This window comes from Oncorhynchus keta, chromosome 10 (genome assembly GCF_023373465.1).
Source record: "Oncorhynchus keta strain PuntledgeMale-10-30-2019 chromosome 10, Oket_V2, whole genome shotgun sequence".
Classification (NCBI taxonomy): Eukaryota; Metazoa; Chordata; class Actinopteri; order Salmoniformes; family Salmonidae; genus Oncorhynchus; species Oncorhynchus keta.
In genome coordinates this window covers 68,567,971-68,640,059 of record NC_068430.1, presented here as the reverse complement: position 1 = coordinate 68,640,059, position 72,089 = coordinate 68,567,971, and positions in this window count along the sequence as shown.

The window sequence follows — 72,089 nt, the reverse complement described above, 5'->3', positions numbered from 1 at the left end:
GCTGTGTGGGGTGCAGTGCTGTTGACCGGGGTAGGAGTAGCCAGGTGGAAAGCATGGTCAGCCGTAGAAAAATGCTTATTGAAATTCTCAATTATGGTGGATTTATCAGTGGTGACAGTGTTTCCTATCTTCAGTGCAGTGGGCAGCTGGGAGGAGGTGTTCTTATTCTCCATGGACTTTACAGTGTCCCAGAACTTTTTTGAGTTAGTGTTGCAGGAAGCAAATTTCTGCTTGAAAAAGCTAGCCTTGGCTTTTCTAACTGCCTGTGTATAACGGTTTCTAGCTTCCCTGAACAGCTGCATATCACGGGGCTGTTCGATGCTAATGCAGAACGCCATAGGATGTTTTTGTGTTGGTTAAGGGCAGTCAGGTCTGGGGAGAACCAAGGGCTATATCTGTTCCTGGTTCTACATTTCTTGAATGGGGCATGTTTATTTAAGATGGTTAGGAAGGCATTTTTAAAAATATCCAGGCATCCTCTACTGACGGGATGAGATCAATATCCTTCCAGGATACCCGGCCAGGTCGATTAGAAAGGCCTGCTCGCTGAAGTGTTTCAGGGAGCGTTTTACAGTGATGAGTGGAGGTCGTTTGACCGCTGACCCATTACGGATGCAGGCAATGAGGCAGTGATCGCTGAGATCTTGGTTGAAGACAGCAGAGGTGTATTTTGAGGGGAAGTTGGTTAGGATGATATCTATGAGGGTGCCCGTGTTTAAGGCTTTGGGGGGTACCTGGTAGGTTCATTGATAATTTGAGTGAGATTGAGGGCATCAAGTTTAGATTGTAGGATGGCTGGGGTGTTAAGCATGTTCCAATTTAGGTCGCCTAGCAGCACGAGCTCTGAAGATAGATGGGGGGTAATCAGTTCACATATGGTGTCCAGAGCACAGCTGGGGGCAGAGGTTGGTCTATAGCAGGCGGCAACGGTGAGAGACTTGTTTTTAGAAAGGTGAATTTTTAAAAGTAGAAGTTCAAATTGTTTGGGTACAGACATGGATAGTAGGACAGAACTCTTTGCAGTAGATTGCAACACCGCCCCCTTTGGCAGTTCTATCTTGTCTGAAAATGTTGTAATTTGGAATTAAAATTTCAGAATTTTTGGTGGTCTTCCTAAGCCAGGATTCAGACACAGCTAGAACATCCGGGTTGGCAGAGTATGCTAAAGCAGTGAATAGAACAAACTTAGGGAGGAGGCTTCTAATGTTAACATGCATGAAACCAAGGCTATTACGGTTACAGAAGTCATCAAAAGAGAGCGCCTGGGGAATAGGAGTGGAGCTAGGCACTGCAGGGACTGGATTCACCTCTACATCGCCAGAGGAACATAGGAGGAGAAGAATAAGGGTACGGCTAAAAGCAATAAGAATTGGTCGTCTAGAACGTCTGGAACAGAGAGTAAAAGGAGGTTTCTGGGGGCGATAAAATAGCATCAAGGTATAATGTACAGACAAAGGTATGGTAGGATGTGAATACAGTGGAGGTAAACCTAGGTATTGAGTGATGACGAGAGAGATATTGTCTCTAGAAACATCATTGAAACCAGGAGATGTCATTGCATGTGTGGGTGGTGGAACTAATAAATTGGATAAGGTATAGTGAGCAGGACTAGAGGCTCTACAGTGAAATAAGCCAATAAACACTAACCAGAACAGCAGTGGACAAGACATATTGACATTAAGGAGAGGCATCCTTAGTCGAGTGATCAAAAGAGTCTAGTGAGTGGAGTGGTTGGTTTGGGGGTCACAGCGATTTAGACAGCTAGCCAGGACATCGGTAGCAAGCTAGCATAGGATGGAGGTCTGTTGTTAGCCACCTCTTGCGTTCCGTCAGTAGATTAGTGGGGTTCCGTGTGGTAGAGGGGATTAGTCCAAATCACACAACAACAAAAATAAAATAAAAAACAATAGATATAGTTATAGAGGCCCAAGAAGAAACATAATAATAATAAAAATAAATAAATTGTCCGATTGTCTATTCTGAGAGCAGCCGGTAAGACAACTAATGGTTAGCAGGCCGCAGATGGGCGTTCAGGTAACGTTGCGACGGAGGAGCCAGCCGGATCTCCTTCGGGTAGATAACATCGGCAGTCCAGTTGTGAAGGTCCGGTGGGGCTCCGCGTAGGCAGTAAAACGGGTCCGGATAGGTGACTGCAGCCCAGGAGTGATTGACGGAGCTCAGGAGTGATTGACGGAGCTGGCTAGCTCCGGAGTAATTGATGTTTGCTCCGGAATCGACGAGAGCAGATAGACACACGGATAGCAGCTAGCTAGCTGTGAGATCCGGGAATGAATGTCCAGAGAGCAGTTGAAATCCAAGGACATGGAGAGAAAAATTGGTCCGGTATGCTCCGTTCCGAGCTGCGCCGTACAAAAACTGGCGATAGATTTTCGAGCTAAAGGATAGCTGATGGCCACAAACCGTGGTTAGCTGAATACTAACGATTTGCCAGTAAAGAAGCTAACTAGCTTCTGAACTAGCTTCTGATTAGCTTCTAGCTAGCTCCTGGCTAGCTTCTGGTAAATACAGGGTAATTCTTGAGGGAAACCTGTTTCAGTCTGCCAGAGATTTGAGACTGGGACGGAGGTTCACCTTCCAGCAGGACAATGACCCTAAGCATACTGCTAAAGCAACACTCGAGTGGTTTAAGGGGAAACATTTAAATGTCTTGGAATGGCCTAGTCAAAGCCCAGACCTCAATCGAATTGAGAATCTGTGGTATGACTTCAAGATTGCTGTACACCAGCAGGAACCCATCCAACTTGAAAGAGCGAGAACAGTTTTGCCTTGAAGAATGGGCAAACATCCCAGTGGCTAGATAGGCCAAGCTTATAGAGACATATCCCAAGAGACTTGCAGCTGTCATTGCTGCGAAAGGTGGCTCTACAAAGTATTGACTTCAAATGATACAAACCCCCCAAAAAATATATTATAATTTCAGGTGGTAAGACAACAAAATAGAAAAATGCCAATGGGGTGAATACTTTCGTAAGGCACTGTAATGTTGCTGCAGGATTATTTTCCTGCTGTATCAAACTGTCTCAAATTAAGATCCTACATCTGTAGGTACAAGCAGTATTGCAAAAATCCCCCCTCAGCCTATTAGAAGGCACATTGTTACAAAGTTATCACTATTCTGCTTAAACCTATCCAGTTATCTTAGATCTTCAGGAAAGGCTTGAGGGTAGAAAGGTCCAAGGGATTGATATGGGATTCAGTGTATGGTCTTCTGATTGGTAGGCCACTGATTTAACCAGGTCACATATGGCGTCTGTGGAGGAGACAAACCTGGAATTAAATTAAACTGCTTTGCTTTATCTTGGCCAGGACTCAGTTGTAATTGAGAACTTGTTCTCAACTAGCTTACCTGGTTAAATAAAGGTGAAATAAAATAAAATAAAATAACAATTTATTTGGGGGGGGGTTTGAATCATTTGATTTACACAACATGCCTACCACTTTGAAGTTGAAAAATATGTTTTATTGTGAAACAAATAAGAAATTAGACAAAAACCAGAAAACTTGAGCATGCATAACTATTCACCCCCCCATCTTGCCATCATCTTGCTGCGAAGTGGCTCAAGTCAGGCTTGTCTTTTTGCTTTAAGGTAAACATATGCTTGGTGCAAAGGGGAGACACTAACAAGAGACAAGTATGTAAACAAAAAAGCCAGGTTCTATTTGGTTTGTAGCATTAGAAAACAAAGCGACTGCTGTGAAAATAACATTTTTATATATAAAACCTCTTCCCCATGCGCACTTTCAAGTCATCTATGTCGTGGCGAATGGTAAATAATTAAGGTTAGAGACAAGTCATTCTTTTCCATGTTTTTGTATTTAACAGATTCCAGTGTCAACCTCAGAATTAACGACGCAACCCGGAGGTGATAATGTCAATCGCTAATGTCGCTGTGACCATCTGGCTGTATTGACATTTATATAAATACAGTGTTGTCTTGACAGTATTACTCATAATTCCAGATTTTAAGGCAAAAAAATAGGCAAAATGCCAAGGCGTGGTGACTACTTGGGCAAGGCACTGTACATCAGGAAAATGGAACTCAGGAAGGAGAAAGGAATAAAGCCAACACCAGTTGTTAGACTTGACCTCCGTGGTTCATGTGTACAGGCTCCAGGATTGGCCTCACTAGCCTGGCTGGCCCTTAAGAGCCCCAAGGACTGGCCTGTACCTCCCTGGGGAACCACTGATGGTTCTCTCTGAGAGACGGTGCCACCACCCCGGGGCCCCTCTCCTCTTCCTAAGACTGTGAGCAGATGGTTCGAACCAGCAAGACTGCTTTGCAAGAGAAGGCAATGTATAGAGAGGATGAATAGCATATAAGAAGAAAATTGGATTCATGCTTGTAAAATGCAAAGCAAAATTGATGTTTTACTGGTGTGTGTGTGTGAGCGTGCGTGAGCTTGCATGTTCTTTCTTAAGTGTGTGTGTGTGTGTGTGTGTGTGTGTGTGTGTGTGTGTGTGTGTGTGTGTGTGTGTGTGTGTGTGTGTGTGTGTGTGTGTGTGTAGATTCCTGCAGGGGTCTTGGTCTCCTCAGACAAGCTTGGTCTCGTTTGCCAAAGGGTGGCGCCTCACAGACAAGAAGCAGTCCTCCTCCATGACAGCAACTGGGGCACCAGCTGAAATCCCAGAGAATACTTTTGCCCTTTCAACTTGTATCACCCTCATGAACATCTTAATCATGTCTCCGAAGAATGCCCTGCTCCCCTGACCACAAACGGTGAAAGCATTAAATGTGGGGCGTCCTTGTAACATATTGTCAAGTTTGTTTACTTAGTGCCGATCGTTGTTGGTCTTGTTTAGTCAAAGGGTCAAGGATTTTAATGCAATACTGATGGCACAAACTGTAAACAAATACGTTTCACGAGGCAGCCATTTTTCCAGTACACTTTCCCCTCTTCAAAAACCCCAATTGACCCGCAATGAATGGAAGTAAATGTCAGCTTGTTGCCTCGCAATTAAACAACTGTGGCGAAAATATTTTATTAGCATAACTAAATGTCCCATGTCCACAAAGACCAATTCAAAGCGTCTAATGCAATTTTGTATGCTGATTTAGTTCTGTGGTGCGCTAATGATAGGTCACTAATGACTTTGAGAAAACAGTTCATCTCTCCTCCAAGCCAGTCAAAAGTTTGTGTTAGACCTACGAATTGCTGGTGTTTATTGCTGGGGTCGATGCTATGCGGCCCGGTTACAAGTACACTAAATTAAACATGCTTTTTAATAGTGAATACTGAATGAATATCTCGTCCCTCAGGTGTGTTGAATCAGTGAAGCATTGGCGGAAAAACCTGGCTAATAAAATAACACCTCAGAATGTCTGTGTACTTTTTAAAGATTTTTTTATTTAACTCGGCAAGTCAGTTAAGAACAAATTCTTATTCGCAATGACAGCCTAGGAACAGTGGGTTAACTGCCTTGTTCAGGGGCAGAACAACAGATTTTTAGCTTGTCAGCTCAGGGATTTAATCTAGCAACCTTTCAGTTACTGGCCCAATGCTCTAACCACTAGGCTACCTTCCGCCGTTGAAAATTGGCGCTGCATGTGATGTTGATTGCATTAACCATACAGTAGCTGTGTTATGGAACATTGAACATTTCAAAGAATAATCATTAAAACATAAATGTAGTGTGGGGAACATTATTTGACCATTTGTTTGAATATATTTGTCTTGAGACACCTGTATAGGTGTATGTTAATGAGACTTCTGCCTGTTTACACAACAATTATTCTCATTCAAAGACTTCAGTACCTGTTCCACACTTAAGATGTAGCTACATTTTATACCACACTACTGATCAGGTCCACTCTACTCTTAAGCCCTGGGAACAGCACCACTCTGATGCAGAGAGAGAAGAGCCAAACAGAGAAAGTGAAAGAAAGAAAGAAAGAGGACAAGAGAGAGAGAAACAGAGAGAGAGAAACAGACAAAGAGACTGAAAGCCATGTCTAAATCCCCCAAAAAGCAGCAGAGAGCTTGCACAACAAACGTAAGAACAGATGACACCAAAATGGCAGCCGAACGAAACGCTGATCTATATCCAAAAGTGATTCAGGCCCCCAGCCTTTCAGTAACATGTCAGCGGACAAGCAATTACTCCATAAACAGGAGAGGCCTGTTTATGAGAAAGGGAGATAGAGCCATCAAACATCTACTACTTGGGCACACCACAAATAAAGAGGTGGTGCGGGTGTGCGGGTGTGTGTGTGTGTGTGTGTGTGTGTGTGTGTGTGTGTGTGTGTGTGTGTGTGTGTGTGTGTGTGTGTGTGTGTGTGTGTGTGTGTGTGTGTGTGTGTGTGTGTGTGTGTGTGTGTGTGTGTGTGTGTGTGTGTGTGTGTGTGTGTGTGTGTGTGTGTGTGTGTGTGATTTACCTTGAAAGACATGTATGCTATAGAGCTGGCAGTAAGTCTATTTACAAAAAACCTTTCAAATGGCCCTCACACAATTATTTATAGCTCATTCGTCCCCACTCCTCTCCCTTGTAAATATACCCCAAGTTGTTGATGTAAATGAGAAAGTGTTCTCAGTGAATTTACCTGGTAAAATAAGTGTTAAATAAATAATTAATAAATAGTGAGAGAAAAAAGTGTCTGTGTATGCGTGTACATAGAGTACATCTGTTTCACCCTCCAGGTGTCTCTGATTTTCTGCAGTGTATTTATCCCTGTGTTTCCTGTCTCTCTGTGCCAGTTCATCTTGTATGTTTCCAAGTCAACCACCGGTTTTCCCGTTCTCCTGCTTTTTGCATTCTCCTTTCTCTAGTCCTCCCGGTTTTGACCCTTGCCTGTTTCTGGACTTTGTTCCCACCTGCCTGACCATTCTGCCTGCCTTGACCACGAGTCATTCTGCCACTTTGTACCTCCTGGACTCTGATCTGGTTTTGACCTTTTTGCCTGTCCACGACCATTCTCTTGCCTACCCCTTCGGATTAATAAACATTGTAAGACTCCAACCATCTGTCTCCTGTGACTGCTTCGCCTTGTGCCTTGATACATGTGTGTGTGTGTGTGCAAGAGAGAGAGAGAGAGAGAGCGATAGAGAGAGAGCCATAGAGAAGCAACATGAGCTTGTAGCACTACGCCTAAACCCTGCAGAAACAAGGGGAAGCGCTGGCTGTTAAAACGTCTGTTCGGTAGCATGTTTACATTGGCTCAGATGGCAGGGAAAATGGTGGGAGATGTCCCATTAAAATGTAACACATGAATATGCTGTGTAGCGTTACACATTTCTTGAGCCATTCCCTCAATCCCTCTCATTGCCAACGGTCTCACACATAAACACAACACACATACAGACATACTCAAACACACACATATACATACACCAGTGGAAGCTGGTGGGAGGAGCTAAAGGAGGACAGGCTCATTGTAATATCATTTATACCATCCCAGTCATTACAACGAGCCAGTCCTACTATATATCTTCCCACCAGCCTCCACTGACAAACATGCAGACACACATACTCACGTACACACACGCACAGGCACGCAGATTAATGTCAAAATTGGACGTCGTGAGGACGTTGAGAAATGCCTTCAAAACTGGCCACTAGGTGCAAGAATGAGTGCGATTACAATCAAGAAGGCTTGGGTTTTGATAGGGCGTTGTGGATGGGGGTGGGGGATGGGCGAAATCCCATGGGTTAAGATTTGGGATACGGTTAAAACATTAAGTTTAACCACTTATTCTGAATGGTTAAGGTATAGGCTACGGTTTGGGGTAGGGTTCAAACATTAAGTTTAACCAGTGGTTAAACAACCGGCATCGAACACACAACCTTCGGACCCAGAGCCATGCGTGTTCGATGCCAGTCGTAGACACTGATTTTAATTGTTTTGTTTGAACCCTATCCCATACCTTAACCCTGACCTTAACCATTCAGAATGAGTGCCTAAACTTAACCCTTAACTTAGAAATGCAACGTTTGGTGAAATGGGGCGATACTGAGCAGCAGGAGAAACAAAAACACTTTGACATTTGACAGTTGGAGCAACTTCAAAATTGTATGTTTTTTAGGACATGGATGAATGTCTCATGCTGCAATGAGACTGTGAGAGCTTGTTGTGCACACAGGCCAGCACACACACTCACACACACAGTTAATCTTTTTGGCCTTCAGCTGATACAGCACTCATATTCTTTATAACATCCTTATTGATTCTCCTCATTCACAGCAAAGGAAGATATATACAGTAGTGGTCTGTGGAGCCAGCCCAAGGTTAACCTTACAAATCATTACCTATTTAAATATTGCCAGATGGAGTAAGTAGCTTAATAAACAGACAGGAAATACGGTATGAGAGAGTAGGTCTGGATGGAGCTCTACCTGTTCACCATTATAGTGATGATGATTCTTATTGCCTTAGTTATGGAGAACTAGGGAGGTATCCAAGCCAAGTTTCTACCTCCCTCCCTACTTTCTCCTCCAACAGGCTGACAACACCGCTCGCGTCGCGTCCACAAGCCTTGCAAAATACATTTAGATGTTTCAATTTTTTTTATCAAATGTATTTATAAAGCCCTTCTTACATCAGCTGATATATCAAAGTGCTGTACAGAAACCCAGCTTAAAACCACAAACAGCAAGCAATGCAGGTGTAGAAGCATCGCGCTGCAAGAAATCTATTCAATTGTTGCGCACGCGCCAACGAGCGTCTGCGTTGCCAAGGGATAAAATAGAAGTCAGTTCTATTTCTGACGCAGATCGCGCTGCAAGTCCTGCCTCTCCCATCTCCTCTTTGGTTTATAGAAGCAGGTGACTGAAAGACGAACGAGGTCAGTGGCGGTAATGCACCTAATTTATGAATGTTTTTAAAATTTATTTTAGAAGCAATATATAAACATGAAATGTGAGATGCGTGTGTCTGCCGGCCCCACCCCAACCCACATGAAATAGCCTATTTGAGGCTGTTGAGGGGAGGGCAGGCCCACAACAATGGCCCGAAGTGAAATGGAGACAGTAGATACAGATGGTCTGTTGTCATATAATAAAGACAGTAGATCTAGCTGGTCTGTCATAATATAAATGAGACAGTAGATCTAGCAGGTCTATAATAATATATTCAACCTTATGTTCCCTGTACTCTATATATATATATATATATATCTGTTTATTATACCTGTTGATACAGGGCTCATACGTGAAACTATTCTAACTGAACATTTTCTTTCACAGTGACACTGACTCCGAATGGCAGCCCCCAGGGTCAAGGTTTCCATCGCCCACTGAAGCTGGTTCATCCAGCTCCTTCCACAAGTGGTGTTCATCTGCCCAAAATTATTTCTGCAGGCATGGATGTGCCTCGGGGCCAAAAGGGCACAGCATGGAGGCGTTGCTGTGTTCTTTGCGAAATTAAGTCCCCCATCACCTGCGCCACATGCTTGGTGACCCTTTGCTTTACAGCAGAAAGAGACTGCTATGGCACCTGGCATCAGCAGCACAATATTGTGTAGAGCTTTGGCAAAGTGGGCGGGGTTATATCCTTTCTGTTTGGCCCTGTCCGGGGGTCTCATCGGATGGGGCCACAGTGTCTCCTGACCCCTCCTGTCTCAGCCTCCAGTATTTATGCTGCAGTAGTTTATGTGTCGGGGGGCTAGGGTCAGTTTGTTATATTTGGAGTTCTTCTTCTGTCTTATCCGGTGTCCTGTGTGAATTTAAGTATGCTCTCTCTAATTCTCTCTTTCTCTCGGAAGAGGACCTGAGCCCTAGGACCATGCGTCAGGACTACCTGGCATGATGACTCCTTGGTGTCCCCAGTCCACCTGGCCTTGCTGCTGTTCCAGTTTCAACTGTTCTGCCTGCGGCTATGGAACCCTAAACTGATCATATTTACTCTTGAGGTGATGTCCTGTTGCATCCTCTACAACTACTGTGATTATTATTATTTGACCCTGCTGGTCATCTATGAACGTTTGAAAATCTCAGCCATGTTCTGTTATAATCTCCACCTGGCACAGCCAGAAGAGGACTGGCCACCCCTCATAGCCTGGTTCCTCTAGGTTTCTTCCTAGGTTTTGGCCTTTCTAGGGAGTTTTTCCTAGCCACCGTGCTTCTACACCTGCATTACTTGCTGTTTGGGGTTTTAGGCTGGGTTTCTGTACAGCACTTTGAGATATTAGCTGATGTACGAAGGGCAATATAAATAAATAGGACTGAAAATCTTCCAAATATTGAAAGTGTGTAAATAGTTACCCATGTTATTTTGTAAATGTATATATTTTTTCTTCATATTTCTTTTCCCATATTTTTTTCTCCATTTTTGGGGGGGTGTGTTAGAATACCATTTTGGTATTTTGTATATAGCTATTTGTTTCAAAATGTATACCTCACCAATTTGGCCACTTGGGTACATTTGGGCTGCTTATGTGGGACACCTGGGTGACTTCATGATAAATGTCATGTAGCACACTAATTTTGGAAGTTATCATTCTGAAACTTTGCACAATTACTGTTGCCCTCTTATATTTTTCACTGAAATTGTCCCCATCACCCTATCTGAATGTTTGTTTTATCTTGCTCATTTTAAAGATTATGGTACAAAAATAAAAATAAAAAACATATGTTTTTTTTCAGTGTATTATCTAAACCAGATCTATTGTGTTATATTCTCCTACATTCAATTCACATTTACACAAAATTCAGTGTTTTCTTTCTTTTGGAAATTGAAAAAAGTAGGGGGTAGCTCTAAGAGGTTTAACCTCTATCCATGCCTCTCCTCCTTGCTGCCTCTTTCTTGCTATTTCTTTCCCTTCTATACTCCATTTATTTCTCCTACCTCCACCTCTATCTGCCCTTCTCCGTTCTCCCTTCATTTCTATCTCTCTCCCTCCCACACATCCCTCTTGCTAGTTATCTCTCATCCAAGCCTCTCTCCTCTGTCATCATATCCTTTCTTTCTCCCCCTCCCTTCCCTCTGACCCTCCCTCTCTCACTCCACAGCCTTCACTCTCCCCTCTCCACCACTCTCCCCCTCCCTCAGCCCCTCTTCTCTCTCTGTCTCTCTTCTCTACCATCTCTCTCCACCCCATCTCTCTCTCTCTTCCTCCTTCCTCTCCCTCTCCCTACAGCAGAAGGGAGTAGAGTTAGTTATACACTGCCTGGAGGAGGCCTAATTAAAACCTATGTAAATGTACTGAATGCTCGTTAAACCACAATGAAGGTGCTTATCTGTTTGGAATTGTAATTAAAAACCTCCCATGAAATGTGGAGAGCGTTCTCACCTACTATTAGTTCTGAAAACGTGATTGATTGATCACACCACTGTCATAGGCTATTACACAAATATATCTGAAACGTACACAACACAGTCAATAATAATTTTCATTTAACGAAACCAGCTCAAGAAAAATTGCTGCTTTTCGTACATTTGGACGATGTAACCTTTCACATCAGCAGAAATTAACTGGTTTCAGTATGTTCCCATTATGTGGCACATTACCACACAACATTCTTCTATCTTTGTCCTAGTGCTTAGAGCACTAGGCCGGTAACCGAAAGGTTGCTTGATCAATTCCCTGAGCTGACAAGGTAAAAACCTGTCGTTCTGCCCCTGAACAAGGCAGTTATTGTAAATAAGAATTTGTTCTTAACTGACTTGCCTAGATAAATAAAAACAACTAAATAATAAATAATGTGGTGGCATTCCATTTCATAATCCTACGTCATGAACACTTTTCCCATTTCAACTTCATAGTCCAATGACAGAAGAAAGATTAACAACCAGTGTCTGAACTTAAATACCCGCCCAGCGCCATTTTGAATGGATATTTTCTAGAAACCAGAGAGAAACCTTCAACCATGTTTGTACCCTATCGTCCAAACTGGAGACATTTTCTACATGCTTTATGATTCGGTGGTCTGACGTGTGGGAACAATGCATGATGATATGTGCTGGATTGTCATAAGATTTCATATTTTATGTTCTATCCAATATGGCTCTTCATTAATCATCATCTCATCTGACACAGACATAGATCAAATGCTAGGTATAACAGCAGGTATAACAACACAACAAACATATGAGTTCACTATACAGCACCAAAAATCAGAGTCAGACAAATATCAACCTAATCCCTTGTAACAGGAACCCTAGAAAACGTAACTTAATTCTAATTTAAAGTGTCATCAAAAGTGTTCTCTCAGTGCTCTCTATATCTGTGCTTTCTGTCTGACATTTCCAGAGTGAGGGCACAAGCTGCAGAGCTCCCTTCTCTTACATTACTTCCCATGGTGCAACTGGCTCTCAGGCTGGTAATAGCCCTTGGAGTAAGTGAAGCGAATCAAACGCTATCTGGCTGCCCAGGAGAATCCTTGGCGGGGGTTTGCACACTGAGGAAGAAGTATAAAAGCACAAGCCAGGCCTGGCGGACCCAGACACTCTCCCTCTCTCTGACTCCATCTTATCTCCAGTCTTGAGTGGTGAGATATCTCCTTCCTTCTTCTCTCCCTTCAACACTGAACCGTGAACCTCTGGCCAGAGACTTCAATGTCTCTCACAGTACTGTACATTATTATTGGACAACTACTAAAAGTAGTAAATGACTAAAATACGAGAAAGTAAAGGAGGAGGGTACAGAGAAAATGCAGGATGATGTGATGTGAGACCAGTTTTGGAGATATACTGGGGCTTTGGTATGGTCTAATACACAGTGTTCATCAGGGTAGAAGACATAAGTAGACTAGTGTCTACGAACATGGCCATAAGTGGAGAGTACACTACAATAGAAGCAGCAAGACAACTGAATGGTCTAAAAATATTCTTCAAAGTGCAATTAGATGAATCTTCCACGTCTTCTCTGACTGAATGCCTCCTCCAACCACTGCAACAAATCCCGAACACTTCCCATTTCCCATTTAATTGAACCACTGATATATAATTTCTGGAGACATATTCTACTTTATTCATCAAATGAGGGACAGGAATTAGTTGGGAGTCTTTTCTAATCTTCTCATCTTCTCCTCTTTTTCTTTCTCTTTTTCCCAGCTCTGGTATTTTTCTCTGTTCCCCCTGTCAGGCAGAGAAGAGGTGAGGGAAAGAAGAAGGGGGAAGTCTTATTCACCAGAGGCATACCAGTGTGTGCCATTGTGAATCTTCCTCAGAGGTGACACGAGGAAGCAACGACAGCAGGACACCTGTTTAACTGTGAGCTGCATCTCCTAAAAAAATGTCATTATATTTTTTCAAAGTTGTCTTCCCGTCAGTCACATTGCTGGAGCAGCAGACTGATGTGTCCAATATGGAGGAGAAAAAAATAAAGATAATGCCTCCCTAGTGGCACAGCATCGCATTGCTAGAGGCGTCACTACAATCCTATGCTGTATCACAACAGGCTATGATCGGGAGTCCCATAGGGTAGAGCACAATTGGCCCAGCGTCGTCCGGTGGCCCGGCGTCGTCCGGGTTAGGGGAGGTTTTGGTCGGTTTTTACATGGCTCATCGCGCTCTAGCGACTCCTTGTGGTGGGCCGGTGCGCCTGCAGTGTGTTTAAATTCACTTACTGTAACATAGTCTGTCCGTCTGTCACAGATTCATTTCCATTATTTTCCCCTTTTGAGAGACATGGTCCTAAAGGCAAATCTGTGAATGATTTAAATGGCAGAACATGAATATCTAACTCCATATTTCCAATTCAAAAGAGCCCTGTTGGTTAAAACAGACATGACAACGATTAAGTGCCAAATTAATTGCATTTTGGAGCATTGAGATGAAGAAAACAAGCAAAGTGTTTTTTAATTTTTCTGTGATTTATTTCTAAGTCATAGAAGTTATTGTTTTATTAGAGTTCTATTTGTCCTTCTAAAAAACACAACTAAGCCAGAACCAACAACAATAGATATTTCTATGATGTCCATATTAGGACAGCATACTGTAGATCTGAGAATGTTAGATTATATATAAGCACAGTTCATGTAAATTGGAAAACATGGTGACTCAGTCATACAGAAAGGGTCACTTCTACACAGTCGGCTTCACCCAGTCCCAGGCAGCCCTAACAAACAGTTTTGCCATTAGTTGCATGATATGACTCATTCCGACATCTGTGGTCATCCAGCGACCTCACAGGGCATGTCTGATGAGTCACTCCAGAAAAGCGGACTGGGCCTGGGTAACCCTAGCAGGGTTGGAGGGCTATCACCATGGAGCAAAGGGGATTTGGGGAGATTTGAGGTCAGTTATGGCTACAGTGTAATGGGGGCAGCCACTAAAGGCCGATTAGTTAGTCCCTAAAGCTAAAAGCTAGGCAGTTGGCTCGAGTCATGCGGATGACCAAAGTTCAATATATGATTCATTACAACAGCATCACACAATAAGTAGGGTTGGCTGAAGGCTATGGTATGAGCTGTACTGTATGTGCCATTGAGTTGTGGCGAGATAGGAGTTACCACAACTGTAGGCCTATGAGTGCTAAAGGTCATACAACTTTTATTTCCACGATACAGAAAGTTGCTTGAATTGTCTAACAAAGTGTTAATCCTACAAGAGGTCATTTGAACCTCGGGTATATTTTCCATACTCTAACGGAACAGTCATCTAGTGAAGTTGCAATACTTGTGTGTTAGAGAAACTCTATATAAACCAATTAGAATTCTAAAAGGTCCCAGCCTTGGAGGGGGAAAGATAATACACATATTGGCTATTACACAAATACACCAGAAACGTACACAACACAGTCAATAATCATTTTCATTTAACTAAACCAGCTCAAGAAAAATTGCTGCTTTTCGTACAATTGGACGATGTAACCTTTCACATCAGCAGAAATGAACTGGTTTCACATTACTACACAACATTCTTTTATCTTTGGCCTAGTGGTTAGAGCGCTAGGCCAGTAACCGAAAGGTTGCAAGATCGAATCCCCAAGCTGACAAGGTAAACATCTGTCGTTGGATGTCATAAGGTGTATGCACCAATTTGTAAGTCGCTCTGGATAAGAGCGTCTGCTAAATGACTTAAATGTAAAAATGTAAATGTTCTGCCCCTGAAGAAGGCAGTTAACCCACTGTTACTAGTCCTTCATTGAAATTAAGAATGTGTTCTTAACTGACTTGCCTAGTAAAGGTAAAATAAAAATGTTCACATTTTTACCATCAGGCTTTTCACTTAGCAATTAAATAGAGATGGTGTTAGAGCTCTGCTCCTTTCTTCTCCATCTCTCTATCTGACATTTCTGCTGTGGAGAGGAGAGGAACAGGGGTTCATTAACAAGATTGGGCCCCTGAAGGATCTGACAACGTGTATTCGTTAAGTAGCTTTTCTTTATTCTCAATTTTCTACTCTCCTAACAAATACAATTGGAGCTAAAATAATTTATTCACTTATTTATTAACTTATTAAAGCACTTAAATGCACATTTCAGAAAGTATAGTTTACTAGTGTCGAATGATGAAAGATTACAAGTATATGATTGTTCTATAACACGCTAAACCACAGTCTTCTGTGTACTTTGAAAATGATTTTCCACAACAAACTCAACCTCATTCAAAGAACATGTCATTTTCTACAATCATCTCGCCTAATACTTTGAAATATTTTTCAAAAGCAAAGAATCACTGCTTATGCAACCCTTTCGTGTAATTAACATGTAAATAACACGCCTACAACGCCAAATCACAATCATCCAAGCCAGTACTATCTGCTTAGGAACATCAAAATACCTAAATATCAGGCCTCCTGTTGTTACGACTCTCCAATCGACTTTATAGCTCTAAGTGTGGACTATAAATGTCCTATTGAGAAAGGTGAATTAAAACTATTAAGTCTCATTAGTGGCTGTGATTTGGTCAGCATGGGCCTGTGTGCTGTGTTCCTTGATAAGCAGCATGCTACAGAGATAGCGCCGACTGGTGATCATTACAATGAAGAGCAAATTTATTTTCCTTGTCAGACGCTCCCCAGGTTCAATGCCTTTCCATGAATTCCTAATTTCTTAAAGGGATACTTCTGGATTTTGGCACTAGCATGCTGGCAGATACCCATAGACTTCCAGTCATTGTGCTAATGCTAGCTAGCATTGGCTCGGGAAACTAGCTCTAACTTCCTTCATATTGGACACAGAGACATAAGAATGGTATCCACTAGTTCCTCTGACTCTGGGGAAGTATATAAAGGGCCTTATTATCAAAATCCCAAAGAATCCCTTTAAACTGATGGAGATGGGTAGAACATTTCTTCTGATGCACCTTTCGCAACAAGCTTTGTTTAAGCAATGGTTGCACTCGGTGAAGCGTGATTTCGATGTTGTAGCTACACTGGGATGTCAGGAGGGAAGGCGAGAAAGTGATATATTGAGAGAGAAAAAACATCCATTTGGAATAGACCAACATCAGGGATATGCTGCAAATGCCAAGAAGATGTATAACTTTTAAATGAGCAGCCATTTTTATTCATGACAACAGCAAGAACACAACAACAACATAACTCCCACTTTGTATTGCCTGGTTCATAACCCAAGAAGCCTAGACTCCTACAGTTTATGAATGATCGTTCTTACCTTTTCAATTATTTGTTAGAAACAGCAAATAATCTAACTTGTCTTGCTGTAGCTACAGTACAGTATCTGACTATTTCTGCACCTCTGACTACCTCTCCTCCTGCTCTTCTACTAAGGTACATTGACTATAAATAGAAGAAACTCAGGGAAACATGCAGGTTAATAAAGCTGTCAAAGCATCACAATCACATTGAAGAATGACAGCTATGGCAACACGTCTATGTATCCATTAAGGGTAACGCATCATTCCAAGGAAAGGCCTCACTATCAGGGAAGGAATACATGTGGTCTAACTCTTTCGGCAGAGGCTCATGAGTGTGGGAATAGTGTCGGCATGCTCTCCGATAGCTCTCAGGTCGGGTGCAATTCGGCTGTGCAGAGGCTCAAAGCCAGCTCAATTAGGACATTGCGGTACTTCTCACTCCTCAAGATCAACACCCCTTCAGTAACTTTGCTCCCAGGGCTCTCTCTCTCAACCAATCGGATGGCTTGCAGACTGCAGTGAATTAGAACTGGCACCTTGCCTTCGGAGTGTTAAGGGTTACCGTCTGTAAATTGAGAGTGGGTGGGTGTTCTTCTGTAGAGTAAAGGTAGCTTGTAGCTTTGTGATGTCTGATGTGTTGGATATGCTGTCAATTACGTGATTTCATTCATTCAGTGTCACCTGCTGCTACGTTAAGAAATCAAATGTTGGCATTTTGTATTGTACTTTGATTATCTTGACAATTTCAGAAATTGCAGACAACTCCCTGTTTCAAAATAGAAAAATACTTTATTAGTGTGTGCGTCATACTCTACTCTCAGGAATTGCCTACAACAGTATTAAGCTCTCATATTAGTCATCTATTGTACAACTAAAACCAAACAAGTTATTCTGATCACAACCTTATTACTAACAGGAGATGGTGCTGAAAGTGCAGTGCATCAGTAGAGTATAAAAGGCTCTGCAGTCACGTACACAAATTGGCATTGTCACCACATCCTAATTATACAAAGATCATCATCATTAACATTTAAAAGGTGACCCGTTGTCTTGGCACAAGCTCCTTTAGTGGATTCCTGTTTGTTTTATTTCCCCATCTTCCTCTCCTGCTCCAGCCTTTGTCTCTGATGGCCTGGAAGGTGAATTTGGTTCTTGCCACAGACATTTTCTTGGCCCATTTTCAGATGGGCCAACACAAACAACTGATCTTTACTTTTTTCTGCTCTTGTTTTGGTTCAGTTCCCTGGCCTGAAGGTTGGTTCTGTCTGACTGAGGTTTCAGATCTAAATAACTCAATAACTCTCCATACATTGTTAAGACAATATCATCTATACATTAGGGACGATTTAGGGAAGATTTGTTGAAAGTTCGAACAAATGGAGGAAAAGAGATGTTGAAATACATAAGAGTAATTACTTTTTTGGAAAGTGTAACACTATAAAGGGTCCCTCTCCTAAAATTAATTGTACATGTACCTCACTGTGTTTGACGAAGGAGATGCAATATCCCTATCTGTTGTTTTCAACCAGAAAATGCAGGAAGCCAAAATAAATGAAGGCAGGGAATCAATTCAACAGAAGCACTGGACTGTGGAGGAAACAACATGCATGTAGCGCAAACTCTCAGCATGGCAGATATATATTCTCATTTACCCATAAACTGAAACACCCTAGCAATAACTTCCAAAATCAATGCTGATTTAAGACGACATACAGTTGAAGTCGGAAGTTTACTTACACTTAAGTTAGAGTCATTAAAACTTGCTTTTTAACCACTCCACAAATTTCTTGTAAACAAACTATAGTATTGGCAAGTTGATTATGACATCTACATTGTCCATGACACAAGTCATTTTTCCAACAATTGTTTACAGACAGATTATTTCAATAATTCACTGTATCACAATTCCAATGGGTCAGCAGTTTACATACACTAAGTTGACTGTGCCTTTAAACAGCTTGGAAAATTCCAGAAAATTATGTCAAGCTTCTGATAGGCTAATTTATATCATTTGAGTCAATTGGAGGTGTACCTGTGATTGTATTTCAAGGCTTACCTTCATACTCAGTGCCTCTATGCTTGACATCATGGGAAAAATAAAGAAATCAGCCAAGACCTCAGAAAAAAAATTACAGACCTCCACAAGTCTGGTTCATCCTTGGGAACAATTTCCAAACGCCTGAAGGTACCACGTTCATCTGTGCAAAAGATAGTACGCAAGTATAAACACCATGGGACCACGCAGCTGTCATACTGCTCAGGAAGGAGACGCGTTCTGTCTCCTAGAGATGAACGTCCTTTGGTGCGAAAACCTTGTGAATATGCTGGAGGAAACATGTACAAAATGATCTATATCCACAGTAAAACGAGTCCTATATCAACATAACCTGAAAGGCCGCTCAGCAAGGAAGAAGCCACTGCTGCAAACCACCATAAATAAGTCAGACTACGGTTTGCAACTGCACATGGGGACAAAGATCATACTTTTTGGAGAAATGTCTTCTGATCTGATGAAACAATAATAGAACTGTTTGGCCATAATGACCATCGTTAAAATTGGAGGAAAAAAGGGGAGGCTTGCAAGCCGAAGAACACCATCCCAATCGTGAAGCACGGGGGTGGCAGCGTCATGTTGTGGGGGTGCTTTTGCTGCAGGAGGGACTGGTGCACTTCACAAAATAGATGGCATCATGAGGTGAGAAGATTATGTGAATATATTGAAGCAACATCTCAAGACATCAGTCAGGAAGTTAAAGCTTGGTCGTAAATGGGTCTTCCAAATGGACAATGACCCCAAGCATACTTCCAAAATTGTGGCAAAATGACTTAAGGACAACAATGTCAACGTATTAGAATGGCCATCACAAATCCCTGACCTCAATCCTATAGATAATTTTTGGGCAAGGAGCCCTACAAACCTGACTCAGTTCCACCAGCTCTGTCAGGAGGAATGGGCCAAAATTCTCCCAACTTATTGTGGAAGCTTGTTGAAGGCTACCCAAAATGTTTGACCCAAGTTAAACAATTTAAAGGCAATGCTATCAAATACTAATTGAGTGTAGGTAAACTTGTGACCCACTGGGAATGTGATGAAAGAAATTAAAGCTGAAATAAATCATTCTCTCTGCTACTTTTCTGACATGTCACATTCCTAAAATAAAGTTGTGATCCTAACTGACCTAAGACAGGGTGATTTTTACAAAGATTAATTGTCAGGAATTGTGAAAAACTGAGTTTAAATGTATTTGGCTAAGGTTTATTTAAACTTCCGACTTCAACTGTTTTACTGATAACAAGAAAACTAATTTGACCGTTATTCAATGTTGGACTGCAGAGAAGAATCTTTGGTATATTATATATTGGAGTAAGGAAGTGTTGGCTTCTGCTAACATTGCTACTTTTCAAATTTAGCAAAAAACTAAAAATCCTCCTATGAATATGTTTCTGAGCATCAAACCTTTATATACTGAACAAAAAATATAAACGCAACTTGTAAAGACCTATGTCTCATGAGCTGAAATAAAAGATCCCAGAAATGTTCCATACGCACAACAGCATATTTCGTTCAAATTTTGTGCACAAATTTGTTTACATCCCTGTAAGTGAGCATTTCTCCTTTTCAAAGATAAAACATCAAAACCGCAGAGCCGGTCTTGACCTGACTGCAGTTCGGAATCGTAACCGACTTCTGTGGGTAAATGCTCAGCTTTCATGGCCACTGACACGCTGGAGAAGTGTGCTTTTCACAGATTAATCCTGGTTTCAACTGTACTGGGCAGATGTCAGACCCAATGTATGGGACCGTATGGGCAACCGGTTTGCTGACGTCAACGTTGTGAAAAAATTGCCCCATAGTGGCGGCTGGGTTATGGTATAGGCAGGCATAAGATACGGACAACGATCAGATTTGCATTTTATCGATGGCAATTTAAATGCTCAGAGATACCATCCCGAGATCCTGAGGCCCATTGTAGTGCCATGCATCTGATGCCATCACCTTATGCTTCAGCATGATAATGCACAACCCCATGTTGCATGAAGCTGAACATTTCCCAGTTCCTCCATGGCCTGAATATTTAACAAACATGTAACCCACTGTGCATGTTTGGGATACTATGGATCGACGTGTACGCCAGCTCCGGGCAGCCGAGCGGAAATGGAGGAAAACTCGCCTCCCTGCGGACCTGGCATCCTTTCACTCCCTCCTCTCTACATTTTCCTCCTCTGTCTCTGCTGCTAAAGCCACTTTCTACCATTCTAAATTCCAAGCATCTGCCTCTAACCCTAGGAAGCTCTTTGCCACCTTCTCCTCCCTCCTGAATCCTCCCCCCCCCCTCCCTCCTCCCTCTCTGCAGATGACTTCGTCAACCATTTTGAAAAGAAGGTCGATGACATCCGATCCTCGTTTGCTAAGTCAAACGACACCGCTGGTTCTGCTCACACTGCCCTACCCTATGCTCTGACCTCTTTCTCCCCTCTCTCTCCAGATGAAATCTCGCGTCTTGTGACGGCCGGCCGCCCAACAACCTGCCCGCTTGACCCTATCCCCTCCTCTCTTCTCCAGACCATTTCCGGAGACCTTCTCCCTTACCTCACCTCGCTCATCAACTCATCCCTGACCGCTGGCTACGTCCCTCCCGTCTTCAAGAGAGCGAGAGTTGCACCCCTTCTGAAAAAACCTACACTCGATCCCTCCGATGTCAACAACTACAGACCAGTATCCCTTCTCTCTTTTCTCTCCAAAACTCTTGAGCGTGCCGTCCTTGGCCAGCTCTACCGCTATCTCTCTCAGAATGACCTTCTTGATCCAAATCAGTCAGGTTTCAAGACTAGTCATTCAACTGAGACTGCTCTTCTCTGTATCACGGAGGCGCTCCGCACTGCTAAAGCTAACTCTCTCTCCTCTGCTCTCATCCTTCTAGACCTATCGGCTGCCTTCGATACTGTGAACCATCAGATCCTCCTCTCCACCCTCTCCGAGTTGGGCATCTCCGGCGCGGCCCACGCTTGGATTGCGTCCTACCTGACAGGTCGCTCCTACCAGGTGGCGTGGCGAGAATCTGTCTCCTCACCACGCGCTCTCACCACTGGTGTCCCCCAGGGCTCTGTTCTAGGCCCTCTCTTATTCTCGCTATACACCAAGTCACTTGGCTCTGTCATAACCTCACATGGTCTCTCCTATCATTGCTATGCAGACGACACACAATTAATCTTCTCCTTTCCCCTTCTGATGACCAGGTGGCGAATCGCATCTCTGCATGTCTGGCAGACATATCAGTGTGGATGACGGATCACCACCTCAAGCTGAACCTCAGCAAGACGGAGCTCCTCTTCCTCCCGGGGAAGGACTGCCCGTTCCATGATCTCGCCATCACGGTTGACAACTCCATTGTGTCCTCCTCCCAGAGCGCTAAGAACCTTGGCGTGATCCTGGACAACACCCTGACGTTCTCAACTAACATCAAGGCGGTGTCCCGTTCCTGTAGGTTCATGCTCTACAACATCCGCAGAGTACGACCCTGCCTCACACAGGAAGCGGCGCAGGTCCTAATCCAGGCACTTGTCATCTCCCGTCTTGATTACTGCAACTCGCTGTTGGCTGGGCTCCCTGCCTGTGCCATTAAACCCCTACAACTCATCCAGAACGCCGCAGCCCGTCTGGTGTTCAACCTTCCCAAGTTCTCTCACGTCACCCCGCTCCTCCGCTCTCTCCACTGGCTTCCAGTTGAAGCTCGCATCCGCTACAAGACCATGGTGCTCGCCTACGGAGCTGTGAGGGGAACGGCACCTCAGTACCTCCAGGCTCTGATCAGGCCCTACACCCAAACAAGGGCACTGCGTTCATCCACCTCTGGCCTGCTCGCCTCCCTACCACTGAGGAAGTACAGTTCCCGCTCAGCCCAGTCAAAACTGTTCGCTGCTCTGGCCCCCAATGGTGGAACAAACTCCCTCACGACGCCAGGACAGCGGAGTCAATCACCACCTTCCGGAGACACCTGAAACCCCACCTCTTCAAGGAATACCTAGGATAGGGTAAGTAAGGGTAAGTAATCCTTCTCACCCCCCTTCTCCCCCAACAAGATTTAGATGCAAGTGGCTGTTCCACTGGTTGTCATAAGGTGTATGCACCAATTTGTAAGTCGCTCTGGATAAGAGCGTCTGCTAAATGACTTAAATGTAAATGTAAATGTGTTCCAGTTCCCGCCAAAATCCAGCAACTTTGCGCAGTCATTGAAGAGGAGTGGGACAACATTCCACAGGCAACAATCAACAGCCTGATCAACTCTATGCGGAGGAGGCAAATGGTGGTCACACCAGATACTGACTGATTTTCTGATACATGCCCCTCCTTTTGTTTTAAGTATCTGTGACCAACAGATGCATATCTGTTTTCCCAGTCATGTGAAATCCATAGTTTTGGGCCTAATGAAATTATTGAAATTGACTGATTTCCTTATATGAACTGTAACTCAGCAAAATCTTAGAAATTGTTGCATGTTGCGTTTATATTTTTGTTCCGTGTACAATCCCATAATTCTTTGTAAGGCAACCGCTTGCAAGGCTCCCTCATCCTTATTCCAAAACCATTAAACCAGAGTTTAAAATAATAAGACCATAAAACCTTTATTGACATTGCTTCCTACATGGTACATTAAGGCAGGGCCCCAACCCTCATCCATGCACTTCACAATATTATTCCAGAAACTACTTTGAGCAGAGGCAGCAGAGACACATCATCACAAACGTACTAGACTAATCCGGTAAAAACCTCATAACCTCAAAAAGCTATGAGGGTCAAAAAAATAATTGACCCCGGTCCTTACTTTGCCAAGTGGGCCAATATCCCAATTACATTGTAAATAAAAATAATTAAAAAAGCACTTTGCACATCGCAGAAAATAAATAACAAACTTTATAAAGTAAACCATGTTTCCTGACAGTATTGCCTAAACTCTAATCTCTCGTGGACAGACTATGTAACCATAAGTAGTACCAAAGATCTGTCATGATATAATGGGATGCGTGAGATCAGCAGCATTTATTTTCGGTACTTGGGTTTTTTGCCACTGGTTACTTGGACAAATCAGGATTTCGCAGCTGTTAACAACTTTCACATTTCATAAGGGGAGGGAACATTTGTCCCATAGACTTGCCCGTAACGTTCAAAGAGAGAGGGTGGAGCTCTTCGTTCAATCCTTTTTCATAACATGTATGGACTCAGAACTTAATAGAGCATCTGACCAATTACGAAAAACTTTAGTTATGGGTTAACCCGAGGTTACTTAAACCCAAACCAAGACCACTTGACAGTTTCCTTATGTCTTTTGGATGACACAGCTAGTCTTGCACGTCACTTCACAAAAGTTATCTGGTCAATTAAAAGGTTAAAACCTTTTTCTAATGTTTCATTATGAAGCCTTTTATCTGAAATGTGAAAAATAAGAACATAGTGTGCTTGTCAAGGGTTCTTCTGGCGGCCTTGGGTATTTAGAAGATGGGTAACACACGCCAGCCCCGTCACCCTTTCAACCTAAGGCCTGCCAAAAACTGTAGGCTCATTGAGAGATCTGTAGTCAGCCAGCTCTCATGGAAGAAGTGGACACAACTCACACAGTCAGAGTTTCACATCCACACATGCATGTAAGTGTACATTGACATTAGCGGTATTTTCTCACAGATCTCTCTCTCTCTCCCTCTCTCTCTCTACTACCACAACAACACACACACATATAATACACCACACTCTCCAGATCAATTCTCCTGAATTAATGGCCCGGGGCCTTCTAGCTGACTCATAGTGACGCCAAATGTGGTGAGTTACTGTTGAATTAGGCCAGGCTGCCACTCTGTCACAAACAATGATACACTTAGTCAATCCTAATGTCCACCACTTGTCATCACAGACACCCCGCTCACCGCCGTGGGTGACCCTCCGTACTGTTCATGAATACAAACGAGGGACCGATGTCTCTTAAACCGCAGACAGCTGCATCTCGATGTGTTCGCCTTGAGTGAGTTTGTGAAACAAAGACCCAGACAGAGAATTTCCTCCATTCTTTCATGCCTGGGTATTTCCATATGTCCCCCATAGCTCCCCTATCCATCCATCCATCCATCACATTTCACTGTGGGCTAGACAGCTGTCCAGGGCTAACGCATACTCACAGTCCAGCAGTCCAATCAAATTGGATCTAATGCCATAATTCCTTAGCAGTCAAGGCGGGCACACAGAGAGGTGAAATTCAGTATATGTTTTCTTCTTAGCCTTATTCAAGGGTTGAATATGTTTCTTTATTTAAGTAGGGGTTGGGGATTTGCTGTGTGTGTGTGTGTGTGTGTGTGTGTGTGTGTGTGTGTGTGTGTGTGTGTGTGTGTGTGTGTGTGTGTGTGTGTGAGAGTGTGAGAGTGTGAGAGTGTGAGAGTGTGAGTGTGTGAGTGTGAGTGTGTGAGTGAGTGAGTGAGTGAGTGAGTGAGTGAGACAAAGCCATGTTGATACAACATGTCAAGATTAATTAGAGGATCTTGCTCTGGCTCTTGTATTAAGACATGAGGTCATGTGATGTTAACTCACCAAGGAGCCCCGCCACAGAAAACTGTTGACTCACTACTGCATAATGACATGCGTTTACTCAACCCAATCCATTTGGCCTTTAAAGAAATTGCTATATGAACAAAATAGCAAACAGGCCTCTTATGTTGCCTTAACACTTAAAGCAAACAGTGTAAAATGTCTGCCTAACAATACAACTAAATAACATATTAGAGTATGGTATAAAATGTCTGCCTAACAATACAACTAAATAACATATTAGAGTATGGTATAAAATGCCTGTCTAAAACTACAACTAAATAACATATTAGAGTATGGTATAAAATGTCTGCCTAACACTACAACTAAATAACATATTAGAGTATGGTATAAAATGTCTGCCTAACAATACAACTAAATAACGTATTAGATAGAGGATGGTATAAAATGTCTGTCTAAAACTACAACTAGATAACATATTAGAGTATGGTATAAAATGCCTGTCTAAAACTACAACTAAATAACATATTAGAGTATGGTATAAAATGTCTGCCTAACAATACAACTAAATAACATATTAGAGTATGGTATAAAATGTATGCCTAACAATACAACTAAATAACGTATTAGATAGAGTATGGTATAAAATGTCTGTCTAAAACTACAACTAGATAACATATTAGAGTATGGTATAAAATGCCTGTCTAAAACTACAACTAAATAACATATTAGAGTATGGTATAAAATGTCTGCCTAACAATACAACTAAATAACATATTAGAGTATGGTATAAAATGCCTGTCTAAAACTACAACTGAATAACATATTAGAGTATGGTATAAAATGTCTGCCTAACAATACAACTAAATAACATATTAGAGTATGGTATAAAATGCCTGTCTAAAACTACAACTAAATAACATATTAGAGTATGGTATAAAATGTCTGCCTAACAATACAACTAAATAACATATTAGAGTATGGTATAAAATGTCTGCCTAACAATACAACTAAATAACATATTAGAGTATGGTATAAAATGTCTGCCTAACAATACAACTAAATAACATATTAGAGTATGGTATAAAATGCCTGTCTAAAACTACAACTAAATAACATATTAGAGTATGGTATAAAATGTCTGCCTATATGCCAAAGTACAACCTTGTAAGCCAGACCTTTTGAACAGCTTTATTGACGCCGAGTAAGGAACTCCTTTGTGGATTGAGGTTAACCGACACAGCTCTTTATCCCACGGTGAGGGACACTTCTCTGTGGCCGTGCCAAATCTAATGCATAATGTCATTTCAGATAAGGAATCTACAGGGAACAGAGCATCGCTGTGGTGACACTGGCCTGGTAAACTGGACTCTGGTGTGTGTACGTGTGTGAGTCCAACAAGCTGTTCTCACCATCCCCAGTTGAGATATACTAGGCCTAGACTTTTCCATTTGGAGAGTGAGAAGTCAATGTTTCCAGCATAAATGTGAATGTTTGTGACACAGCAATACTCTGATGGCTCTGTATAGAGAGAGATGGAATTGCTGTGTGTCCACAGCGACGTGGATAATATTTTACAGAGCGAATCTCAGCAGACAAGGAAAAACTCATGACCCAAATTTTTATTTTATTTTATTTCACCCTTATTTAAACAGGTAAGCCAGTTGAGAACAAGTTCTCTTTTACAACTGCGACCTGGCCAGGATAAAGCAAAGCAGTGCGACAAAAACAACAACACAGAGTTACACATGGGATAAACAAACGTACAGAATCATGGTACAGTATATATATCAGCTGTTATTGGTTTTAACTCAATGGAATCGATTGTGTCAAGGGGTGAATAGCCTTGGCTAGCCAAGTGACTGACAGTGGAGTAAAAATCCCAGGAGCACAATTCCCAGACTTCCTTCCATCCCTTCTCTTCCACCATCCCTCTCTACCTACCTGCTTCTATAACAGTGCACCAACGTCACTTAAAAAGACAGAGATCCTCAGGAAAACATATTTTCAATGGCGTGGTGAAGCTCAAAGCTACATGCCATTTCATGGCTTTTCAGATTGTGTGTGCGTGTTTGTGTGTGTGTATGAGTGAGTGTTTGTGTTTGTGTGTGTGTATGAGTGAGTGTTTGTGTTTGTGTGTGTGTGCGCGTTTGTGTGTGTGTATGAGTGAGTGTTTGTGTTTGTGTGTGTGCGCGTGTTTGTGTGTGTGTATGAGTGTGTGTTTGTGTGTGTGTGTGTGTGTGCGTGTTTGTGTGTGTGTATGAGTGAGTGTTTGTGTTTGTGTGCGTGTGCATGTTTGTGTGTGTGTATGAGTGTGTGTTTGTGTTTGTGTGTGTGTGTTTGTGTGTGTATGAGTGAGTGTTTGGTTTATGGCTTCTCCGATTGGGTTGGATTTGAATGAGGCCCATTGTTTTCCCACACGGGGGTTTGCCACGGTCCCCTCCTCATGAAGATTGCCTTGTTAACCCACTCAGTGAGTGAGTACAGGATTGCACTTTATTTAATGTATGGTGGCAGTTCTCCAACATTATCCTTTTTACATTACGGTGAGCTGTGAGCTCTGCCAGTGTAGCCACCACTCCAATGTCTTTCTATTATGGCTTCTCTCCTCCCTGCCTCGTACCGACTCTCATCCCCATCATTACACTGTGATAAACTTCTGATGACGATTATCCTTTCAGAGAGACGAGTGGGAGTCATTTTCTGTCACTGAGGATTTGAGAGGCCTGAGGATTGCAAATGTGGATGAAATTATACAGAATAACATGCTCCAACTGAATGGAGTAATGAGGAGAGAGGTTTTGTTGTCATTACTCTTTGTCTGCACACCTCAAATGTAATGTGGCCATTCACATTACATTCCTAAATAATATGTTCTCCCATGAGTTTTGAGGGTAGACTCTGTCCATTTATATAGTAGCTTTTGGTCACTGGCTTTATTAAAACAAGAATCACATTGATCTCTAGTACAGTACCTTGAACATTACTTTAAAAACATGATAATACAGGACACACAGCCAACATTATCCCATATAGGAAAGGAAATGGACCTGTGTAATGAATGTGACACATATCTAAGTAGGCTATACATGAATTTGAAGTTTTGACAAGGACAGACAATTTCACATTGTAATTGTTTCAGCTAGTGTGTGAATCTACTTTAGATTCAAAATGGTGCTGTGCAGACAGAATGAATTGCCCCATTGTTACTACTCTGTCTATCTTGCAAATGCTCAATACAAAGAGACAGCAAGTCAGGACAATGAATATAGATTATATCGGAAATATTTGCACAACTAATTACCTCCAGATGACTTTCCTGTAAACAAAACGACAAGCTCCATCAGTATCACCGCCAGGTAATGGCCAAAACATTGTCTCCCCCAACACCATAATGATTTAACTCACAATGTCACGTTCTGACCATCGTTCTTGCGTGTTTTCCTTGTTTTAGTGTTGGTCAGGACGTGAGCTGGGTGGGCATTCTATGTTGTGTGTCTGGTTTGTCTATTTCTATGTTTGGCCTGATATGGTTCTCAATCAGAGGCAGGTGTTAGTCATTGTCTCTGATTGGGAACCATATTTAGGTAGCCTGTTTTGTGTTGGGTTTTGTGGGTGGTTGTCTCCTGTGTCAGTGTTTGTACCACACAGGGCTCTTTCAGGTTTTCATGTTTCTTGTTTTGTAATAATAATAGTCTATTTCATGTGTAGTTTTCATATTAAAACCTCTTAGGGATGATGCGGAATTTAGTTCCTTTGCAGGAACCTAAATCCATGCAATTAAAGAGTGCCACCTGTAGATAAAACTCAAACTTTCATTAAAACACACATGCAAGGTACTGAATTAAAGCTACACTCGTTGTGAATCTAGCCACCAAGTCAGATTTGTAAAATGCTTTTCGGCGAAAGCATGAGAAGCTATTATCTGATAGCATGCACCCCCCAAAATACCAGCCCGTCACCTAAACAACAGATTTTGAGGTAGCCGGCGCTACACAAAACGCAGAAATAAAATATAAAACATTCATTACCTTTGACAAGCTTCTTTGTTGGCACTCCATTCCAAGATGGCGTAGCAGTAAGTCGTCCTGTCGTATCCCTTGTATATATCGTTTCTTTTTCGTTTTTACATATTTTTCTTCGCATATCTTTAAAAACATTTTGCTAAACCTAAGCTTCCAAATACTCTCCTGCAACCCGCCTCACCCAATGTAGCTACCTTTTCCTAAAGTATTTATATTTACTTCGGAACCGGAACCCCTCAACTGAAGCTAGCCAGCTAACCATCAGCTATGCTAGCGGTCTTCAGTTAACCGGTCATCAGCTAACCTTTAGCTCGGAAAGCTCTCGCCAGTTCGAACAACGCGACGCTAACCAGAGCATAACGGACCTATTTATTTTTTATCCCCGGATTCCCACCGCAAACGGAACATTTTTCAGCTGGATCTTCACTACTAGCTATCTAGCTAAACCGCAACCCCAGATGATTACTCCTGGCTAGCGTTTTCACCCACTTAGCTTGAAGCTAGCCCGGCCAGAGCACCTGTGCTTACCACCGTAGCATACTCCTGGGCTACAATACCCGGGCCCACGACCGGTCTATCGATGTCACCGCATGAAGAGGAATAAACAGACTCACCCCATTGCGACGTCCCCCAAAGGCTAAGTCTCTAGCCCTAGCTATCTCCTTGCTTGCTAATTCGGCCTGCTAACTGCTAGCTTGTTTATCCCTGGTCCACTAACTGCTACCTTGTTTACCCCGGCCTGCTAACTGTTAGCTTGTTAGCACAGGCCTGCTAACCGTCTGCATCGCCGCGTCCCAAACACTCACTGGACCCATATGTACTTTCTATCTCTTTCCGATTTTTAATTTGTTTATACCTTCCGGAAACCTGCCTCACCCAATGTGATACGGAATCGCTATTATTTTTAAAACACACTCAAGAACCTCCAGAAGCTAACCAGCTAACTAGCTACAAGCTATTTAGTCATTGTTAGTTTTTTAACCTGGATAACACTCGCCAGTCCAGCTTCCCTGCCTCATCCACCGCTGCCCCCTGGACACTGATCACTTGGCTACATAGCTGATGCACGCTGGACTGTCCATTAATCACGGTACTCCATTCTGCTTGTTTGTTTTAGTGCTAGCTGTTTAGCTGTTATTGTCTCACCTACTGTTTTAGCTAGCTTTCCCAATTCAACACCTGTGATTACTGTATGCCTCGCTGTATGTCTCTCTCAAATGTCAATATGCCTTGTATACTGTTGCTCAGGTTAGTTATCATTGTTTTAGTTCACAATGGAGCCCCTAGTTCCACTCTTTATACTCCTGATACCTCCTTTGTCCCACCTCCCACACATGCAGTGACCTCACCCATTACAACCAGCATGTCCAGAGATACAACCTCTCTCATCATCATCCAGTGCCTGGGCTTACTTCCGCTGTACCCGCACCCCACCATACCCCTGTCTGCGCATTATGCCCTGAATATATTCTACCATGCCCAGAAACCTGCTCCTCTTATTCTCTGTCCCCAACGCTCGAGGCGACCAGTTTTGACAGCCTTTAGCCGCACCCTCATACTACTCCTTCTCTGTTCCGCGGGTGATGTGGAGGTAAACCCAGGCCCTGCATGTCCCCAGGCACCCTCATTTGTTGACTTCTGTGATCGAATAAGCCTTGGTTTCATGCATGTCAACATCAGAAGCCTCCTCCCACCAGGTACAACCCCAACTCTGTAAGCAAGGGCACCCTCATAGACGTCATCCTGACCAACTGGCCCTCCAAATACACCTCCGCTGTCTTCAACCAGGATCTCAGCGATAACTGCCTCATTGCCTGTATCCGCTACGGAGCCGCAGTCAAACGACCACCCCTCATCACTGTCAAACGCTCCCTAAAACACTTCTGTGAGCAGGCCTTTCTAATCAACCTGGCCCGGGTATCCTGGAAGGACATTGACCTCATCCCGTCAGTTGAGGATGCCTGGTCATTCTTTAAAAGTAACTTCCTCACCATTTTAGGTAAGCATGCTCCGTTCAAAAAATGCAGAGCTAAGAACAGATACAGCCCTTGGTTCACTCCAGACTTGACTGCCCTCGACCAGCACAAAAACATCCTGTGGCGGACTGCAATAGCATCGAATAGTCTCCGCGATATGCAACTGTTCAGGGAAGTCAGGAACCAATACACGCAGTCAGTCAGGAAAGCTAAGGCCAGCTTCTTCAGGCAGAAGTTTGCATCCTGTAGCTCCAACTCCAAAAAGTTCTGGGACACTGTGAAGTCCATGGAGAACAAGAGCACCTCCTCCCAGCTGCCCACTGCACTTAGGCTAGGTAACACGGTCACCACCGATAAATCCATGATTATCGAAAACTTCAACAAGCATTTCTCAACGGCTGGCCGTGCCTTCCGCCTGGCTACTCCAACCTCGGCCAACAGCTCCGCCCCCCCCGCAGCTCCTCGCCCAAGCCTCTCCAGGTTCTCCTTTACCCAAATCCAGATAGCAGATGTTCTGAAAGAGCTGCAAAACCTGGACCCGTATAAATCAGCTGGGCTTGACAATCTGGACCCTCTATTTCTGAAACTATCCGCCGCCATTGTCGCAACCCCTATTACCAGCCTGTTCAACCTCTCTTTCATATCGTCTGAGATCCCTAAGGATTGAAAGCTGCCGCAGTCATCCCCCTCTTCAAAGGGGAGACACCCTGGACCCAAACTGTTACAGACCTATATCCATCCTGCCCTGCCTATCTAAGGTCTTCGAAAGCCAAGTCAACAAACAGGTCACTGACCATCTCGAATCCCACTGTACCTTCTCCGCTGTGCAATCTGGTTTCCGAGCCGGTCACGGGTGCACCTCAGCCACACTCAAGGTACTAAACGATATCATAACCGCCATCGATAAAAGACAGTACTGTGCAGCCGTCTTCATCGACCTTGCCAAGGCTTTCGACTCTGTCAATCACCATATTCTTATCGGCAGACTCAGTAGCCTCGGTTTTTCAGATGACTGGCTTGCCTGGTTCACCAATTACTTTGCAGACAGAGTTCAGTGTGTCAAATCGGAGGGCATGCTGTCCGGTCCTCTGGCAGTCTCTATGGGGGTGCCACAGGGTTCAATTCTCGGGCCGACTCTTTTCTCTGTATATATCAATGATGTTGCTCTTGCTGCGGGCGATTCCCTGATCCACCTCTACGCAGACGACACCATTCTATAGACTTTCGGCCCGTCATTGGACACTGTGCTATCTAACCTCCAAACGAGCTTCAATGCCATACAACACTGCTTCCGTGGCCTCCAACTGCTCTTAAACGCTAGTAAAACCAAATGCATGCTTTTCAACCGATCGCTACCTGCACCCGCATGCCCGACTAGCATCACCACCCTGGATGGTTCCGACCTTGAATATGTGGACATCTGTAAGTACCTAGGTGTCTGGCTAGACTGCAAACTCTCCTTCCAGACTCATATCAAACATCTCCAATCGAAAATCAAATCAAGAGTCGGCTTTCTATTCTGCAACAAAGCCTCCTTCACTCACGCCGCCAAGCTTACCCTAGTAAAACTGACTATCCTACCGATCCCCGACTTCGGCGATGTCATCTACAAAATGGCTTCCAACACTCTACTCAGCAAACTGGATGCAGTTTATCACAGTGCCATCCGTTTTGTCACTAAAGCACTTTATACCACCCACCACTGTGACTTGTATGCTCTAGTCGGCTGGCCCTCGCTACATATTTGTCGCCAGACCCACTGGCTCCAGGTCATCTACAAGTCCATGTTTGGTAAAGCTCCGCCTTATCTCAGTTCACTGGTCATGATGGCAACACCCATCCGTAGCACGCGCTCCAGCAGGTGTATCTCACTGATCATCCCTAAAGCCAACACCTCATTTGGCCGCCTTTCGTTCCAGTACTCTGCTGCCTGTGACTGGAACGAATTGCAAAAATCGCTGAAGTTGGAGACTTTCATCTCACTCACCAACTTCAAACATCAGCTATCTGAGCAGCTAACCGATCGCTGCAGCTGTACATAGTCTATTGGTAAATAGCCCACCCATTTTCACCTACCTCATCCCCACACTGTTTTTATTTATTTACTTTTCTGCTATTTTGCACACCAATATATCTACGTGTACATGACCATCTGATCATTTATCCCTCCAGTGTTAATCTGCAAAATTGTAATTATTCGCCTACCTCCTCATGCCTTTTGCACACATTGTATATAGACTCCACTTTTTTCTACTGTGTTATTGACTTGTTAATTGTTTACTCCATGTGTAACTCTGTGTTGTCTGTTCACACTGCTATGCTTTATCTTGGCCAGGTCGCAGTTGCAAATGAGAACTTGTTCTCAACTAGCCTACCTGGTTAAATAAAGGTGAAATAAAAAAAATAAAAAACATCAACATCACAATTGGGTCTTTTTCCCGATTAAATCCGTCATTGTATACCCAAAATGTCATTTCATGAAGGCCTGTCTGATCCGGGAAAATTCCGCTTTACAAGACGCAACGTCACTTTTTAAAATGACAAAAGTTACCTATAAACTTTTACAAATCACTTCAAACTACTTTTCTAAACCAACTTTAGGTATTAATAAACGTTAATAATCTATCAAATTGATCACGGGGCGATCTGTATTCGATAGCAGCAAGTCTTGAAATCATCGTCCATGTTTTCAATTTCACAACATCCTGTGGTGAGCCCCAAAAGGAAGTGCCTATACGTCATCTAACCAAGGATAAAGCAGCCAAAAAATGCCAGTACTGGCGACATCGTGTGGAAGCTGTAGGCATTGTAATGGGGGCCTCGTTTTTTGTCTGTCGCCTTAGACAATACATTGACTGGCGGATGAATATTTTTTTTGTGTTTTTGGAGAACAGTTTTCCCTGGGATTTTTACTCCTAAACACGTTCTGTTATAGCCACAGACACGATTTAACCAGTTTTAGAGACTTCAGAGTGTTTTCTATACACACATACTTATCATATGCATATACTATATTCCTGGCATGAGTAGCAGGATGTTGAAATGTTCGCATCATCCCTAACAGGTTTTAAAAGAACCATGAATGATAACTACGCTGCGTCTTGGTCCGATCCCTACTACACCTCTCCTTCAGAGGAAGAGGAAAAAGAGAACCGTTACACACAACCAAATTAATGAACATGGTTTTAGAAACCATTGACAAATGATTGATATTTCAGAAGGTTGCATTTGAAATAGCTAGGAGGGAAAATAAATGTACACAGAAGAAGTGTTGTAGCCTTGCAATCAAGCCTAGCAATCATTTGTTGAAATGTGACGTGTAAAGTTCACAGGAGTTTTTCCTTTTAGACATTTTAGAAGTGCTAGTACTGCATCTGAACACTTATACCTACATGAGGTAAAACAACAATCATTAAGTCCCTCTGAGGGCACAGACAGAGCTGGTGATTTATTCCTACTAATGTTTTATTAATACAGACGTCTGTCTGAGGGGGAAACGTTGCCTTTTCTCACCGCCACACTTCCCTTTGAAGATATCAATCATTCTAACTCTCTCTAATGACACCTCATCAAGCCTGACAGACTACAAGCTCCTACCAGCTTCTGGGCTGAAATTTAGTCTGAAAGTGAAATTCAGATCAGAACCTGCTAATGGAAAGTGAAAGGCAGTACAGTAATAGTGTTGAGGGACATCCAACATGGCGCTACAAATAATATCTGATTGGCAGTCTTATTAAACTTGAATGGCAATTGTGTTGTTTTGTGAGGTGTTCTGAGGTAATTAGCTATGAATGCGTTGCTTAATTAAACAACAGTCTTAACACAGTCTTAAGAGAATAGACTGAATGTTTTATATAGTCTTATTAACAATGAGTCCCAATCATGTTGTTTTCAGAGTTATAAACTATTAACATGTTCTAAAAAACCCTGCCTTTTAAGAGAGCAGAGAGGGGATGGATGACCTTATATTCATCCAAGTACACTGCTTTGCAAAAGTATTCACCCCCTTGGCATTTTTCCTATTTTGTTGCATTACATCCTGTAATTTAAATGGATTTGTATTTCTTGTAATGGACATACACAAAATAGTACAAATTGGTGATGTAACGTGAATAACTTGTTTCAAAATATTAAATTAAATAAAAACAGAAAAGTGGTGCATGCATTTGTCTTCACCCCCTTTGCTATGAAGCCCCTAAATAAGATCTGGTGGAACCAGTTACCTTCAAAGCCACATAGTTAATTAAATAAAGTCCACCTGTGTGCAATCTAAGGGTCACATGATCTGAGTTTATATACACCTGTTCTGAAAGGCCCCAGAGTCTGAAACACCACTAAGCAAAGGGCACCACCATGCAAGCGGCATCATGAAGACCAAGGAGCTCTCCAAACAGGTCAGGGACAAAGTTGTGGAGAAGAACAGATCAGGGTTGGGTTATAAAAAAAATATCAGAAACTTTGATCATCTCACGGATCACCATTAATTCCATTATTAAAAAATGGAAACCACAACAAACCTGTCAAGAGAGGGCCGCCCACCAAAACTCACAGACCTGGCAAGGAGGGCATTAATCAGAGAAGCAACGAAAAGACCAAAGATAACCCTGAAGGAGCCGCAAAGCTCCACAGCGGAGATTGGAGTATCTGTCCATAGGAAAACTTTAAGCCGTACACTCCACAGAGCTGGGCTTTACAGAAGAGTGGACAGAAAAAAGCCATTGCTTAAAGACAAAAAGAAGCAAACATGTTTGGTGTTCGCCAAAAGGCACGTGGGAGACTCCCCAAACATAAGGAAGAACGAACTCTGGTCAGAGACTGAAATTGAGCTTTTTGGCCATCAATGAAAACGCTATGTCTGGCACAAACCCAACACCTCTCATCATCCCGAGACACCATCGGGACATCATTGGCAGGGACTGGGAAACTGGTCAGAATTGAAGGATGGCGCTAAATACAGGGAAATTATTGAGGGAAACCTGTTTCAGTCTTCCAGAGATTTGAGACTGGGACAGAAGTTCACCTTCCAGCAGGACAATGGCCCTAAGCATACTACTAAAGCAACACTCGAGTGGTTTAAGGGGAACTTTTAAATGTCTTGGAATGGCCTAGTCAAAGCCCAGACCTCAATCCAATTGAGAAACTGTGGTATGACTTAAAGATTGCTGTACACCAGCGGAACCCATCCAACTTGAAGGAGCTGGATCAGTTTTGCCATGAGGAATGGGCAAAACTCCCAGTGGCTAGATATGCCAAGCTAATAGAAACATATCCTAAGAGACTTGCAGTTGTAATTGCTGCAAAAGGTGGCTCTACAAAGCCTGACTTGATTCACTTCACAGCAAGAGGATTGCAAGATGGGGGGGTGAATAGTTATGCACGCTCAAGTTTTCGTTTTTTTGTCTTATTTCTTGTTTGTCACACAAAAACTTAACAATTGCATCTTCAAAGTGGCAGGCATGTTATGTAAATCAGATGATACAAACCCCTTTCACAAGGGAATGTATATGTTATCACGTGAAGACAGTTACCATCCACTGAATACATGGATTTATAATGACTATATGCAGGAAAAAATACTATTTCTGAAACTCTCTCTGTATCTCCCCCATTTTTAGATTCCCAGTCCCAGTAAAATTGCACAGGCCCCATTATGCTCAGGCAACTAAAATTATTCTGAGATTCCACTATGTAGAGACTAGCAGAACTCCATGGTAACGGAACCATCCTGGTCATTTATTTTATTTTGAACACCCTGCCTGCCCCGATACCACCAGCACAGCACAAAAGGGCTATCCAATCTGGCAACCTTCCCGTAGTCTCGTTCCTTCTGCTGGACCAGAGGCTAAGATAACAGACCACTGACCAGGGCAACAAACCTTAACCAGTCTCACCACAGTGGACAGTTGATGGGGAGAGTTTGGGACTTTAAGAGGAAAGAGGTTGTGAACCCATCCTCAAGTACTAAATGGATCATTCCAACTCTGTTCTGCAGCTAAAACAGTGCCGTGAGCAAAGAGAAAGAGAGTCAGAGTTGACACCATTAACAACATAACAAGCTCCAGTACCTCTCGGTAAAACAAATGAAATCATGAAGATGTGTTTCTATACAACTTATTTCTTTACTTCCTTTGCTTCTAACCTTGGGGACACAATCCATCATTATTCTTGCCTTGGCTCATGGCTCCCCTGGTTTTCACTCATGTTAGGTGTGTGCCATATGGTGTACACAACAAATACTATATTCTCATCCTCCTCCATCTCCCTTTTCTCTCTCTCTCTCTCTTCCCCCTGTACTTTTGGCCTTTGATAATAAAAGAGAAGAAACACTTGGCGAGCCACCTGGAAAACGACTGGCCTCTATTAAATCGAAAGTTAAAGGGAACGTTTTGTAGAAAAAAATATACAGTTAAAAAGTTTTACCCGATGACATCATCAAAATTGAAACATTTTAAAAACGGATTTTCAAACACTATGAGATATGCCGCGACATGTGGAGCAAAAAAATACCTTCCGTTTGGCTAGAAATTTGTTGCAGGTTTAGAAAATCACAGGTTTTTACTTTTAATCTTACCCTGTGATGTCACAAGGAATACAGTTTTTTTAGGGCCTTATTTACTTTCTTTTTAACCACAGATCATAGAAACGGGCTGTTTTCACATACATTACGTAGACACTGGTTTGGTACTGGAGATGATGAATATGAGGTTGAGAAGCGGCGGAATTGCACTTTAACAAATGGAGGTTACATATGACACAAAAAAGGAACATTATCAAGATGAATCTGCCTGAGAGGCAGAGCATAAGGCCAAATTCAACTTAGTTACACAGACAGGCAGGCAGTTAAGAGAAATACATAACATTCTCTGTGAATTATTAATATGATTGTTCTATGGAAAGAGAAACTGTTTATTAGCTCATATTGCCACGGATATGGAAGAGATTGTAAATGGAGGAGGCATAGGCGTTTGTGTGCGTGTGTGTTTGTGTGTGTGTACTTGTACATGTGTTCTAAAATGTAATGTCTGTGTGTGTGTGTGTGTTCAAATGGAGTAGGTGTCTGTGTTTAGGTCACTGCCTCACAAAGCAATATTCATGTCCTTAAGAAACACATCAGCCACAAAGGAGTTATAAACTAGGGCAGAGAATGGCAATGCATCAGTGCACCTGTACAACATCACACATCAAACTGGAAATGACTTGCCCTGCCTTGATCTCCAAATACAAAATGATAATTTAAAGCTATTATTTGCACGTGTTTGCTATGTTATGAATAATTAAAACATCTTAACGACTATAACTTAACGAATACTTCAAATACTAAAGAAAGTCTGAGGGTATAGATTTGATATTAAAATAACCAACGGTGGTGAGGGAGTGTTAGTTACTCAAGAGCCTGCAGCTAAATCCCCTTCAGTCATTACTCCTTCACATCTAAATGTACAAACAAGGAAAGAATCATAGAGATATTTGGAAAACCACGTGTGTCTACTTAGTGTGTATCCTCATCTGACGTCCATACCTCACAGACAAACACCGTTTCACAAAGAAACCATCTGGGACTCTCCTCGATCATCATGCATTCTTAACCAGGGTCCAAAGAGGATTAGCCAAGATACAGTAATCTGACTTAGTTTTTTAAGTAAAAGTTAGTGTTATTTTTTCTGGAATCACAGCTAAAAAAGCTACACTGAAAAACACATTGTGTACATTCAACCAGATGGGGAAATAGATGAAAGGCAATGAAAAATAATCCTTGCAAACACCTTATGAGACCATTTTGAGACACTTGCTACTCTTTAGCCTCAAAGTAGAAGAAATAAAGAAGAAAAACCAGACAAAGATCAAAACAATTTTGTTGAAAGAGTTTTGTGTTAAAGTCACCTCATTACTAGGATGAGTGTTCTTTACCCGACTTAGCTAGACCCATCAGCTGTCAAACACCTGCTTTTGGTGGGCGGCCCTCTCTTGACTGGTTTTTGTAGAACTCAGAAGTTCAAAACTATGTTTTGATATCAGCAACAAAGGTGTAATGAAGGCTGCAGGTATTTCATGTAGATTGAAGAGTTTCAGAGTAACTTTTAAGTTCTGTTGTCACTAAAACACATACAACACTGTGATTTAATTCTGCACAGTGACTGACTTTCACAAAATAAAACATATTTTGGGGGTTGGTTTTTATTCCTTTTTACCTGATCTTGACTGTACTATCATAACTCAGTGCACCTTCCCTAACTTTGCATCAGTGCCTGGTTAAAAGGAAAACAATAGGGAATAAATAATGAATGTCATTTTAAGGTTGTGAAAATTATGAACAATAATATAATATAACTTGAACTAATATCATGTATTTATGACCATTTGATGACCAATTATTTTTCTAAAAAAGTAGGTCTATTTATGCAGAATATTTTGCTGGTAGGAACAAGGGGGTGATTTGTCTGGAGAGTAAATTAGATTCTCACCTCTGTGACGCTCCCTTGTTCCGCCAAGCAAAATTGCTCCCAGTTAATCTCCTCACCAACTAGGCCTATAAACAATGAATAATTCAACAGATATCTCTCCCCATTCTAGAGAGAAAAGGTTGAACATAGCCATGAGCTGCGTTGTTAGTACTTTGTGCTTCCAGAATTTGGTAACTATCTCTGTTTTGGCAACCTAGCAGAAGAAGGGGTGAGAAAACATTGTCCATCATGCAGGACTGTGGTTTTTGTATTATTTAGTTTGCCAGTCTACTGCTATATGAGTTAAATGAGACTGAAAGAAATAGAAAATGAGGACAGTTTCAGGGCTACAACAACAGGGACCCAATTCATACGTCTCAAACTTGTTGCCTTGATCTCACATTCAACCACCACAAAATGGAGCTTCAATGTTAGCATGACAATATGAACTTTCTGTGTGAACATGCAGACTAAATGCAACAAGCAACTGACAGGGCTCACTTACAAATGCTCCTTAATTTCTTCACACATTCAGTGCATGTACAGTGGGGCAAAAAAGTATTTAGTCAGCCTCCAATTGTGCAAGTTCTCCCACTTAAAAAGATAAGAGAGGCCTGTAATTTTCATCATAGGTGGTACACTTCAACTATGACAGACAAAATGAGAAAAGAAATCCAGAAAATCACATTGTAGGATTTTTAAGGAATTTATTTCCAAATTATATCACAGCATCAAATCCTCACACGAGAAGTCACCAGGGTCCAGATCTGTGGCAAAATAGGTCCTACTCACGACTGTGTGTGAAACATTAATATAATTAATGTTTGTATCCCTTTATTTCTGCTGTTGTTGTTGTTGTGGAAGCACTCTAGGGATCACTCAATGGAGCTTTTCTACTACTACTTTTAGTGCTTTTAGAGACCATTTTGCACTGCATGAACTTACATGCAGTGTCATGAAATCTCAGTGATTTAATTGCCATTCATCACTTTAATACTGGGGGGAAATATCCAAGAGTGAGATTGACCCCTATGTCTTTCAACATATAAGGGTATACAGTACAATCATTTTTCGGTTCCTTTTGAAAACCGACATAAATGACTATTTTTGGTCTTTGCTCTCAACATCCCACTGTGGTGCAGATCTCTGAACCCGCCAGTTAGCTATATGCAGGCCTGCTCTCCTCTCCACTCTTCCAATGGCATTCACGTCCTATGGCCTCCTTGAGAGTATCACTCTGCTCATTACCCTCAGTCCACCGGCGTACCCCAGGGCTCTACTCTCAGCCCTCTGTCTTTTCTCATGCAATGCCCACTCACTGGGCCAGCTCGCTGCCTTTCCCAGTTGCCTCCTATCACTCCTATGCAGATGATACTTCTTCAACACAATTTTTCATTTCTCCGCTCTCGCAGACTCCTCTCCTCCTGTTCGTCTCCCCGCCAAACCACCTGAGGGTGTCCTCCACCTCCTTGCTGTTCTCTCTCAGATTAAACCACAGTTACATCCTCTCTGAGTAGTTTCTTCCTTCCCCTTTACTCCGTTGTCAATTTTAAAGATTTAATATTGTGTGAATGCATTAAATGTCACAAAATAATATCTCCGTCCAGAATTTAAAATGACATTAAACCCACACTATATTTCACCAGTGCTATACTCTGACATGAAAAACACACAATACACATTCTTGAAAGTCTCTTTACAAGCTCAGACACATTTGAGGTTCTTGAGACACAACTTGACAACATAGTACAGTATACAGTGTGGCAAAAAAAGTATTTAGTCAGCCACCAATTGTGCAAGTTCTCCCACTTAAAAAGATGAGAGAGGCCTGTAATTTTCATCATAGGTACACTTCAACTATGACAGACAAAATGAGAAAAAAAATCCAGGAAATCACATTGTAGGATTTTTTTATGAATTTATTTGCAAATTATGGTGGAAAATAAGTATTTGGTCACCTACAAACAAGCAAGATTTCTGGCTCTCACAGACCTGTAATTTCTTCTTTAAGAGGCTCCTCTTGTCCTCCACTTGTTACCTGTATTAATGGCACCTGTTTGACCTTGTTATCAGTATAAAAGACACCTGTCCACAACCTCACAGTCACACTCCAAACTCCACTATGGCCAAGACCAAATAGCTGTCAAAGGACACCAGAAACAAAATTGTAGACCTGCACCAGGCTGGGAAGACTGAATCTGCAATAGGTAAGCAGCTTGGTTTGAATAAATCAACTGTGGGAGCAATTATTAGGAAATGGAAGACATACAAGACCACTGATAATCTCCCTCGATCTGGGGCTCCACGCAAGATCTCACCCCATGGGGTCAAAATTGTACAAGAACGGTGAGCAAAAATCCCAGAACCACACGGGGGGACCTAGTGAATGACCTGCAGAAAGTTGGGACCAAAGTAACAAAGCCTACCATCAGTAACACACTACGCCGCTAGGGACTCAAATCCTGCAGTGCCAGACGTGTCTGCTTGCTTAAGCCAGTACATGTCCAGGCCCGTCTGAAGTTTGCTAGAGAGCATTTGGATGATCCAGAAGAAGAGTGGGAGAATATCATATGGTCAGATGAAACCAAAATATAACTTTTTGGTTAAAACTCGTCGTGTTTGGAGGACAAAGAATGCTGAGTTGCATCCAAAGAACACCATACCTACTGTGAAGCATGGGGGTGGAAACATCATGCTTTGGGTCTGTTTTTCTGCAAAGGGACTAGGACGACTGATCCGTGTAACCGAAAGAATGAATGGGGCCATGTATCATGAGATTTTGAGTGAAAACCTCCTTCCATCAGCAAGGGCATTGAAGATGAAACGTGGCTGGGTCTTTCAACATGACAATGATCCCAAACACACCGCCCGGGCAACAAAGGTGTGGCTTCGTAAGAAGCATTTCAAGGTCCTGGAGTGGCCTAGCCAGTCTCCAGATCTCAACCCCATAGAAAATCTTTGGAGGGAGTTGAAAGTCCGTCTTGCCCAGCAACAGCCCCAAAACATCACTGCTCTAGAGGAGATCTGCATGGAGGAATGGGCCAAAATACCAGCAACAGTGTGTGAAAACCTTGTGAAGACTTACAGAAAACGTTTGACCTCTGTCATTGCCAACAAAGGGTATATAACAAAGTATTGAAATAAACTTTTGTTATTGACCAAATACTTATTTTCCACCATAATGTGGGAATAAGTGGGAGAACTTGCACAATTGGTGGCTGACTAAATACTTTTTTGCCCCACTGTATGTTTGTTTTAATGATCAGATGCTTCGGAGAAGGATGAACTCAATTCATACAATTTAGACTTTGGAGACCACATCGAGTCAACATCAAGGGCGTTGGTTAGCTAGCATATCTATTGTCTTACATGGCCTTACACTCTCAAGTCAATTCTACAATCCAATCAGAGAGAGAAAGACGAAACCACGCCCCTTCCATACACCAACGTTCTGTCACTGGCGGCTTCCTGCCCAAACCATGCCAGGAACATGGGGAGAAAGGCTTTGGAAGCTCCGTGCCTCTGGCAAACTGGGAGCCATGGCATATCAACACGCATTCCCCTGAAAGGTAATCCATTGGAGTTGGGAACAGATGGTGTGAGCCGTTTACCAAGGGGTTTGGAAATGAGAAGATCAATGCATTCTGTTTCCCTTTCATGTAGGAAAAAGTGGAATCGTCGGAGACATAATGAACTCTCGGTACACAGACGTACACTTTTTCGTGTCATTCTCAGTCTTTCATAAATTGAGAGTTGTGATCCTTTTGAATAATCAGAGTTCTTCAGTAAAGAGTCTTCAAGCAAGCCAATGTATTGCTTTTTACTCATATTGACTTTATTAGCATAGTTCTTTAGTTGGGAATTTTGAAGACAACAGATCTATCTCTGCACATAGATATTAACTGTTTTGTCTTCATCATATCTCTCATGAGTTATAATAATTTTACATCACCGTTGATCTCCAGTAGAGAATCTCAAAGACACTGGATATTCAGTGTAGCTCTAGTAGGACAACGCCGGCTGAACTTCTCAGAGTCAAATGGAGCAGGAACGACAAGACTGACCGTTTGTGTTCCATTTTAATGAAGTGACTAAACATTGCCTTGGGCTTGAATGTGAGTAAGAACAGTAATGAATCCACTACGTTCACAAAAACAACTTTCATGTTACAACTGCTGAGACTCAAGACTCTCTCTCAGTGTTTAAGAGCACTAGTGTTTAAGGAGATGAGAGAAGGACTCAAAATGTATTGTGAAAAAAACACGGGGGTCATATGGTGAAGGCATTCAATGGCTGATGAGTGTATTTATTATTATTATTTATTATTTTGAAAAGTCCTGGTTAATATAATACATCTTAATAAACTGCAATGTATTGTCTTTAACAGCACAATAAGTCTTGTCAAAACATTAACCCATTTCAACAAGTTAATTGATTCCTTCAGCACCTTCTCCATCCAACAGTGTAAGACAATGTTACATCACATTTATCTAATGTAAAAACACATTTATTGACCTTCTTGCCTCAAGTGTCCTCCTTCACTTCTAACAACACTCTAGTCCTATCCAGGCAACAACATTGAACCCCAGCCCACTCCATCCCTCTCTATCGGCTCCTATCATATCCTCACCATTGTGTTTTAGTTGGTGTTCTCACACTTTTGTCCTAGCCAATGGTGGTCTTCTCTCTGCATCCTCAACAGACTTATTTTGCTTTTGCACACCTCTGTTTCCAGCTCCGACTCTCAGGATCCCACTGGCCGGTTGAGAGCCGCCAGACGGGCTGCCTTCCCTCCGAACCCGAGAGAGGCAGGAGATCCAAACAAGTTCCTTCAGTTCTGATTGCCATCACTACAGCTCCCCTCATTATCCCTCCGTCATCACACACCTCAACTCCTCACATTATCTCCCAACTCTTACGCAATTTTCAACCATCAATAAACGTTGAAGGTGCAATCCAATTTGTTCTCTCATCTCTCCAACCGTCTCCTCCATCCCACCACCTCCTCCACTCCCATCTCCCCTCTCCACTTGTTTTTCACTTTCTGATGATGATTCCTCCTCATATTTCACTGCAACAATGACTACTATTCACATACTTAGGCTCCACAAATGATCATTCCTGCACCACTTTGTGCAATTCTTCAACTGACTCTTGCCTGTCAGCGCTTTATCCCTTGACCCTCTGCTGGGTTTTTGGTATTTATTGTTCCCCCATGTTTCACCACTCATAGTTGGTATTGTGAACTGAAACTCTGACTCTGAAAAATAAACTGCTTATTCAGATCTACATACGGTATTAACTTGACAACTGGCTGATCAGCCACGGATGATTTAGGGAAAACTAGATTTGTGAAACAGATTTGAACTAGGTCAGATTTGAAAGTTGTCTTGACGACTTGTTGACAACATTTGTCCTTTAGATCAAGCTTGTCAGGATGACATGAGAACCCATATCATGTGAGTACGGGACTCCCGTGGATATCTTAAATGTTTTGTTTTTTTCATAAACCAGAGCGATGCAGGGGACTTTTTCCCCATGTCTAATTACAGTGCATTGTGGGATTTTATTTAATCCTGAAGGAAAACAGATGGCATCAGAAGTGATGTGTTTACAACTAAATGGCCCATGAACATTGTGTCCTGACCACTTAGGACCACATTTCTAAAAGATAAAAATCTTCACTCTCTATTAATGTTTTTCCCTTCAAAACCTCCTGTAGGACTTATTCTAGGTTATTCTAGACAGACAGACAGACAGACAGACAGACAGACAGACAGACAGACAGACAGACAGACAGACAGACAGACTTATTCTAGGTTATTCTAGACAGACAGACAGACAGACAGAGAGACAGAGAGACAGAGAGACTTATTCTAGGTTATTCTAGACAGACAGACAGACAGACAGAGAGACAGAGAGACTTATTCTAGGTTATTCTAGACAGACAGACAGACAGACAGACAGACAGACAGACAGACAGACAGACAGACAGACAGACAGACAGACAGACAGACAGACAGACAGACAGACAGACAGACAGACAGACAGAGACAGACAGACAGACAGACAGACAGACAGACAGACAGACAGACAGACAGACAGACTTATTCTAGACAGACAGAGAGACAGAGAGACAGAGAGACTTATTCTAGGTTATTCTAGACAGACAGACAGACAGACAGACAGACAGACAGACAGACAGACAGACAGACAGACAGACTTATTCTAGACAGACAGAGAGACAGAGAGACTTATTCTAGGTTATTCTAGACAGACAGACAGACAGACAGACAGACAGACAGACAGACAGACAGACAGACAGACAGACAGACAGACAGACAGACAGACAGAGAGACAGAGAGACTTATTCTAGGTTTGAGGAGAGAAGTAATAGGCTTAGGAGGGTAATGTCAACCGTCTCTCAATAATTTAGTTGATGATTAGATAAGTCATGTCCTTATTGGTTCCTGGGTTATATTCCAGCTGCATGTCATGTTTTCGATAATCTATATCATTTGGCATCTTGTCTTTTGAATCCGTGGGGAAACATATTAAAATGAACATGTGGACAAATGGCTGTGAGGAGATGAATGTCACTGCAATTCTCTCATTTACTAACGGAGTTCATCAACCGCTTGTCAGCAAGGGGTTTCATTGGCATATTCTCCATGATGGCCAGCCAATCATAACACACTCCTCCAGCTCATTGTGACACACTCTGACATTATCAATAATTGATGAGGTAATGTTGAACATGGCTAATTCTCAGTTTGTAATTGCTTAAAAGAAACACGGACGGTCGACACATGAGATACATAGTAATGAGATAATACCGCTAGATGTTTAAAGGAGAGAGGAAGCCGTCTCCACTATGGTGAGCCTTGTGCGCTTAAAAACATCATTAATTAACATAACCCTAGTTTTGAGAGTGCATGCATAGACACCTGCAATGTTTGCTGACAGCTTTACTTAGTACGACATTGACACACCCAGTAAAGCTCAATTAATGATGTGTATTTAATTAATTTACATGGTTGGAAAACATTAGCAATTAGCATGACATGGTAATGAACACCGTAACCTGCCTCGTCTTCATGACGTACTCTTCTGAGATCCCGCAGTAGATTAATGCGGCTGAATATTATTCTGAAATAAAAGTTCTGCTTCAAATCTACTAATCAAGAGCTGTGTTGCGTTCAGCTGATTTATTGTTTTGAATTTTAATTTGCATAGCTCCTCACATTGCACAGAGGGTTGTATTGTAGGTGGTGGAGTAGATGACAGTACTATACAATGGTGTAAACTGTCAGACATTACTGTTACTCGTGCCTCGATCATCTCTTTGTCACACATAATGTTTCATAATGGAACATAATGACCATTATTCAGTGACAAATTTTCAAGCATTCAAGAGAGACAAAGCGATTGCATGACAAGTGACACCCGGATAAAATGTACAGTCGACCTAAAGATATCTTGCAAAATATCTTTCACAATCTAAGAATGGAATCAGACGATATATTATGATTTCTTAAATGCTTGGCAAAATAAATTTTGATCACTGGACATTGACACATGGTGACATTAACACTGCTATGCTTTTTATGGAGAAGGGGGTATAATCTGAACTGTTACAATACCTTCTCTATGACTGCCTGTGCAAACCATAGACCCATGACACAGGGTACAGAAAGGCATCATCATAGTTGGCCCTCCTGGAAAGTGTGAACTGTGATGCACTTTCTAACCTGCTTGGCCATTACGGAAGGATGGAAGGAAGGAAGGAAGGAAGGAAGGAAGGAAGGAAGGAAGGAAGGAAGGAAGGGAAAGAGAAAGAGAAAGAGAGAAAGAAAGAGAGACAGAGAGAGAGAGAGAGACACAGAGAGAGAGAGGTCTGCTTGGGACAACAGACTGACAACAGGGGTCAATCTGTACCGCCAGACTGTGTCTCTCTCTCTCTGTAGAGCTCCTCTTCCACCATCAAAACAAATCAACTAGGTAACAACTGTGCTCTGAGGACTATTTCCATCGGTTTTTCCCTAGTATTTACTAGGAGACTAGATGGTAACCATGGGTACTTTATGGTACTTCAAAAAAACAATCTGCTACAGTACCTATTATGATGTCCAGTGGTGCTTCTGAACAAACATAATCACCTATACGGGTTTTATACTGAACATCATGATTGAGTCGGGTGTAATTGGAATATTTTTAAAGGTTAACATCATGTCAAACTCCTGCCAGATTGAACCTTTATTGAACTACGGAAGTCAGTTAAGAATAAATTCTTACTTACAATGACAACCCACTGTACACCGGTAGGGTAACTGCCTTGTTCAGGGGCAGAAAGACAGGTTTCTGCCCCTGAACAAGGCAGATTTGTCAGCTCTGCAATTTGATCCAGCAACCATTTGGTTACTGGCCCAACACTCTAACCACTAGGCTACCTGCCACACCTTGCCACAGATGAATGTATAAACCTGGAGACGGAGAAGAAAGAGAGCCGTTACATCCTGTCATCAATACAGTGCAGGTATTTAAGGCATCCTCAGACCTCTGTGCTCTCTCAGGGGAGGCCACGGTTCAATATCCACCGCATCCATTTTTATTAAGCCCCGGCCACAAAACCTGAAAACATTTCATCTGCTTGATGAAATAATGATTTCCATTTTCCTCCCAGGACCATGGGCGACCACTGACATGTAGTGGTTTTTAAACACTGCTAAAATACACAAGTCACAATGGTTGAACTGAAGGACTGAAATTGCAAACCACACAGCAATGGTAGTTTATACGGCTACTTTGCTAGCTCAAATCAAATCAAATTGGTGTTGGGGATGCCAAGGAACTTGAAGCTCCACTACAGCCCTGTCGATGAGAATGGGAAGTGCTCGGTCCTCCTTTTTCTGTTGTCCACAGTCATCTCCTTTGTCTTGATCACGTTGAGGGAGAGAATGTTGTCCTTGCACCAAACGGTCCTGATTTAATTTTTGCTTGTAAGCAGGAACCAGGAGGATAGAGTTATGGTCCGATTTTCCAAATGGAGGGCGAGGGAGAGCTTTGTATGTGTCTCTGTGTGTGGAGTAAAGGTGGTCTAGAAATGTTTCCCCCTCTGGTTGCACATTTAACATGCTGGTAGAGGTAAAACAGATTTACGTTTCCATACATTCCAAGTCCCAGGCTACTAGGAGCACCGTCTCCCGGTGAGCGTTTTCCTGTTTGCTTATGGCAGAATACAGTTCATTCAATGCGTTTTTAGTTCCAGCCTCGGTCTGTGGTGGTATGTAGACAGCTACAAAAAAATACAGTTGAAACCTCTCTAGGTAGATAGTGTGGTCTACAGCTTGTCATGAGATACTCTACCACAGGCAAGCAAAACCTTGAGAATTCCTTAGATATCATGCATCAGCTGTTGTTTACATAAATGCATAGGCTCCCGCCCCGTGTTTTACCCGAGGCTGCTGTTCTGTCCTGCCGATGGAGTGTATAACCCGCCAGCTCTACATTCTTAATGTCGTCGTTCAGCCACGACTCGGTGAAACATATGATATTACAGTTTTTAATGTCACGTGGGTAGGATATACGTGCTTTCAGTTTGTCCCATTTATTTTCCAGCTAATTAACGTTAGCCAGCAGAACGGAAGGCACGGGCAGATTAGCCACTCGTCACCTGATCCTCACAAGGCATCCTGATCTCTTTCCCGTGAAACCTACGTTTCCTATTCCAGCAAATCACAGGGATCTGGGCCTGGTCGGGCGTCCATAGTACATCCCTTGCATCCGACTCACTGAAAAGGATTTATCCTCATCCAACTTGAGGTGAGTAATCCCAGTTTTGATGTCCAGAGGCTCTTTTCAGTCATAAGAGACGGTAGCAGCAATGTTATACACAAAACAAGTTACGAACAATGCAAAATGAAAAACAAAATTGTATAGTTGGGTATGAGACAATAAGACTGCAGCCCTACTCTCTGGCGCCATCTTTGTACATCATTCAGAAAGACGTGTAAAGAAATTCTAAACATCTGAGCGAGCAGACAGTCAGACAGTGCAGTTTTGCCCTAGTCTTATAGTATGTGGCTGGCTAGCTGTACAATCTGATTCGTAACAAAATGCCAAATGTAATCTTTCCCCAGACCGTTATGGGGTTTAAGGCGCGCCATCAGAGAGAAGATGGTGTCCGTGAGATAAAATAGCAGGCTGGACTCTGAGATTCTGTCAATTCTCTCTATCCCCTAAAAGCTCTCTAACAGGATCAGATTTTGAGTTAACCTCATTGTGAACGAGGGAGACCTTATCTCTGAAACCAAGTATTGAGTATTGCTTGAATAGTGTTTTCTAGGGGGGAGACTCACTCTCACACAGCAGGAGATGAAAAATTAAAGTCCAGGATAATCACAACTACTTCGTACTGAGTTGAATGGGAGCAGAGAGGGCCGGTCTGACAGAAACAGAGAGTGTGAGATACAGAGAGATTGAGATATGTTTCTCTCTAAAGTAGAGACCTGCAGCCCAGGCCAGACCTGCAGCCTAGTTGAGTCATATCTTCTAGTCGTACTTTTAATGAGCCAAGTTGTCATAATTCTAAAGAACCCGGCCTGTGCCAAACAATCAAAGTGGAGAGTGTTCAGTCAAAACCGCATGGGAGCTAATGTCTGTATGATCCGTTTAACCACATAGAATTAGGAGAAGAGAAGTAGGAGGAGGGGGACAGATAGAGAGGGAAAGAAAGAAGATTAGGAGGAGAAAACACAAAGAATGAAAGAAAGGATGACCTATGTGCAAGCACGCAGGGGGGGAAATTATATTTTCTTCTTCTATTCAACGCAGCTCATGTACCACTTGCTGTTGGCTTAATGAGGAGGAGTGCGCAAGAGTTTAGACAAGAGAAGGGGTTTATAAGGTTACAGCTTTCTGTGTTTCATACTAGATGTACTGGATGTGTTGGAATCAAATAATCTTTGCCACAGTAAAGACATTTACAGCCTAATTAGACGCAGTATCAGAAACACCAAGACTATACTTTGCCATCATAGATTTTTGCAAAGGATTCCATACAGATGTAGGATCTTAATTTGACCCGTATTCAGTCACATCAAAATAAACCTGCAGAAACTGGATTTGAACATTAAGTCTATAATGTTGCTTGATCGGTGGTTAGCTATAAACTGTCCAAAAGAATGCTACGTGAAATGTTGAATTGTGTTGATATAACCGTGAATTAGTGTGGATTTTCAGTGAATGTATATAAATCACGAAGCTCCTCTTCATTTCCCGCAGTGCAGGAAAATGATCAGCAACAAAGGAGTGATCAAATGAAGATCCTACATCTGTATACAGTATTTTGAATTATGGTATGATGTTACTGTTGCCTACATATGCTTGGACCTCTGCTTCTGCTTTAGAACCATGTTTAAAGTCTAATGAAATGTGGACCAATTAAAAAGCTTTCGAAAAGACAAATGAAACACAGTTAAACACATTTCCAAATACTGTGTTTAATTACTCATTATTTGTGGTGATTATTCCATTTGAATTAAATTATCAAGCTAATCAGTTAGGGGAGTCATTAGAATGCCCATTGTTAGTCTTCTGTGTGCACTTGCACTGCCGAGCATGACGGGAAAATAAATGTCCACTGAGGTGACTGAGTAATCCAAATGATGGCTTGCCTCTGAAGCTAAGCAGAGTTGGTCCTGGTTGGTTCCTGGATGGAAAACCAGATGCTGCTGGAAGTGGTGTTGAACGGCCAGTAGGAGGCACTCTTTCCTCGGGTCTAAGGAGACCCCAATGCCCCAGGGCAGTGATTGGTGACATTGCCCTGTGTAATCTGCCGTCTTTTGGATGGGACAATAAACGGGTGTCCTGACTCTCTAAGGTCACTAATGATCCCATGGCACTTGTTGTAAGAGTAGGGGTGTTAACTCCGGTGTCCTGGCTAAATTCCCAATCTGACCCTCAAACCATCAAGGCTACCTAATCATCCCCAGCTTCCAATTGGCTCATTCATCCCCATTCTCTCCGCTGTAACTATTCCCCAGGTCGTTGCTGTAAATAAGAACGTGTTCTCAGGTCTGTGTCCAAAATGGTTCCCTATGAAGTGCACTACTTTTGACCAGATCCCTTTGGACCCTGGTCAAACATAGTGCACTATATAGGGAATATGGGAAAATTTCAGGAGCACAAATAATTGCACCCAGGGTCAACAAGAACAAAGAAGAGAAAACAATCTTGCCAATGAGCCCTAGATTGCTAATAAATAGAGTGTGATTTCTCTTGAGCAGATAACTTGCCAAGACGGTTTCCGATTCCAATGAATTTCCTTAGAATCGTATTATACATTCTGTGTCTGTGAGCACAGGAAAAATGTTTATTCCATTATCACAGCTGGCCAGACCTTTCAGAAGAGATATTCCTCAAGTGGGGAGATACATTAGTCAATAAGTGCAAATCACAGTGGGGCCCTAAGGGGAGTTGAGTCAAAGACTAACAATGTGACAGTCCACAGGAGATCTGCATGAAGAGCACACCAACACTACTGGAGCTAACCGCTGGCCAGATTGTCACGGAAACAGTCTAAATTTGGCTCTGTATATTATAGGTCTCTTTTGTCAACTTGAATGTAGCCTACATACAGCCATTCAGAACCCAACGTACAGCAATAAACATGTTTTTTTTCCAAGTATGAAAGAAAGTGGTGTTTCTGCAAAGTATCCATAATACAGTACTTACTCTAGTCTTTCAATGTCTGGAAATGCACAGAAGTTTTTTCTAAATTTGTAGCATTTCACGATAAGGTCTACATTTGTTGTATTGTGACATAAAATTGGAAAATAATTTAAAAGAGATAGCAAGCCTTCCAGTTTCACTATGTATGGTTAATTGCTGCACCACCACGTGAAACTGAGTGGATCTGCCCCAGAATGGAGGCCCACTATGCCAGACTGAGAGCAAAGCACTGCCAGCCTTGTCTTACACCCACACCAAGAATACAAATTGGTATTTTAAAGAAACAGATGGATCCTGGAAAACAGTGTTTACTTGTTGGACTAGTTTCCTGGACCTGTATAAACAAAGTATCTCAGAGAAGGAGTACCATCAAAACCCTATACAGTATCTACCATCAATACCCCATACAGTATCTACCATCAATACCCTATACAGTATCTACCATCAATACCCCATACAGTCTCTACCATCAATACCCCATGCAGTGTCCACCATCAATACCTCATACAGTATCTACCATCAATACCCCATACAGTATCTACCATCAATTCCCCATACAGTATCCACCATCAATCCCCCATACAGTATCCACCATCAATACCCCATACAGTATCCACCATCAATCCCCCATACAGTATCCACCATCAATACACTATACAGTATCCACCATCAATACACCATACAGTATCCACCATCAATCCCCCATACAGTCTCCACCATCAATCCCCCATACAGTATCCACCATCAATCCCCCATACAGTATCCACCATCAATACCCCATACAGTATCCACCATCAATACACTATACAGTATCCATCATCAATACACTATACAGTATCCACCATCAATACACCATAATGTATCCACCATCAATAACCCATACAGTATCCACCATCAATACACTAAACAGTATCCATCATCAATACCCCATACAGTATCCACCATCAATACACCATAATGTATCCACCATCAATAACCCATACAGTATCCACCATCAATACACTATACAGTATCCATCATCAATACACCATACAGTATCCACCATCAATACACCATACAGTATCCACCATCAATAAACCATACAGTATCCACCATCAATAACCCATACAGTATCTACCATCAATACCCCATACAGTATCCACCATCAATACACCATAATGTATCCACCATCAATAACCCATACAGTATATACCATCAATACCCCATTTCCAATACACTATACAGTATCTACCATCAATAACCCATACAGTATCTACCATCAATTCCCCATACAGTATCCACCATCAATAACCCATACAGTATCCACCATCAATACCCCATACAGTATCCACCATCAATACACTATACAGTATCCACCATCAATACACCATACAGTATCCACCATCAATACACTATACAGTATCCACCATCAATACCCCATACAGTATCCACCATCAATACACTATACAGTATCCACCATCAATACCCCATACAGTATCCACCATCAATACCCCATAGAGTATCCACCATCAATACACCATAGAGTATCCATCATCAATAACCCATACAGTATCCACCATCAATACCCCATACAGTATCCACCATCAATACACTATACAGTATCCACCATCAATACCCCATACAGTATCCATCATCAATACACTATACAGTATCCACCATCAATACCCCATACAGTATCCACCATCAATACACCATACAGTATCCACCATCAATGCACCATACAGTATCCATCATCAATACACCATACAGTATCCACCATCAATACCCCATACAGTATCCACCATCAATACACCATACAGTATCCACCATCAATACACTATACAGTATCCACCATCAATGCACCATACAGTATCCATCATCAATACACCATACAGTATCCACCATCAATACCCCATACAGTATCCACCATCAATACACCATACAGTATCCACCATCAATACACTATACAGTATCCACCATCAATACACCATACAGTATCCACCATCAATACACCATACAGTATCCACCATCAATACACTATACAGTATCCACCATCAATACACCATACAGTATCCATCATCAATACACCATACAGTATCCACCATCAATACCCCATACAGTATCCACCATCAATACACTATACAGTATCCATCATCAATACACTATACAGTATCCACCATCAATACACTATACAGTATCCACCATCAATACACCATACAGTATCCACCATCAATACACCATACAGTATCCACCATCAATAACCCATACAGTATCCACCATCAATACACCATACAGTATCCACCATCAATACACTATACAGTATCCACCATCAATACCCCATACAGTTTCCACCATCAATACACCATACAGTATCCACCATCAATACCCCATACAGTATCCACCATCAATACACTATACAGTATCCACCATCAATAACCCATACAGTATCCACCATCAATACACCATACAGTATCCACCATCAATACACTATACAGTATCCACCATCAATACACTATACAGTATCCACCATCAATACACCATACAGTATCCACCATCAATAACCCATACAGTATCCACCATCAATAACCCATACAGTATCCACCATCAATACACCATACAGTATCCACCATCAATACACTATACAGTATCCACCATCAATACCCCATACAGTTTCCACCATCAATACACCATACAGTATCCACCATCAATACCCCATACAGTATCCACCATCAATACACTATACAGTATCCACCATCAATAACCCATACAGTATCCACCATCAATACACCATACAGTATCCACCATCAATACACTATACAGTATCCACCATCAATACACCATACAGTATCCATCATCAATATACCATACAGTATCCACCATCAATACCCCATACAGTATCCACCATCAATACACCATACAGTATCCACCATCAATAACCCATACAGTATCCACCATCAATACACCATACAGTATCCACCATCAATACACTATACAGTTTCCACCATCAATACACCATACAGTATCCACCATCAATAACCCATACAGTATCCACCATCAATACACCATACAGTATCCACCATCAATACACTATACAGTATCCACCATCAATACACTATACAGTCTCCACCATCAATACACTATACAGTATCCACCATCAATACACTATACAGTATCCACCATCAATACACTATACAGTCTCCACCATCAATACACTATACAGTATCCACCATCAATACACCATACAGTATCCACCATCAATACACCATACAGTATCCACCATCAATACACTATACAGTCTCCACCATCAATACACTATACAGTATCCACCATCAATACACTATACAGTATCCACCATCAATACACCATACAGTATCCACCATCAATACACTATACAGTATCCATCATCAATACACCATACAGTATCCACCATCAATACACTATACAGTATCCACCATCAATACACTATACAGTCTCCACCATCAATAACCCATACAGTATCCACCATCAATACACTATACAGTATCCACCATCAATACACTATACAGTCTCCACCATCAATAACCCATACAGTATCCACCATCAATACACTATACAGTCTCCACCATCAATACACTATACAGTCTCCACCATCAATAACCCATACAGTTTCCACCATCAATACACCATACAGTATCCATCATCAATACACCATACAGTATCCACCATCAATACCCCATACAGTTTCCACCATCAATACACCATACAGTATCCACCATCAATCCCCCATACAGTATCCATCATCAATACACCATACAGTATCCACCATCAATACCCCATACAGTTTCCACCATCAATAACCCATACAGTATCCACCATCAATAACCCATACAGTATCTACAATCAATACACCATACAGTATCCATCATCAATACCCCATACAGTATCCACCATCAATACACTATACAGTATCCACCATCAATAACCCATACAGTATCCACCATCAATAACCCATACAGTATCCACCATCAATAACCCATACAGTATCCACCATCAATACACCATACAGTATCCACCATCAATACCCCATACAGTATCCACCATCAATAACCCATACAGTATCCATCATCAATACACCATACAGTATCCACCATCAATACACCATACAGTATCCACCATCAATAACCCATACAGTATCCACCATCAATAACCCATACAGTATCCACCATCAATAACCCATACAGTATCTACAATCAATACAACATAAAGTATCCACCATCAATAACCCAGACACTTTCACGTTATAAAAACATAATAAACAACCATTCCAATAGGTAAAAATACCCATATGAATATATCAGGTAAATAATAATTTGGTAACTATTTTGAGGAAAATATTTAAACATTCCAGAAATGAACCAATATGTCAATGAGTCCACTTACCACACACACACACACACACACACACATACCCCTCCGCAGGCTTCCTGCTACAATTAATGAAGAGATCACATTATATATGTATATTATATATTTATTTCCCAGTCATTATGATTCTGCCCCTAAGGGCCGACTTCCTCCCGTTGTTGACAGTGTTCCCTGGGGAGCGTTAAATTTGTTTGGTCTCGATAACAAAGAGATAAAAATGTAAAGCTCCCAAAAATGGGCCTTTTTTCCCTAAATGCCTGCATGCAGTTTCTATTGCTGGGGTTTGTGTCTGTAAACATGGGGAATGAATGCTTGAGGAAAGTGGTTTATGATTTAATTCAATGAAACTAAAAAGCTACAGGCAAAAGCATTATTCTATGTATTAAGAGGTTGGTTATTGTTGGCTACTGTTTCAAAGGAACAGCGGTTTAACGTTAAAAGGTATTCTGGGTGTAATTTTGCTTTACAAGCTGTTATGTTGTGCTGAGCAAGAGTAATGACAGAAGACATTGTTTAGGAAGCATAGTACTGGTAAAAATGATATAAATTGTGTGTGTGTTTATTAACAAAAACGGTGGTCATTACAATAATTATTGACATATCATTATTGTAGCATTGGGCAAGTCCATTCTGCCCTTGCCCAACACCTATATGCATTTACATCAAACAGCATAAGCCTTGCCCTACTGTTGATATTGCCAATTGGAAGATCATAGGCCTTTAAGTTAGTCTTTTCACATCACAGCATCAACCAATTCAAACTGGCAACTAAAACACATGAATCAGCCCACTGATTCAGAAAGAGGTGAACTTTTCAAACTGTGACTGCATCCTGAATGGCACCCTATTCCATAGTGATCTACTTTTGAATAGAACTCTATGGGCCCTGTGTACTATATAGGGAATACGATGGCATCTGGGATTCAGCCTGTGTGTACATGACTTCTCTGGTAGATTGGGGCTTTTTGAATCCTTTTGAAGCCCATGTGAAATGAGTGCTTAGTCATTAGCGTGAAATGGGTGCTCAGTCATTAGTGTGAAATGAGTGCAGTCATTTCAGAAATGTGCCCGTCGGTGACTAAATGACACTTGGGAGTAATTGAGTGAGGATACGGTGTGAATTATGAGGACCAGACTGATAAATGAGGACAGAACTATTGTCTAACTGTACCAGTTAGATTAATACAAAAATAACCATACGAGAGCAGAGGACTGCATTTCACTGATGGAATCTTGATAAATTAATCCTGAAACTGTGGCATGACATCAAGATAAATGAAACATACTGCACAATATAAAATCCAGAATGACGACAGTGACTCCCTAGTAAAAACAAGAACCCAACATGCTCTCTAATATTAGCCTGTGATCTCCTGACCCCTGTTCTCTCCCCACTGGCCATTGGTTAAGTGTGGCTGACCATGTGACCTACGTCAGCACCGTGCTGCCTGCGAGCCATGGCTGTACAGCTTAGGAGGTGAAAACAGGACACCGGTGAGATAGGGAAGGCTACAATCTGAATCTAACGTAGAGTAATACCACAGTGGTTCAAATGACACAAATATGCAACATCTGTGTGGTTTAAACTGCATTAGTGTCAGCCAGGTGTTTTGAAAAAAATAACAGAGTGTCCTTCCACGTACGATTATAATACCATGGTGTACTATCTAGATCAATGTTGTCCCATTCTAGCCATGGGGACACACAGACTATTATTCCTGCCGTGCACTACCACCTGATTCAACTTTACAAGGGTGATTAGTACAGTCAGGTGTGTTATTGCTAGGCTGGAACAAAACCCTGCACATACTGTAGGTCCCCAGGACCAGGATTACATAACACTGATCAGACAGAGTGAAACCCTTACAGAATATAAGTTCTCCTGTAATATCATCCTTTATCCAAGTTGTTATATCTGGACCAGTACAGTTGAAAAGCCACATTGCCAAAGATGTAACTGTACTGCAGGCAGCAGCAGCAGGTACATGAAAGGAGATGAGAGGAGTTTGATTGTGGTCAGAGTTCTCTTTGACCACTGGAAGAACTTTAGCTAGCTAGCCGAGGGGGGTAGAAGAACTACCAGCTACAACCTCCCTCGCTACTTCCCACAGGACTCTCCTACTCCCTCCCTCTCTCTCCCTCCTTCATAAATACAGTTGAAGAAGTTCTGAGTGCCAACAGTCATGTACTGCTATGGCATCAAAGAGGGAACATCGCTGGATTGAGTATATCGCCACGCTGCCAGTTTTTCCCCACGTTGGCTTGATAACATGAAACTGTACCATCATACCATCAGCTCTGGCCAAAAACATGAGAATCTAGGCCTATACTAGAATAGATTCTTATTTTCATTGGTCTTGCCAGAGTCAGTTGGAGGCAGAGAAGACATGCATGAAATATGTGGATATCATGCAGTACTCTATAACAAAATACATAATCAATACTATCAAGACACCACATAGACATACCACAGCCAGGGGAGGATTGGCCATCTGGCAATTCTGGCAAATGCCAGATGGGCTGGACAATTATTTTGTTTGGGTGGGCTGGTCGAAATTGACACACACAAAAAAATGAAATGATATAAAATGATATAAAAAATGAAAATATGACATGGCATCAGCAAAGAGACCTGCTTCTACTCTGTCATCAGCATAGAGACAGACAAAATCATGGATTGTAAAATGGAAAGGGTGCCTATAAACGCACAGTAGAAAGAGCACATTCTATATTGTCACCTCACTCACTGTGAGTTGGCAGCGCATACAGTGATGGAGGCTGGTGTGGATAAAATGCCAGGGACAAATTATTGTCCCAGTTCACCCCTGACTACAGCACACCAGTATGTAGATCAAGAAGATATTACTGCATGATTAAAAACCACGGTGACACTGAAGACACCGGTAACCCCAATATATCAATCACTGACCTTGATCTAAAAATGTTGAATTATAATTCCAAAATAATTAACCTGCACTAATTAACTGCAAGGTATTTTTATACAAAAGCAGGAGTTTTATAGAATTTGAAGAATTATCAAATATACCAGTGAAAACCTGAAGGTCCTTGTTAATTACAAGGCTAGATTAATATCCTTTGTTAGGCCTCCCTTCCTTTCCATACTTAGAAAAAGAGAGGGAGAGCACAAAGAGAGAGCGAGGGGAAACAAATAGAGAGAGTGAGGGAGAGAAAAAGAGGAAAAGAGAGGGAAAGACAAAGTTAAAAAGACAGAAAGCAGAAGAGAAGAAGAGAAAGAGAGTGGAGAAGAAGAGGGAGAACAGAAGAGAAAGAGAGAGACATCAGAGGGGAGGGATGATCAGAGGAGCTGAGCAGAGAAAAGGAGAGAGGTTTCCTCTGTATGATGGTGGTTAATTACCAGGGCAGTTCAAAAACATCTTCCCTCCTCCCGCAGTGATCATGCCCCAAGCCAGTATCCTACGCCACTACAGCCTTCCGGGGCGGAGACAGACTGTATACCTCAATTACGTCGTACCCCTGCACATCAGCTCGGTACTGGCACCCCGTGGACTGTATATAAGCAAGTTATCGTGTATTTATTGCTCGTGTTATGATTTTTCTATTATTTCAACGACCAAAAATTATCTGCATTGTTGTCAAAGGGTCCGTAAGTAAGCATTTCACTGTTAGTCTACACCTGTTGTTTATGAAGCATGTGACAAATAACATTTGATTTGGTCCCCCATTGGCTGCGTTTAGACAGGCAGCCCAAATCTGATTATTTTCTAACAAAAAGATCAGCTCTGAAAAAGATCTGAAGTGAAAAGATCTGATGTGATTGGTAACATGACCAATTAGTGGAAAAAAATATCAGAATTGGGCTGCCTGTGTAAACACAGCCATTGGAGAGCATTTCTAATGTGACCTGACCTTCTCTCTCTCTCTCGAAGTCCAGAAATCCAGTTTTGTCATACATGTTTACAACATGGAAACTGAGGAAATAGAGAAAAGGATGCACACTCTTAGAAGAAACCCAGTGGGCAAAACTATGGAATACTGGTTGAACGAACGTAATAATGACGGTGGTAATGACGTAATCTCTCTGGGCCTATGTTCCCTCATATTGCATATTTCACAATGTGAGCCAAATTCATATATTGAATTACCTGTATTCCGATTGCTTCGAGGCTGTTGATAATATCAGATGATATTTTCGTTAATTGTGAGGCAAAGTGAGCCAAACGGTAGGACAAGCTTGACAGGAGAATTTGAAAAAGTGAATGGCCAGCAGAAGCCTCAGGCAAGGTGCTGAATACATTGGTTGAAGTATTTCATTTGTAGTTTTATACAGTATGTCCTTGTTTTGAAATAGCTAATTTACCAATGATCCCCTGGGAGAAAAATGGCCACCAGTCTGTCACGTAAAAAAAAATTCAATTTGGCACAAAAGATGTTGTTTCTCCGATGAGGGTGAAAAGTCACGTTTCCTCGAGTGTAGCCAGTGGCTTTCTGGCGAAGGAGGAAGGAGGGAGGAGGATATCTATCACAGTTTATCGTTAATGTGGAAATAGACATCGCACTCAAGGTCATTCAAATGAAAACTGACAGACACACATGATGTCTAACGCAGAGATAGAAGAACACTTGGAGGAGAGAAGGAAGGAGAGAGGAAAAGGAATAGGAGGAGAGGAAGGAGAGAAAGAAATTAATAGGAGCCAAGAAAATGAGAGAAAATTATATAACTCAGACGAGTTGCTTGAGTTGATGGAAGGACACTTAGAGGAGGGAAAGGGAGGGAAAATTTGATGAAATGAAATAATCCACAGACAAGTTTATTGCCTGAGTTCCTCGTCCTTGGGGAGACTTGGATCCATCTGGGGACTTGGAGAGTACAGACAATTCACACAGATTCTCTCCTTCAGGAACCATATGCTGCTGCTTAACCTTCCTGCATTGCTGTCATATGGCAGACTACTGAGTTATACTGGCAAGCATTTGTGAAAGAGTTAGAAGACTGTGCATGACGAATGTTAATCGTAATGTTTACTCCCAAGAAGAGATCATTGACTTAATTCAGATCTCACTAAAAGACATGACAATAATGTATTCAGGAGTATTGTATTGGTCTCTTGTGTAACATACAGACTGCATGGTATTATTTTACACCTATGCAAATAGACCAGAAGTCCCCACAGGAATAATAAACAAACAGAAATTTGAACAACTGTGGACATTTGGTTAGTCCCCACAAAGTAAAATGCTATTTCAAGGGGGTTAAGGTTAAAATTTGTGTTAGAATTGCGTTAAGGGTAAGGAGCTAGGGCTAGGTTTAAGATTAGGTTTTTGGGTTAAGGTTAGCGTAAGAGTACGGGTTAGGGTTAGGTTTACGGAAAATAGGATTTTGAATGGGACTGAATTGTGTCTCCCCACAAGGTTAGCTGTACAAGACTGTGTAGTCTTATCACTCCTTGCACGGCAGCCCCACACAGCCCTCCTACGGAATACTAGTACTTTTTTGATTCAAAAACTACCCTCTTAAAAAAGCATTTGATAAAAAATAAGATAGTTCTCTCTTCGACTGCATTTTTCAAGCTTTTGTGATCCAATGTAAGCATAAGATGATCTGTGAGCTCTATGAGAGGGCTGTTGATAGTTTGAAATATGATTGGTTTTTCAGTTAAACTGGCTTGACTATAAATGTTTGCTATAGTTAGCCTTCTGTATCAACTGTGTTCAGCTTTACGTCTTTGTAGAAAAGAAAAGAAAAACCCTGAATTGTTTCCCAATCTATTCCATAAAAACTAGAAGAGTCCTACAGTAGGCTTACAACAGCATCATAATGCCTAGGACTGGAAGGCTAATTGTATAACCACAGATTATGGATGAAGATGGTCATGTAAAAAAAGATAACTGTCCTAACCATTTCAATAAAAATGAAAGTTACTGGTGTCAAAGATCATACCCCCAAGATATGCTAATCTCACACCATTACAATAACAGGGGAAGGTTAACATGTCTTGGTGGAATGAACTATGACCCTCTGTAACTTTCCCACTCATCGTTATTGACGATTCATTCAGGATTATCCGTAATCATGGTAGCATCCACATGAATGTTGAAGTGTTAAGAAACATATTCTATTCTTATTTTCAATAAAAGTGACTCCAAAATGACAACACATTATTTAAGGTTAATTTCTATTCGGCACAAAATAATCTGAAACACAACCAAAACTAACTGCAAATACATCCAACAAGTTTGTAGACTCACATTGTAGACATTGTGTACTAGGAATATGGGAACAAATACTAAAAGTTTGACAATTTTATTCAGAAGAATCGTTGGCATGCCTTTACGAGAAAGAAAAGTATTACTTGTTAAACAAAATACCTTTCTCTGAGAAATTTCATTAGTATAAAACAACAATTTCCCTATTTTTGTGCTTACAATATAGCTCAGAATTTGAAGTATTTTTTTAATAGTCATTATTGCTCATCTTCATGGGGTGTCAATAATAACCCTGTACAGTATGCTGGAAACACTCGGTTTGTGAATTTTCACAAAAACTAAGCAAAATTCGTTAACCTTTTCACATTGTACCAACACACAGTTTGTTCAATCTACACTGGTCGCTGTAGCGTAAAATCAAACCGGTGTGATTAGAACTATATTATTTAGAAGGGACAGTATCGAATGACGCAACAATCAGCATTTGAGCTGACCAGAGTTTTTTCAGAAACATTTTGCACAAACACAGTCCTTACAAAGTTATGTCCAGAATATGAGCAGTTTATTTTTGGATGAAATGTTCTGACATTCACAGAAGTATCTACATCGTAACACAATCATCCAAACCAAAAAAATGTTTTTTTTTACATGTTTTATGAAACAACAAATAGTCAAAGACGTAGGAGCAGCGAATGTAAACGATAAGGAACCCAGATCTGCACCATTTAAGTCCATTTAAAGTGAAAATAGCTTATTCCATAAACTTTGAGCTAGACATTATCCGGCTTTGATATTCAACTCAACTGAAAACTATGTTCAAGACCAAACCAAGGGTTCTTGTAGTAAGAGAGACTAAAAACCCTCTTTAGTGTAATCAGGAACTATTCTGAGAAATAAAATACAAATTAATAATTTAAATAAAAGGGTACCTACTATTTTAAGTGCATATGAAAACTGAACATAAAATGTTCCTAAGACCTTTTTTTTGGAAATTAGTATTAATAACTGTTAAAGGAATTATACAATTCCTATATGTGTTCATTAAGCAATTCAATTAAAATCACTCTGTCTGTTTCTAAGAATTTGTAAGATCCTTATTTGCATAAAATAGACAGATAGCATTTATTCTCGAGAGTGCAGATCATAGTACCATGTACATCAGTTTATATATTACATATGACGTCATAGGTTTTAAAAATGTCCCTCCTCCTCTCCGACCAGGAAAAAGCAGCTTCAAAAGTTCATTCCAACTCATTAGTGCACATACATGACACACAATATATCTGGATTATCTCCTGAAGTCTCACCACAGTTTATTACCACTCAACCTAGTTGGAGCGGTGTTTATTATTTTTAATTACTCCTTGTTCATGCTACATAAACTCTAATCCCTAATGGTTAAGTTTCTGAATATAATTATTTAATCATTTATCTTAAACCTTGATAAAATATATTACCAATAACTAAATAGAACAATAACCGTGTAAAGTCAGAGCAGACCTGTATGCCCTTTAAAACAGTATCTTAGTTATTGTATACATAAAACATAAATACAGCTTTCAAGCTTCTTCGTAAGTTTGTAAACAAAATAGGACTTCCGGTCATACAAGAACAAACTAATAAATTGAAGTACCTGAGTATTACTGAAAAAGTCACCTGATGCTTGTTAGGTAAACAACATAAGGAAAATGAGAATACCATGGCTGAAACCATGGAATATGGAATATGGATGGATTTCTGAACCATTGATGAAGCCCCGTTCTCCGACGAAGTAAGCAGCCTCTCCCTCATTTCGTGCCATCTTGATAGTTGGCCACAACTTGTTCCTTCTTTCTAGGTCCTCCGGGCTGAGATGCTCAGCGAAACGCATACAGGAAGGCGTTCTTCCTAGCAGTTTTCCAGACAGCATCCCTGTAGAATCTGGCAGTGAAGAGGATGACCCCTTGGTCTTGAATCGTTTTGCTGTTGCTTCTTGCCGAGGAGATGCACAACGTCGTTGGTATCACCAACTTTGTTCTTCTCTGCAGGCATAACTTCTTGGCATATACGGATAGCCTCTCCTCGCACATCCTCATTCTCCACCTCTGGCAAGCTGTAGAGTCTCAGGTTCCATCTCCTTGTGTATTGTTCCAGATTAGTGAGATGTCTATGGTAGACATTGTTATTCTTTTCCACCTTTTAAACACTTATTTCAACTTTTGCCACTCTCGTTTTCACATCCTTGATTTCACCACATGCAAACTCCACAGTCTTTTTTAAGCCTTCGATAACCATGGTGTTTGCGCCTACCATTTTCTCAATGGCGTCAGACCTGGAGTTGATGAGTAAGGAGAGGGTAGCCACTATGTCAGAGTTCATGTTGGGTTTTTTGGAGGGTGGAGGTTTGCACAGAGTAACGGGTAAAGAGGGGAATTCATCATCTTCACCAGCATTCGAAAGCATGGTATTAACCATAGGTCAAGCGTATTTATGGCAGTTGTCTATAAGCACGTTTCTCTCTTGTTGATTAGCAATAGAACGGCTAACTTCTTCCTTTCTTTTTTTGTCACGACTTTGCATGGGCATGCCGAAATAAATTATCCAATTATTATTCCACTAACAGGAAAGGCCTTATCTTTAACCAATAAAAATTGTAATGACTGTAAACTTGTTTTTTTTCATAATCTTTCTGAAGTTTGGTATGGAGCTCGGTAAAAAAGCATCTGTTCAAGCCGCCATCTTGGCACCTCCTTGTAGGCTACATTTGTCCTAGTGCTAACTGAGAAAATATTGACGTAACACAAGCAGTCATATTTGTATAACTCTCGGCTGACAAACTACAATATGAATTAGCTAATAGCTATTACTATTATAATTAGTCACATCATGGGTGAGCTCACCATTGATCGAAATAATTGAGTAAAACACTTTCCAGAAATCGAAAGTAATCCGATGATAGCTGGTTGTGCGCGTCGCCATGCTTTTTTTAACTCACAGAAACCAAAGATAATAAGAGAAGACAAGATGTGTTTGGTCTGTTTATAGAATGCATGTTGAAGGGGGTGTGTCATCTACCATCATTCACATCCCACCATTCACTTCCGGAAGTTCTCAAAAAATGAGTGAACCCTTACTCAACTCATTTTGTTATAGCATCTTTGGTCCGACAGACGATTACGTGAAACCAAGAATGCATTGTATGTCAACGAAACATGGCTCCGCACATAGCTGGAATTAGCTTAGCTCACCATAATCAGTACAACCTTCAAAAAATTATTTTATACACATAATATGTGCCCATTACAATCTATGCAAGAATCGGAATGCATGATTTGTCAATAGAACTTGAAAACATGTGAATAAAACAGTAAATATATAAATAATTACCACACAAAACATTTTCTGATAGTGATTTATTGATACAAGTGGCGCATGCAGGCAGTCAATCACGTAACATCTCACTCCCACTCTGAGCCATTTAGTGTTGTTGTTCATGTTTGTTTATGTATTGTGGTGTACAGCAGGTCAGCCACCAGGAGGAGACTCGTCGAGGCCTGGTGACAGACGGAGTATACATCATGAGGCGATGGCTCCATCTGCTGGACGTGCCAGGTCTCGACGGGCTCCCCGCCCAGGACTAATTGGGGCAGATTGGGGAGTTGGTGATTAATCAAGGGCTGATTGCTCACCAGCTGTACAAGCCCCATAAAGCTGCCAGAAGGGCAGCACACAGGGGAGGACTGGGAGAAGTAAGGTGACGTCCGTGTAGTTGGAGACGGTGCCCAAGCTAAGACGTTTGAGTTTGTGTGCCCGACATGATATACAGGAAGACCCGGAGCCCAGAAGACGGTATCCCGGAAAGGGTCTCGTGGGAGAGACCTATCCTTTCTTTTGATTTATTATTTAACAAAAACCCTTGAAACCGAGCTAATCATACTCTGTCCATGTCTGATCTGTGTAAACATCTTGACCCAACCCCCTAGTCTGCCACAGTATGTAGCTAGTGAGATAAGCTGAAGCATTAGCAATGTCTTACGGCGAGGATATCTTTGCTACAAGCCCAGCTTCAGACGCAATCGTTAGGCAAGGGTAATTTCAGCGTAGGAAAGGATGAAACAGCGTCTGTGCCACCAGTAAGTACAGATAGTAGTATAAATCCCCTGGCACAGTCCCCGCAGCCGGACAACTTTCTCACGGTTTCTGGAAGGAAATGCTGTAGGAACGCTCAACCGGTGTCGCTCATTCAGCCGACAGAAACTTTCAACCGGTTTTCCCCATTAAGCAGCGAGTCGGAGTCAGAGGCAGAGTCTTCTCTGGTCTCTACTCCTCTCGTTACGGGGTCTGAGACGCCGAAGCTTCTCACCATTAGCTCTGACAAATTGAAAACTCTATAGTCATTGGCGACTCCATTACCCGCAGTATTAGACTTAAAACGAATCATCCAGCGATCATACACTGTTTACCAGGGGGCAGGGCTACCGACGTTAAGGCTAATGTGAAGATGGTGCTGGCTAAAGCTAAAATTGGCGAGTGTATAGAGATATTGTTATCCACGTCGGCACCAACGATGTTAGGATGAAACAGTCAGATCACCAAGCGCAACATAGCTTCTGCGTGTAAATCAGCTAGAAAGATGTGTCGGCATCGAGTAATTGTCTCTGGCCCCTTCCCAGTTAGGGGGAGTGATGAGCTCTACAGCAGAGTCTCACAACTCAATCGCTGGTTGAAAACTGTTTTCTGCCCCTCCCAAAAGATAGAATTTGTAGATAATTGGCCAACATAGACAGGGCTCTAGCTCCACAATGAAATAGGGTGCAGGCAAGGCAGCAGGCTGTTAGCACAGTCAGCTCAGCTATCACCATTGAGACCATGTCTGTGCCTCGACCTAGGTTGGGCAAAACTAAACATGGCGGTGTTCACCTTAGTAATCTCACTAGGATAAAGACCACCTCCATTCCTGTCATTATTGAAAGAGATCATGATGCCTCACATCTCAAAATAGGGCTACTTAATGTTAGATCCCTTACTTCAAAGGCAATTATAGTCAATGAACTAATCACTGATCATAATCTTGATGTGATTGTCCTGACTGAAACATGGCCTAAGCCTGATGAATTTACTGTGTTAAATGAGGCCTCACCTCCTGGCTACACTAGTGACCATATCCCCCGTGCATCCCGCAAAGGCGGAGGTGTTGCTGACATTTACGATAGCAAATTTCAATTTACAAAAAAAACAATGACGTTTTCGTCTTTTGAGCTTCTAGTCATGAAATCTATGCAGCCTACTCAATCACTTTTTATTGCTACTGTTTACAGGCCTCCTGGGCCATATACAGCGTTCCTCACTGAGTTCCCTGAATTCCTATCGGACCTTGTAGTCATAGCAGATAATATTCTAATCTTTGGTGACTTTAATATTCACATGGAAAAGTCCACAGACCCACTCCAAAAGGCATTCGGAGCAATCATCGACTCAGTGGGTTTTGTCCAACATGTCTCTGGACCCACTCACTGTCACAGTCATACGCAGGACCTAGTTTTGTCCCATGGAATACATTTTGTGGATCTTAATGTTTTTCCTCATAATCCTGGACTATCGGACCACTATTTTATTACGCTGCAATTGCAACAAATAATCTGCTCAGACCCCAACCAAGGAACATCAAAAGCTGTGCTATAAATTCACAGACAACACAAAGATTCCTTGATGTCCTTCCAGATTCCCTCTGTCTACCCAAAGACGCCAGAGGACAAAAATCAGTTAACCACCTAACTGAGGAACTCAATTTAACCTTGCGCAATACCCTAGATGCAGTTGCACCCATAAAAACTAAAAACATTTCTCATAAGAAACTAGCTCCCTGGTACACAGAAAATACCCGAGCTCTGAAGCAAGCTTCCAAAAAATTGGAACGGAAATGGAACCACACCAAACTGGAAGTGTTCCGACAAGCTTGGAAAGACAGTACCGAAGAGCCCTTACTGCTGCTTGATCATCCTATTTTTCTAACTTAATTGGGGAAAATAAGAACAATCCGAAATTCATTTTTGATACTGTCGCAAAGCTAACTAAAAAGCAGCATTCCCCAAGAGAGGATGACTTTCACTTTAGCAGTGATAAATTCATGAACTTCTTTGAGGAAAAGATTATGATTATAAGAAAGCAAATTACGGACTCCTCTTTAAATCTGCATATTCCTTCAAAGCTCAGTTGTCCTGAGTCTGCACAACTCTCCCAGGACCTAGGATCAAGAGAGACGCTCAAGTGTTTTAGTACTATATCTCTTGACACAATGATGAAAATAATCATGGCCTCTAAACCTTCAAGCTGCAAACTGGACCCTATTCCAAATAAACTACTGAAAGAGCTGCTTCCTGTGCTTGGCCCTACGATGTTGAACATAATAAACGTCTCTCTATCCACCGGATGTGTACCAAATTCACTAAAAGTGGCAGTAATAAAGCCTCTCTTGAAAAAGCCAAACCTTGACCCAGAAAATATAAAAAACTATCGGCCTATATCAAATCGCGCAGTTGCGCAGCAACTTACTGCCTTCCTGAAGACAAACAATGTATACGAAATGCTTCAGTCTGGTTTTAGACGCCATCATAGCACTGAGACGGCACTTGTGAAGGTGGTAAATGACATTTTAATGGCATCGGACCGAGGCTCTGCATCTGTCCTCATGCTCCTAGACCTTAGTGCTGCTTTTGATACCATCGATCACCACATTCTTTTGGAGAGATTGGAAACCCAAATTGGTCTACACGGACAAGTTCTGGCCTGGTTTAGATCTTATCTGTCGGAAAGATATCAGTTTGTCTCTGTGAATGGTTTGCCCTCTGACAAATCAACTGTAAATTTCGGTGTTCCTCAAGGTTCCGTTTTAGGACCACTATTGTTTTCACTATATATTTTACCTCTTGGGGATGTTATTCGAAAACATAATGTTAACTTCCACTGCTATGCGGATGACACACAGCTGTACATTTCAATGAAACATGGTGAAGCCCCAAAATTGCCCATGCTTGAAGCATGTGTTTCAGACATAAGGAAGTGGATGGATGCAAACTTTCTACTTTTAAACTCGGACAAAACAGAGATGCTTGTTCTAGGTCCCAAGAAACAAAGAGATCTTCTGTTGAATCTGACAATTAATCTTAATGGTTGTACAGTCGTCTCAAATAAAACTGTGAAGGACCTCGGCGTTACTCTGGACCCTGATCTCTCTTTTGAAGAACATATCAAGACCATTTCAAGGACAGCTTTTTTCCATCTATGAAACATTGCAAAATCAGAAACTTTCTGTCCAAAAATGATGCAGAAAAATGAATCCATGCTTTTGTCACTTCTAGGTTAGACTACTGCAATGCTCTACTTTCCGACTACCCGGATAAAGAACTAAATAAACTTCCGTTGGTGCTAAATACGGCTGCTAGAATCCTGACGAGAACCCCAAAATTTGATCATATTACTCCAGTGCTAGCCTCTCTACACTGGCTTCCTAAGGTTTTACTGCTAACCTACAAAGCATTACATGGGCTTGCTCCTACCTATCTCTCTGATTTGGTCCTGCCGTACATACCTACACGTACGCTACGGTCACAAGACGCAGGCCTCCTAATTGTCCCTAGAATTTCTAAGCAAACAGCTGGAGGCAGGGCTTTCTCCTATAGAGCTCCATTTTTATGGAACGGTCTGCCTACCCATGTCAGAGACGCAAACTCGGTCTCAACCTTTAAGTCTTTACTGAAGACTCATCTCTTCAGTGGGTCATATGATTGAGTGTAGTCTGGCCCAGGAGTGGGAAGGTGAACGGAAAGGCTCTGGAGCAACGAACCGCCCTTGCTGTCTCTGCCTGACCGGTTTCCCTCTTTCCACTGGGATTATCTGCCTCTAACCATATTACAGGGGCTGAGTCACTGGCTTACTGGGGCTCTCTCATGCCGTCCCTGGAAGGGGTGCGTCACCTGAGTGGGTTGATTCACTGATGTGGTCATCCTGTCTGGGTTTGCGCTTCCCCTTGGGTTGTGCCATGGCGGAGATCTTTGTGGGCTATACTCAGCCTTGTCTCAGGATGGTAAGTTGGTGGTTGAAGATGTCCCGCTGGTGGTGTGGGGGCTGTGCTTTGGCAAAGTGGGTGGGGTTATATCCTTCCTGTTTGGCCCTGTCCCGGGTTGTCCTCGGATGGGGCCACAGTGTCTCCTGACCCGTCCTGTCTCAGCCTCCAGTATTTATGCTGCAGTAGTTTATGTGTCGGGGGGCTAGGGTCAGTTTGTTATATCTGGAGTACTTCTCCTGTCCTATTCGGTGTCCTGTGTGAATCAAAGTGTGCGTTCTCTAAATTCTCTCCTTATCTCTTTCTTTCTCTCTCTCTCGGAGGACCTGAGCCCTAGGACCATGCCCCAGGACTACCTGACATGATGACTCCTTGCTGTCCCCAGTCCACCTGGCCGTGCTGCTGCTCCAGTTTCAACTGACCTGAGCCCTAGGACCATGCCCCAGGACCACCTGACATGATGACTCCTTGCTGTCCCCAGTCCACCTGGCCGTGCTGCTGCTCCAGTTTCAACTGTTCTGCCTTATTATTATTCGACCATGCTGGTCATTTTTTAACATTTTAACATCTTGGCCATGTTCTGTTATAATCTACACCCAGCACAGCCAGAAGAGGACTGGCCACCCCACATGTGCTCTCTCTAATTCTCTCTTTTTTCACTCTCTCGGAGGACCTGAGCCCTAGGACCATGCCCCAGGACTACCTGACATGATGACTCCTTGCTGTCCCCAGTCCACCTGACCGTGCTGCTACTCCAGTTTCAACTGTTCTGCCTTATTATTATTCGACCATGCTGGTCATTTATGAACATTTGAACATCTTGGCCATGTTCTCCACCCGGCACAGCCAGAAGAGGACTGGCCACCCCACATAGCCTGGTTCCTCTCTAGGTTTCTTCCTAGGTTTTGGCCTTTATAGGGAGTTTTTCCTAGCCACCGTGCTTCTACACCTGCATTGCTTGCTGTTTGGGGTTTTAGGCTGGGTTTCTGTACAGCACTTTGAGATATCAGCTGATTTACGAAGGGCTATATAAATAAATTTGATTTGATTTGATTTCAAAAGGAGCAACTCACAAATGCGGAAATTCTGGAGATTTTTACAAATCTGACAACGAGTGAGTATGAAAGTCAGTAGTCTGATTCTGACAGTGAAGAGATGCCCCCCAACCTTGTAGCCATTGTGAACCCTGAATCTGAGGACTCCTTGTCCACTGATGAAGTCCCAGGTGGTAATGGAGGCAGACCGACAGTGGTGAAGTACAGGAGTTCAGTGGTAGC